At 38.6% G+C, this 72,089-nt stretch overlaps 2 long non-coding RNA genes and 1 pseudogene across 2 annotated transcripts; all 3 read right to left on the bottom strand.

Annotated features, from left to right (window-relative positions):
* Window positions 1–53,687: 53,687 nt before the first annotated feature.
* Window positions 53,688–71,647, bottom strand: LOC126589750 (protein ENHANCED DOWNY MILDEW 2-like; annotated as a pseudogene).
* LOC126589753 (uncharacterized) lies at window positions 59,635–60,936 on the bottom strand. Its single transcript, XR_007611921.1, has 3 exons — window positions 60,522–60,936; window positions 60,352–60,420; window positions 59,635–60,259 (listed from the first exon to the last, which is right to left on the bottom strand). It is a non-coding gene; the product is annotated as an uncharacterized LOC126589753 (long non-coding RNA).
* LOC126589754 (uncharacterized) lies at window positions 68,643–69,710 on the bottom strand. Its single transcript, XR_007611922.1, has 2 exons — window positions 69,207–69,710; window positions 68,643–69,108 (listed from the first exon to the last, which is right to left on the bottom strand). It is a non-coding gene; the product is annotated as an uncharacterized LOC126589754 (long non-coding RNA).
* Window positions 71,648–72,089: the final 442 nt, after the last annotated feature.

Genomic DNA, 72,089 nt, shown 5'->3' with positions numbered 1-72,089 from the left:
TTGGTGATGTTGTTGATCTAAAAGGGCCGTCGGGGCTTGATCTTAGGATTAACAATTGTGTGGATTTGTTGATGTTGTTGATCTAAAGGGCCGTTAGGGCTTGATCTTAGGATGAACGGATGATGAACGATGAACACTTTCTTCAAGGGCCGTCGAGGCTTGATCTTGAATTGGTGGAAGTTCTTCAAGGGCCATTGGGGCTTGATCTTGAAGGAGGATTTGATGAAGAACGAATAGGGCTTTCTTGATCCTTCGGGATTTGCTTGAGAGCTTTAGAGTTTCAAAGCTTCAAAGTTTTGGGGAATTCTCTTCCAATTTGGGAGTAGAGAAATGTATTTGTGAAGTTTTAGGATGATTGATACCTTGATGGAGAAACCTATTTATAGGCTTTGAGAATGAATTACCACCACAAAATTTTCCCACTTAAGCACCATTACCTAATTTTCCCACTTAATGCAATATTGAAATGGAAGTGGCCTAACATATGGCCTAATTTCCCACTTAATACCATTTTAAACTTGAAGTGGTCTAACTTATGGCCTAATTTTCCCACTTGATACAATTTTAAACTTGAAATGTGCTTGCTTTGTCATTGCCCAAATGAGAAAAACTTGTTTTGATCCGTAATGGATTGAAGTGTGCTTACCTTGTCCTTGCCCAAAATGAGAAGAAAAACTTGTTTTCATCCATAATGGATTGAAGTGTGCTTGCCTTGTCGTTGCCTAAAAATGAGAAGGAAAACTTGTTTAATCCTCCAAGGGTATTTCTTCCAATTTGTTGAGTAACATGCCATGTGTACAATTGTGTGACATGTGGCGTATCCCATGTATGCCGTGACATGTCAAAACTTTAATGCCTTGGTGAAGATTTATTTACCGAAATTTCGTTGTCTACAAATGCCCCCACTTCAAGGCGCGTCGTATACATGTGTTTGTCATGTGTAGAACATGCATTTTGAAGTCCCTTAATGTAGATGTCGATCCAAGGGCTGTCAAGGCTTGTTCTTGAATTGGGTTGGAAATTTCTTCAAGGGCCTTCAAGGCTTGATCTTGAATTCAGCTGGAAGATTTTATGTTTTCCTCCAATTGTTGATTTTCCACAGGCTTAATCTTGAACTGGGCTGGAAGGTTTTCTGGTTTCCTCCAAGGGTCTGAATTTACTTTCCACAGACTTAATCTTGAACTGGATTTGATTCAAAGGTGGTAGACACTTGATCTTGAATCGGACTTGTGATTTCTTCAAGGGACGCTGATGGCTTGATCTTGAACTGGGCTGGAGGTTTTTCTGGTTTCCTCCAAGGGTCTGAATTTACTTTCCACAGACTTAATCTTGAACTGGATTTAATTCAAGGGTGGTAGACACTTGATCTTGAATCGAACTTGTGATTTCTTCAAGGGCCGTTGGTGGCTTGATCTTGAACTGGGCTGGAGGTTTTTCTGGTTTCCTCCAAGAGTTTGAATTTACTTTCCACACACTTAATCTTGAACTGGATTTAATTCAAATGTGGTAGACACTTGATCTTGAATCAGACTTGTGATTTCTTCAAGAGCCGTTGGAGGCTTGACCTTGAATTGGGCTGGAAGCTTTTTTTTTTTCTTTTTTTTTTCAAGAACCGTTGAGGCTTGATCTTAGAGGTTGAGCTGGAAGTTTCTTCAAGTGCTGTTGAGGTTTGATCTTGAAGGAGGATTTGACGTTTCTTTAAGGGCCGTTGAGGCTTGATCTTGAAATGGGTTAGAGGATTTTCTGGCTTCCTCCAATTGTTGACTTTCCACAGCTTATTCTTGAACTGGGTTAGAGGATTTTTGGTTTCCTCCAATTGTTGACTTTCCACAACTTATTCTTGAACTGGGTTAGTGGACTTTCTAGCTTCCTCTGATTGTTGATTTTCCACAGCTTATTCTTAAACTGGGTTGGAGGACTTTCTGGCTTCCTTCGATTGTTGATGTTCCACAGCTTATTCTTGAACTGGGTAGGAGGACTTTCTGGCTTCCTCCGATTGTTAACTTTTCCACAGCTTATTCTTGAATTGGGTTGGAGGACTTTCTGGCTTCCTCCGATTGTTAACTTTCCACAGCTTATTCTTGTACTCGGTTTGAGGACTTTCTGGCTTCCTCCGATTGTTGACTTTCCATAGCTTATTCTTGAACTGGGTTGGAGGATTTTTTGGTTTCTTCCGAAGGTTTGAATTTACTTTCCACAAACTTAATCTTAAACTGAATTTGATTCAAGGGTGGTGAATCGGCATGTGCAGCTCACAACGCCTAGCAAGTCGACCTAAGAATTTGAGGGTCAAAACGAGTCCACCAAACCCAGAGTGATTGGAACCTTGATAATATGAGATACTTTTGCTTTTGAAAAAGTAGCGGATGAATCGGCACGTGCTTTGTTGTGCTTGTCTCCATATGCTTCAATGTATCATTTTCCCTTGCCTTATTTGTTCTTCGGGCAGATGTGGTATCTTCTCTGGAAGCACAAGATGTTGAAACAATGGGTTCTTCAAGAGTAGTGCTAGGTAAGCAATCAGGGAAGGGTTCCAGGCAATCGGTTCCTGACTAGGAGTTTAACTTCAAGTTCCGATTGATTGCTCTCTTTCTCCTTGTCCTGCAGGTAAGAACAAGGACAAAGAAAATGACAGGGAGAAAGCATGACATGAGATACTCTTGCTTTCAAAGAAGTGATGGCGATTTGACAGCGTTGCATGGCGAGGCTTTGCTCTTTGGCGACTGTGCCAGCGAAAGGCTATTGAAGCTTCTCGAGTTCATTTATTAGAGCAACGATGCCGAGCTTGGATTTGATTTAGACTCCTCCATCTGGGTTATGCGGTTCTACAGGGAAGGGCGTCGTGCTATAGTGATCTGTTCCAGCTCATCATTGATCATTATGTTTCAATCTCTTACAGTATTTGTCCCTGATGCAGGAGTGGAATGCAACCTTTGCCTTTAAATGGTCATTCAGAACATTACTTCTCAACGACGATGAGTACTCGAGAGCAATGCAAGGTAAGCAACCAGGCAATCAGTTCCAGATCGGAAGTTTGATTTCAGGTTCCGACTAATTACTTTCTTTCTCCTTGTCTTGCAGGTAAGAGCAAGGGTAAATGAAAAGACAAGGAAAAACATGATATGAGATACTCTTGCTTTCTACCCTGATGATATGAGATACTTTTGCTTTGGTGTCATTTGTTTGCAGAGGTATTCCCACAGAGGAAGAAAACTGAGTATTTCAAGATGCTTTGCTGGGAGTGTACTCTTGGAGGTGAGGAAGAGTTGGCCATTTTTGCAAGTCTGCCTTGCCATGGAGGACGAGGGTCGACATATATAGGAATTTCCCAACAGGTAGTCGTGGTACTATTCTTTTACTTTTGTCGACAACCGATGGGTAATTGAAACAGTAAGATTCACACGTCTTCAACTTTGTCAGAAATCTTTGACAAAGTTGCACGTGATTTCAGGAAAGCTGAGGTTGCGTGTGAAAGATGCTGAAAAATCTAAAAAAGTCGGTCCTTTAAAATTCGGATAACAGTGCCTATTCGATCTCTGAACAAATGGCCTTGTTGCCTCTTCGATTTCTGAACAAGCGGCCCAGCTTTTGAAATTCGGGGAGAGGTGCTTCCTTAATTTCTAAACAATCCCTGTTGCCTCCTCTTTTTATAGAGGCATTAATTGTGTTCAAAAACACACTTAGAGAGTTACCGCTTATAAGCATTTCCCTCTTTTTGTATTTCTGAGAATTCGATTTACCCGACCTTTTCTTCCTTCATCATTTTTTTTGCAAATGGCTTGCCCATCTGATCGTCGTCTTGATTTGAATGTTGGGGAGGATGTTGATATGTCTTCTCTAGACAACATATGACACTCATCCTTCTTATCCCTGACTGGTCCTCTTACAGTTGGGGACTCTGTGATGAAGAACGACATCACTGCTATGGTGGTTGCTAGAAATCTTCTCACCCCTAAGGATAATAGGATCCTTTCCGAGCGGTCTGATGAGCTAGCTGTTCAAGACTCTTTAGCTTTCAGTGTTCAGTGTGCAAGCTCTGTATCGAATATGGGTCAACGCCTTCTTGCTCGAACTCGTCAGTATGAGTCACTGATAACTGAGGTGGCGAGTCTTAAGCAAGAGATTAGAGGGCTTAAGCATGAAAACAAAGAGTTGCATATGCTTGCCAATAGTTACTCGACTAGCATGAAGAGAAAACTTGCCAGCTACAGGAATCCGAAAGTTAGATTCAGAGTGACCATCAGATGTTTGTGGCTTTACTCCAGAGGCACCTATTGCCTCCGTCTTCTAAAGTTTTACCGAATGTTGAGGCTCCAAACAATCAACCTCCGACACCTCTTCTTCCTGGAGTTCCGCCAAGTGATGAGGTGCTACCTGATCAACCTTTGTAAAGAATCCCTCTTGTTGTTGTTGTTGTTTCTTTTTTTTTTGTACAAAGAAATTGTAATAAGATTGACTTTTATTAGGGGAGGGTTCGGTTTAAATCGGTTCGGCTTTTTGCCAAAACCGAAACCAAACCGAAATTTCGGTTCAGTTCAGTTTGGTTCATTTTTTTTTCGGTTTTTTTCGGTTCGGTTATTTTTTTTTTTCAAAAAATGAAAAATATTGAAATTTTAAATTTTAACATATCCAACACAATCATAACATAAGCATTCTAACTAGAATCAAAGACAATGATAATAGACATTTAAAGTTGAACTAAAATCATCAATCAAGTCTTCCAAAGTCCAAACTAACAACCTCACAACACAAAAATCGTACAAATGATTTAGAAAAGTTAAATTGTATGATGTTGTTCAAAGATCAGGGTTGTTTGCTTGTAACTGCATGTTGACAACTTGATTAGTAAAAGTAATGCGTGGGTAAATTTATTTAGTGTGTGTTGGATTCTTTTCCATCACAAATTACCCAAGTAATCTACCCAAAATAAATGTTTATGGATTCTGTTACATTTTATATGAGAGTAGATTTGGAAAAGAAAGCTGGGGCAGAAGCAGACAATGCTATGGAGATAGATGTAGGTACTTCAGAAGGAGGTTTTGTTTCGGAACCTTATATGGGGGAGAAATAATAGGTTAGGGTTTAGAGTTTTTATAGGTCTTTTTTTAATATTTTGGGTTTAGCACATTTTAACTTACAAATTGGGTTTAGAAAATAATACCCAAAACAAATAATTAAATAAAAAAATTAATTTAATTAATTCGGTTCGATTCGGTTTGGTTCGGTTTCTAGATCACGAAAACCGAACCGAACCAAAAGAATTCGGTTCGGTTCAGTTTTTTTAATTCGGTTCGGTTTTTTCGTTCGGTTTCGTTTTTTCGATTTCGGTTCGGTTTGGTTTTCGGTTTTTTTCGGTTTTTTGAACCCACCCCTAACTTTCATTAGTCAAGTATTTAATAAAACCCTTATTTTTTTTTGATGTGACTGAACTCGAAAATTGAATGTTCGAGCTGCCTATGTACCCCTCCAAAGAAGAGATCAAGTCATAACGTAGTTCAAATTCTTTTTTTTTTTTTGTGGTGTACACAGTTTATGCTCTTGCGGGCCAGGAGCGTTTTGGTGCCATTTGCAGTTTTAACTCGTGTAGGCAAGGAGCATTTGGTGCCGTTTGCAGTTTCAGCTCGTGCAGGTAAGGAGCGTGGGGCGTTTGCTTTATGGGTAGTAGCGTTTCAAGAATCTGCCATTGATGGGGCTGATGCTCAAGCCGTCTTCCGCCATGATTAGGTAGGCGCTATTGGTGTAGACTTCTTGTACTATGTAAGGTCCGTCCCACTTTGATGTGAACTTGCTTTTCGTTTTGTGAGTTGTGATGATAGGCTTACGCAATGCGAGGATGAGATCTCCAGTTACCTTTCAAAAGCATTATGGCATCTTTGTCCCATACGAACGGAACATCCTTCTTCATGAGTCGGCTGAACGGCTGACAACGCCCTGCAAGGTTGGAGATGAAGCGTCTGATGAAAGCTAGCCGTCCTTGTGGACTTTTCAGCTCATGCAGGTTTCTTGGCTCAAGCATGTTTTTAATGGCCTTGATCTTTGATTGGCCAACTTCAATGCCACAGTGCTTGACAATGAAACCGAGGAACTTTTCAGAGGTGACGCCAAATGCACACTTTAACGGGTTCATCTTGAGGTTGTATTTTTGCAACCTTTCAAACACTATTCACAAATCCTTCAAGTGATCTGATCTTTTCTTTGTCTTGACCATCACATTGTCTACGTAACATTCTACGTTCTTGTGTAGCATGTCATTGAAGATTTTCTGCATTGCGCGTTGATAAGTAGCTTCAGCGTTTTTCAGACCAAAGGGCATCACCTTGTAGCAGTAGATACCTTTTGGAGTGCGGAAGGCTGTTAGTTCCTCATCTTCAAGAGCCATACGAATTTGATTGTATCCAGAAGAGCCGTCTATAAATGACAGTGCCTCGTGGCCAGTGGTTGCATCCACCATGATTTCGATGATTGGCAAGAGGAAGTCATCCTTCGGGCAAGCATCATTGAGGTCCCGAAAGTCTATGCAAACACGTATTTATCCAGATTTCTTAAGGACAATGACGATGTTGGAGATCCACTTGGGGTATTGCACATCTCGAATGAAGCCTGCTTCGATTAGCTTGTCAATCTCAACCTCAATTTATGGGATGAGCTCGGATCGATAGTGCCTTTAAGTTTGCTTTATCAATCACGTTCCAGGCTTGACTGCAAGATGATGCACATCAATGATAGGGTCAAAGCCAGGCATTTCCTTGTATGTCCAGGCAAAGACGTCTTTGTACTCTAATAGCAGTTGGTAGTACTCCTCTATATCGTCTGCACTTAGCAGCGCACTTACGAAGATAGGTTTGGGTTCCTCTTTCATTTTTAAGTTGAGCTCATCAATCGTGGCTTGCCCCCCGTCTTCGAGCTGTGGTGGTGCAGCAGTGACATCTTCCTCGAGGATTTCGTCTTCTTTGTCTTCTTGGATTATGATGTGGAAGACGTCTTGAATCTCCCATTTAATGTCGTCCTCTTAGGATTGTGCAGGCGATGAGTGTTGTTGTCACCTTTTATGCTCGTGTGGACAAGGAGCTTCAGTTGTCACCTTTTAGGCTCGTGCAGACAAGGAGCTTTGGTTGTCACCTTTTATACTCGTGCGAACAAGGAGCTTCAGTTGGTTTGTCAATCGATCCAGGAGAGTCGTTCCACGCAATCTTCATAGCAAGAAGCCTTGACTGAGTAGTTGAAGAACTCTTCTGGGAAGAGGTCACGTATCGTGATGGGGATGGATGATCTTCGTGTCAAAGTTTCATTATCTCCAAAACTTTCACATTGTTCTGGAGGTTGACAGGAGCTGCTTTGCCCCTTTTCCCATTGGTGAACTTGTGGAAGAGATGGTTGCTGCCTGGAGAGGTGTTCCTCACAATCTTTATAGCAAGAAGCCTGGACTGAGTAGCTGAATAATTTTCTAAGGAAGAAGAGATCGCGCATGGTTGATCTTTGTGTCGAAATTTCCTCATCTTCAACACTTTCACGTCACATTGGAGGTTGGCGAAGGTTGCTCTGCCCCCTTTCTGATTGGTGCACTTGTGGAGAAGACATATGCTTCTTGTGCAGTTTCTTCGGAATGACATGAGTTCATCTTTCAACTTCACTTAGCTTGACTGGCATGGTTTTGGAGCATGCCCCCAGCGATTGAGGTGAAGATTTTGAGTTGACAGAGCCGGAAGTAACGTATTCTTCCGGGATTTCGTCTTCTTTGCCTTCTTGGGCCTCCTCTTCAGTGCCGTCCTCTTGGGTTTATTGGCGTGAAATTGGCCGGTGTAGATGATGGTGCGCCTCCTTACCTTCAGTGGTCCTTTTGTGTCAACCTCCAAAGTTGCTTGGCGCTTCATCCTTGAAGGAATCAAGCTTTGAACATCATTTTTTCCTGCTAAACTATTGCGCTTTTCTTCCTTTGGCGTTGTCTTCCTCTTTCTAGAAGGCTTTTTGGTTTCTTCAAGTCTGTCCAAAGTCGATCGCTGTGGAGGAGAGCTAGCTGTGCCGCTTTGTTTCTTGGGTTTTGATAACCTTTCAAAGACAGATCTTTGCGGAGTTGGCGTCTTAAGCCTTTTAAAGATGGAAGTTCGGTCTCAACCACTGATGCGATCAAATGCCGAAATTCTAGGTTTTGAACGATTCAGCCTATCGAAGACTGAAGTTTGAGGGGCGAGTTTAGGCTCTTCTTGATCTTGTTCAATGCTTACGCTGATATGTTGAGCGCTCGCATTTTTTCTTTACTTGAAATCTTCACATGTGCATATGTTGAGGTCATGTTCTTTGTCGTTGATGATGTTTGTATTCTTCTTTCCAAGATTTGAAGAGGAAGAGAAATCGTATCCATCTTTTGACATGAGTTTGTAGGCATTTGGGTCGAAACCTTCTTCGGTCCTCTTGGTTGGAAGTGTTGGAAATGTGCCCTAAAACCAATCATATGATGATACTTTACGGACATTTCACATGTTAAACTAATCTAGTTTAATATCAAGAGCATATATTATTGTTTAAGCCGTCTCATATAAATGTTATATGCTTAAACGATAAGTCCAAGGAATATGTGATTGGGAGAATGCAATCTAAAGAAGTTAGATTCATGAGACCATTCTTTCTTAGACACATCCTAAACATTCCTGATCATAGGATTACCAATTGGGCATTGACAGTCCGTTAAGATCAATACGTGCTATGTCTTCTCTCAGGGAGAGTGACTAGTCTCGAGTCATTGGTGTGTGTGACATCAAGACAAGTACGTAGGTGCTCAATAGAGAATGAGTTCACTGAACACGATCAACGAAGAGTTCTCATATTCATGTCACATGAGAACTCATGGTTGGGATAATGCAAAGTAGTCCTTTGACCTGAGGCATCACAGTCGTCTTGTGGTTAAGTCCTTGATCTTTGATTATGTCAAAAGTCACTCCAAAATGAGGGTGTCCACGGCATCGTTGGGGTTAAGCCACTTAGCCATGGAGGCAATTGAATGCGCAACAAGGGATCTCTAACCTTCAAACCGTTTGGGGGAGAATACTCTATGATATGATTGAAAATCTCTGATCAAAGTATGAATGAGATTTAGGAAGGCGTTCCAAATCACATTCAAGGTAATCATATAAGTAAACGAATAACATTGGATAGTAGACATGAATAAACTATCAAACTAAACAATGTGGTCAAGAGTATTATATTAGAGAAAGACCGTATTGCATTTGTAATCCTAAACTGAATAGGTTCTCCACCTCTTCTGATTAGCTTGGGTAACCATGATATGCTGCTAGGTGTCACTCATGGTTTGTGGAAGCCCTAAACATGTATAATCACTAAAGGGAGAATTGAAAGTAAGTTTCAATTCACAATCGGTTTGAAAGAGTTCTAATCGCCCACTGCCTCGCTAAAAGGAACCTAATGGATTGTACACCGTGTAAGGTAAAGATTGAAGAAGCAACGGAGATGAGTAAGAATAATTAAATGGTTTAATTATTTATGGCAAGGATTAATTAATATGTTAATTAATCAAATGAATAAGTTCGTTAAAAGACCACGGGTTAGTTTTGGGCCTCAAGGCCCAATGGGCTTCGAACGTCAAGCCCATTGACTTAAGTTGTATGACAACTTAATGACTAATAATTCACGAAGGCCCTAAAAGCCCAATGAAACCCAATGGCCGGCCATTTAGAGATGGAGTGGGTTTTGGACTTATTTACAAGTTTGCCACTCCAATGAATTAAGGTATAAATGTGACTTTATAGCCAAAATTCATTTAGGGGTTTCTTTTTGAGAAAAGATGAGAACACAAAGCTCTCTTTTCTCTCTAAAGAGGCCGCCCCCCCTTGCAGGGATTAGCTAGCAATCCCACTCCTCCAAGGTCACTCATTTCTTCTCCAATCTAACCTTGGTGTGGAAACTTAGAGGTTCTCAATTTTGGGAACTTGGAGAATCTATTCTTCCATCCAAATCTATAGATCTTAGATGCAAAGAATGAAGGCCCTCTCTTTGGGTGATTAGCCTTTGCTTATGCAAAGAGGAATCTACAAAGGTATAAATCTCAACTCACTTTATTTTGAGTTGAGTCTTGGTTCACCAATCTACTAGGCTTTGAATTTCATGGTTAATGTTTTGTTTTTAAGTGCATGCAAGCATGATTCCGCCTTTAATTGTTAATTGCATGCTTATAGATGTTGCTTAAATGAACATGTTTTTCACAAATCATCCTTCAAGTGGTATCAGAGCCTAGGTCTAGTAGTTGGTGAATCCTTTTGGGTTTTGTAGTTCATAGTTTTGATTTAAAAGTTGTAATATGTTACAAGCTTTATTCTTGTTTCTTTGAATGTAAATTTTGTTAGAAAATTTACCATCTCAAATGTTGTAGATGTAGTTCATATGAGCATGAATATTGGAGCTAAAATTTGGTGCCATGCTTTTGGGAAAATTCGGCCAAATCCAAAGGGTGGATTTTTAGGTTCTTGTTTGACTTGTTAAAAGTGTTTTCAAGTGACTTTTGGAACCCCTATGTACCCTAGTATGGTTGTATGTTATTTCCCTTAAGTTTGAATGTTTTTGGGATGTTTTTTGAGTGAAAATGTTCATGGAGCTCTTATGGGTTTTCATGGATATTCTTCATTGTTCTTGATGTTCTTGCCAAGAACAAAAAGGTTTGATGTTTTGATTCAAAGTTTTGGATAATTTCATAAAGTCTTTGTTTAGTGATTTATCTTATATTTAAATGTGTTAGATATTTATTTAAAAGGTGTAAGAAATATTGATGGGTGTGAAAGAATTAATTTCCTTTCACACACACCACTTGCATGGTTTTATGATTCACAACAACCAAATTCCACTTGCATGGCTTTATGACTTAGTTGAAAAATTTCCAAATTTTTGTGGACTTATCTCCACTCCTTTTTCTCCCTAAAACCGGCCACCCTATTAAAATAGGGTATTTTTGGGGCTTTTATGCAATTACATAAAGTTTTGATACTTTTGTGTATTTGTATTTTGACCCGAAAGTTTACGTTTTGACGTTAAGGCCTAAAAACTCTAAAGGACAAATTGTTTTGCTCCTTTAATGAAGTTTTGAATTTATTGAAATTTTTGGGTTCTAGTTGTAATTACATGAAGTAGTGGACTTTTGTGTTTTTACAAAGTGACCCCAAAAGTTTGTGTTTTTGCAATATAGCCCAAAAGTTGTGGTAATTGCATTTTGGCCCAAATTAGGTTGAGAACAAAATTGTTTTGTCTCTTTAAATGAGAATTGGATTTTCATTTTATTTAGCTCCATTTAAATCAATTTTATGGATACAAAAACCAAATGAAAATGTTGCATTCAATTTAATTAGTTAAAGTGTTAATTAATTAAAGGGTCATTATGAACCTAAGCCTACGATAATTGAGCTATGTGAAAGGCCGTTTCAAATTTGTTTGAACCATGGGAATGTGTAGATTAGATTTTGGTTGTAATTTGATTTAATCAAATGTTGTAAAAGAGCTTAAGCTCTTCTTTACTTTAAAGTAATTTGAATTGTTCAAATGTTGTAATGAGCATAAGCTCACCTTTACTTTGAAGTACTTCTTTCTTGCTTTATTTGATATGCATGAAAATGAAGTAGTTGGGTCCAACGCCCCTAAGACAACACACCTTAATGTGATTAAACGCGTAACTAAAATCAATCACCATCCCTAGACCGAGATTCAACACTAGGCTCGTGTTGAATCTAAACAAAGGTTCATAGTCATCCTAAGGCCCTAAGGCAACTATATAGTCCATCAAATGAATGCAAAAGTTTATGTTAGTAGTATCATATACTCTTGCTTTAAAAACCGTTTTATAAGCATAGTGGGAGTATTATATACAACTAAAACAATCATTTGGACCAATAGTTGTAATAGGACCAAAATTGTTTTAATAAGATTAAAATGTATGTTTATATATGATGAGACCTAAAACCCTCAAACCAAACCATTATTAAGTTTGATAAGCGTGAGAGTGCTTTGAACACTCTTTCTTGGCCTTCCACCATGGTAGGCTCCAAGCGTTTATGACTTGTACACCGCCTTCACCCTATCATGGGGGAGTGCAAAGTGCATGCTTATACTCAGGATGAGCTTATTTAAAACATTTGATGAGGTTAAGGTAGGCAACGAGTGTGGCCAACATCATATCATCATGAGGTCATACTTGAACCCCTTTCTAAACCGGCATGGTGGGAAAGAACTTAACTAAGAGGAATGGAACCAACATCATATCATTGTGAGGTAACATTCTCTAGAGGCCAAATAAGATGGGTACTTGCAAGAGATGCAAATGAGTAAGCGTACTCTCTCATTATTATTAATGCTAGCCAACATCATATCATTGTGAGGTGGGCTTGGTAGTAGTGAGTCTCCCATACCCTACTAAGAGTTTCCTCCAAAACTCTCGAATTCCTATGAGGGATATGGAATTTGCCAAAAATAGTGGGTGGTGCTATTTGATTTAAAGACCCGGATCAAATGGTTTAAAATCAATCAATTTATATTCGTTATGTATTTGTTTACCAATATATTTGCAAACGCTATCCAACACTTGACAAATAAAAGCTGAATGCTTTAGTTTCCGGACTTGGTACCACAATCCCAAAGATTGTCTTAAAAGGATTGCATATGTACCTAAGTAGTCTCATCCTCACAATCTTCCTATTGATAATGTATCATTAGAAGAATATGTTAGAAAAAGTCTATCATAAAGAGGACAACACTTTTAATGTCATAATTCTTCAATTACAAATTGTTGTATGAAGAAATAAGAGTTGCTTTGAACAACCCTTAGTCAATGCAAACACTAGTGCTTGTTTCTTTGTTAAATGAACAAAGAACTTGAGAAGAAAGCACAATGGCATGGACACTTTATGTGCCATGATTCTTCACTTACAAATTGTTGTATGAAGAAATGAGAGTTGCCTTGAACAACTCTTGAAAGTTTGTAATTATGTTTAGAACATAATGGTTGTTTGACAAAAATAGTCCATCAACATGGATTTATGATGATTTTGAATCATTGAGTATTGAAGTGATAAACCACTTAACGAGACGGAAACTAGACAAGGACTTCACCTTTATGTCCCTATCCTAATGGTTCACTAAGTTTATTGTAAACTATGTAGTGAACAATAAACACATACTCTCCAAATCGTTTGATGTGTATAACACAATTGAAATAAGTTTCAAGAGAGATAGTGGGAGTTTAGGGACCATGACTATTGTAGTCAAAGGAGAAGTCAAATGAAGAAGATAAAATTAACTCCAAGGGAACAAACTTTCTTTATGAAAGGATGGACATTGGAAGGGGTATTTGCAAGAAATGTCTTGCAAGTGTCAAGAACACACCTTTCGAAGGTGTTGTAAATTTTTCTTGAATAGTTCAAAACAGTTGGTTCTTCTACTTGAATGCTTGATTCCGTATTAGTAACTATGTTTTACAATCGTTGTAAAAGTGTGACTAATAAGAAGTAGAAGATATATGAGAGAAGAAAAAGGTGCTTCACATTCGGAACGTGAATAAAATATAGATTTCTCTGCGAAAGCAGATAGTACTTACTTCCTCATATGAACTACCAAAGAAATTGGAAAAACCAAAGATTGTCTTTACATTCCAATTTTAAGGAACTTAATTCCGTCACTATAGTAGAGATGGATGAATGTTTTGTTTGACAAAACATTGTTCTTTATTAATTAATGATTGGATTATTGTAATCTAATTGATTGTCTCTATAGTAGAGATGATATGGTAGTGTTAACTATTTAGAACATAATGATGCTTAAAACCCAAAAGGTTGCAAGGTAGTGACTAATCCCAACTGAGTTGTGATACCTCTAAAACATAAATTACGAGTTGGTCATAGATGGATGCTTTGGATCGTTAGATCCGGATCCAACACCTTCTTATTAAAATTGTATAGAGGCGAAATGTTCGAATCTTTATTCTTTTGGAAAGAATAAAGAATCACAAAGTTGTTGAGGTTAATTCACTTAGATGTTAGTGGCACTTGTCCACAACATAATACTACTCATGTTGTATGACATTCACCGAAGATCTGAAGGGAAAATTATGAGATTAACACATGGGATTTCTAAATGACTAGCATCATGCATATACAATTCAAAATTTATATACATGAGCAACGGAAGCAATTTATCAAATAATATCAAAGCAATAGTCATGCAAATCCCCTTCAAGGTTCATAGGTTTATATATAATGCATCAAAACATTTAACTTAAGAACAAAGTCAAGGAATAGATCTATACCTCTTGATCTTGATTTTAGACCAAGGATGGACCACCTCCAAGCCCTTTGCTCCTTGAAGTCCTTGAGCCTAGCCTCCCTCCTTGCCTCCTCCACTTTGTTAGTAAGAGTGCTCCAAGGTTCTCCTTAAGTCTCCAAAGGAGAAGACCTCTAAAGATCCACACCCACTAGTGTAATGAGATGGATGGAGGAATAACCAAAAGGGTGAAAGATGTGTTAGTAAAAACACCCCCAAGGTGGCCGACCTTTGTAGTGTTTTAGAGAGATATTTCTTTTGCCTCTTTGTTGTTTTAAACACACAAAAACCCTAATGAACTTAGTGCTATAAAGTTCCTTATATAGACAAAAGAAACCTAGCCAACAACTTGACTAAATATCTCTCCCAAACCCTTTAAGTGGCCGGCCCTTTAGTGTTTTGTTTGGGCTTTGGGCTTTTATTATTTCAAGTCATCCTATGCTTGAATAAAAGCCCAATGGGCCCAATTAAACCCGAACGTTTCTTTAAGCCCAAAACGATCTTTTATCGCTTCTATGATTTCTTTAGACTTTCTAAATTAATCACAACACTTAATTAATCCAATTAATTATTTCCTTCATCCAGTAATTACTCACTACAAGAGTGTATCGGTGTACAATCATTTTAGGTTCTAATTAGCAAGGCAGTGAGGTAATTGACATCAATCCAATTGATTATATTTAATCCAATCACGTAGTGAATTAAAACTTCATTTTAATTCACCTTTCTTCTTTGATGACTACATTTAATCATCTAGAAGAACTCACAAGCTATGAGTGACATCTAACCATATGTCATAGCTACCCAAGCTAATGTAGAAGTTGTTCGGAGAACCTATTCAATTGGAATTACAATGTAATTCGATCCTTCTCTAAAACAATACTCTCAATCACATTACTAGGGTATGGATATATTATGTCAAACCCCTAATGTGATTATTCCTTCTTATATGATTCAATTGAGTCGTATAGGAACGCTTTCCTTTATTACGCTCGATACTTCGGCCGAAGATTCCCGAATCATATCTTAGAGTATTCTTCCTCTCTAATCGAGGATTAGAGATTCCTTGTTGCGCATTCACTTGCCTTCATGACTAAGTGGCTTAACCCCAATTATGCCGTGGACATCCGCGAATGGGGTGACTTTGACATAATCAAAGATTAAGTACTTAACCACAAGACAACGACGATGCCTCAGGTCAAAGGATTACTTACATTATTCCAACCATTAGAGTTACTTGCTTGACATGTGAGTAGACCTCCATGCAAGTACTCTCGTTCGATTGCGTTCAGTGAACTCATTCTCTTAATGAGCACCTACATACTTGTCTTAGTGTCACAACACAAATGGGATGAGACTTTCCATCCTTCCATTTGAAGCGGACACAGTATGTACCGGTCTAAGCATTGTCAGTTTCCCTCCGACAATCCAATGACTAGGAACCTTTTGGACACAATGGTTATGTGAAGAAGGTCTCTGTAGTCTAACATCATTAGATTACTTCTTCAATCGATCCATTGTCCATGGATACACTATTTAGGACATATATCGTTTATTGAGATAGTCCTAATTCGTGTCTTTGCCATTTGATGTATAAGATTCATCCATACATCGATTCATTTGTCCTGAAAGGTTTCTTCCAAAGATTGACTTTCAGGGCATATTTCCAACAAGATCACCCTCGGTTGGACTATAGTTTATTTTAAATAAACACAAGTTCGAATACTTTGCAAAAGGTTTCAAATAATTCAAGAAATGTAAGTTGATGAGTAAGACGTCTAAAGTATTTACATCCTTAGATTTGATCCAAGGAATGGTAACACTTTAGAATAGTTTTCTTGAAAGATATCAAGGAAAGAAGCATCATAAGATAATGAATTTCTCCATGAGGAGAAGAACGAACTCGAATAAGATTTAGTTCGTTGGATGTTATCTATTACCCATATATATGATATATATACTTCTAAAACAATATGATTGTCAATTAGAAGATCTTCCAAAATTTTCATAACTCCATAAGATGTAGTTGGAAAGAAAGACAAATCTTAAGCATGTTAAGATTTGGGGTTGTGTACTAGTAAGCAATATTTGTTTGATAACAATCTTGTGGGATATCCTTAAATTAACTTTTGGATATCACTTCTATAAACCAACTAACAAATGTTGTTTTGTTGGGTAGTTCATTGTAATCCTACAATGTGATTTGCCTAAGAGCAAATGAACGAGAGATAGAACTCAAAGAATGGGTTCTTTGAGAGACAAGATAATAATCAACAAATATAACAACCTAGTTCCTATACCAAAAGCTCCAAGGTAGTCGAGAAGGATTTATAAACTGTCTCAGTTGAATGGTTTGAACTTTATGACTATGTCATAGAGTTACACCTCTTAATTCGAAAGAAATAAGAATGAAAATCCTTATGACTACATTGAGTGTATATATGATATATACTCAAGGAAATGGTAAAGTACCATTTGACCCGAAATAATGAAACCTTCATAAGCTAATTGGTAGCTTAAGGTGACTACAATCAAAGAGAATGGTTGACTTTGAAGAAACCATCTTTTACGTAGTCTTGGTTTCAATTAATTCGAAGATTGCTAGCTACAACTAAATGGTGATTCAATGTTTGGACATTATATGGGTTTCCGAAACCATTATTAAGATAGTCTTGATAATATATATGTCTAAAACTATGAATCACAAGACATGTAAGTTGTAGAGATCCATCCATCATGAATCTTAGCAAGCTAGTGGGAGCTATAAGCATTTTATGAGAAAAGGATCAAATCGTTTGATTTCTCATAAAGATGTAAATGAATCTTTTGTTTACTAGGTTTACAAAAGATTAGTGGGAGTTAATCATGTTCCTAAAATTTAAATATATATTTGATATATTAATTTTGGAAATGAAAAGAATTCTTCTTCGTTAAAGTTATGACTTTAAAAACATTATATGAAGATAGAATGTATATGGGAGACATAATCTATATACATGGGATGGAAATCTATATTGATAGATTTTAGGATATAATTGGATTATATCAAGCCCTAAATATAGACAAAAGATGATAGGAAGTTTCTCATATGATGATGAACTTCAATCAAAAGGACAACTCTAGTGAGACTAAGAAGTTGCTCTTCTCAAAGAGAACGTACTCTTTGACTCCCAAAGAAATAATGCGTAAATAAATTCCTTTATGCGTAAGCAGAAAGGTGATTTATGTATTTCATATTGTATGAAAAATATTGATATGAATTGTACCTAGAAAGGTACAAGACGATATCAGTACAAGCCCAGGATCAGAACCATGGCAACTGTCAAGTGAGTCCTTAAGTATTTAAGAAATACTAAAGGATAGATTCCTCAATAATTGAGGAAGAATTAGAGTAACGTAATGGAAGCGTAAATGTATTAGATTATGAATCTAATCCATCATTGGATGTTTCTTCATTATGAATGAAGAGATAAACAGATATCTCTTTATTATGACTAAAGAGATATTTGGATGGAAACATTAAAGTAATGACTTTAGTGTGTTCCATTATGAATGCAAAATATATTGCCATATAGAAGCTTACAACAATGTTGTTTGGATGGGAAAGTTCATTTATGGCCTCTTTATTCGGTTCCAACCAGAAAATGTATCTAGTGTATCGACACTATGACACTAATGGGGCGATAGCTCAAGCCAGGGAATCAAGGTCTCATCAAGATCCGAACTCATATGAGAGACTGAACCACATGATTGAGAATCATGTATAATGGTGACGTCATTATTCTCAAGGTTGCTTTTATGGATAACATATAGATATCCATTGTCTAGGCCTACTACTCAGCCATTTATGAAATGACTACAGAAGAGGTATCATCACTGATGACCAAGCTGATTGGCTCTAGTGCAAGTGGGAGATTGTTGGAAATGTGCCCTAAAACCAATCATATGATGATACTTTACGGACATTTCACATGTTAAACTAATCTAGTTTAATATAAGGGCATATATTATTGTTTAAGCCGTCTCATATAAATGTTATATGCTTAAACGATAAGTCCAAGGAATATGTGATTGGGAGAATGCAATCTAAAGAAGTTAGATTCATGAGACCATTCTTTCTTAGACACATCCTAAACGTTCATGATCATAGGATTGCCAATTGGGCATTGACAATCCATTAAGATCAGTACGTGCTATGTCTTCTCTCAAGGAGAGTGACTAGTCTCGAGTCATTGGTGTGTGTGACATCAAGACAAGTACGTAGGTGCTCAATAGAGAATGAGTTCACTGAACACGATCAACGAAGAGTTCTCATATTCATGTCAGATGAGAACTCATGGTTGGGATAATGCAAAGTAGTCATTTCACCTGAGGCATCACAGTTGTCTTGTGGTTAAGTCCTTGATCTTTGATTATGTCAAAAGTCACTCCAAAAGGAAGGTGTCCATGGCATCGTTGGGGTTAAGCCACTTAGCCATTGAGGCAATTGAATGCGCAACAAGGGATCTCTAACCTTCAAACCGTTTGGGGGAGAATACTCTATGATATGATTGAAAATCTCTGATCAGAGTATGAATGAGATTTAAGAAGGCGTTCCAAATCACATTCAAGGTAATCATATAAGTAAACGAATCACATTGGATAGTAGACATGAATAAACTATCAAACCAAACAATGTGGTCAAGAGTATTGTATTAGAGAAAAACCATATTGCATTTGTAATCCTAAACTGAATAGGTTCTCCACCTTTTCTGATTAGCTTGGGTAACCATGATATGCTGCTAGGTGTCACTCATGGTTTGTGGAAGCCCTAAACGTGTATAATCACTAAAGGGAGAATTGAAAGTAAGTTTCAATTCACAATCGGTTTGAAAGAGTTCTAATCGCCCACTGCCTCGCTAAAAGGAACCTAATGGATCGTACACCGTGTAAGGTAAAGATTGAAGAAACAACGGAGATGAGTAAGAATAATTAAATGGTTTAATTATTTATGGCAAGGATTAATTAATATGTTAATTAATCAAATGAATAAGTTCGTTAAAAGACCACGGGTTAGTTTTGGGCCTCAAGGCCCAATGGGCTTCGAACGTCAAACCCATTGACTTAAGTTGTATGACAACTTAATGACTAATAATTCACAAAGGCCCTAAAAGCCCAATGAAACCCAATGGCCGGCCATTTAGAGATGGAGTGGGTTTTGGACTTATTTACAAGTTTGCCACTCCAATGAATTAAGGTATAAATGTGACTTTATAGCCAAAATTCATTTAGGGGTTTCTTTTTTAGAAAAGATGAGAACACAAAGCTCTCTTTTCTCTCTAAAGAGGCCGCCCCCCCCTTGGAGGGATTAGCTAGCAATCCCACTCCTCCAAGGTCACTCATTTCTTCTCCAATCTAACCTTGGTGTGGAAACTTAGAGGTTCTCAATTTTGGGAACTTGGAGAATCTATTCTTCCATCCAAATTTATAGATCTTAGATGCAAGGAATGAAGGCCCTCTCTTTGGGTGATTAGCCTTTGCTTATGCAAAGAGGAATCTACAAAGGTATAAATCTCAACTCACTTTGTTTTGAGTTGAGTCTTGGTTCACCAATCTACTAGGCTTTGAATTTCATGGTTAATGTTTTGTTTTTAAGTGCATGCAAGCATGATTCCGCCTTTAATTGTTAATTGCATGCTTATAGATGTTGCTTAAATGAACATGTTTTTCACAAATCATCCTTCAGGAAGAGAGTTTGGTTTTGCTTTGACGTCATGTTGCTCTTCTAGACAGTTGATAAGTGTGGTGACCTGCAAGTTCTTCTCCTCTGCGGTCTTTGTGAGCCTTGCAATAGCTTCACTCATTTAAGCTAGTTGTTCTTCGATGGAGGTGATGCCAATGGTCATAACTTGTGCAACCAACGAACGTGGCTCATTTAAGCTAACGAAGAACCCCATTGGCCATTTTGGGGTGTCATCTTGTGCTCCTCAACAACATGCTTCGGTGCCCCTAGCGAGGTCAGGTTGATGACGAACTCGCACCTTTGATACTCCCTTTGCTCCTTTAACGACATCAACTTTGAAGCGGCATGTTGAGGAGCGGTTGTGGCACCAATGGATTGTCTGTTCACGGCAGAAGTGCTCAGGATCCTTCCCTTGGTGGTTGCGAGAACGGCTTGTCCCTTGCTTGATGCCATTGACTTTGAGGTGTGTTTAGATTCCTTGAACGGAGAAAGAGATGAGAGGTAGAGATTGTCCCACTGGGCATGCCAAATTTGTGAACACGGAAAATTCTGGAAACAAGAACACGTGTACAAAGAAATATTTTGGTGTTAATGGATTTGTAGGGTTACGATCTCTTTTAATTTGATCATCTGATTCGATCTCCGTAAGGTGTTGATTTATGGATGTTGTTGATCCAAGGGCCGTTGGGGCTTGATCTTGGATGAACGGTTGGTAGCTTCTTCAAGGGCCGTCGGGGCTTGATCTTGAAGAACAGTTGTGTAGATTTGTTGATGTTGTTGATCCAAAGGGTCATCGGGGCTTAATCTTAGGATGAACAGTTGTGTGGATTTGGTCATGTTATTAATCCAAAAGGGTTGTCGGGGCTTGATCTTAGGATGAACAGTTGTGTGGATTTGTTGATGTTGTTGATCCAAAGGGCCGTTGGGGCTTGATCTTAGGATGAACGGATGATGAATGATGAACACTTTCTTCAAGGACCGTTGGGGCTTGATCTTCAAGGAGGATTTGATGAACAACGAAGAGGGATTTCTTGATCCTTCGGGATTTGCTTGAGAGCTTTAGAGTTTCAAAGCTTCAAGGTTTTGGAGAATTCTCTTCCAATTTGGGAGTAGAGAAATGTATTTGTGAAATTTTAGGATGATTGATACCTTGATGGAGAAACCTATTTATAGGCTTTGAGAATGAATTACCACCACAAAATTTTCCCACTTAAGCACCATTACCTAATTTTCCCACTTAATGCAATATTGAAATTGAAGTGGTCTAACATATGGCCTAATTTCCCACTTAATACCATTTTAAACTTGAAGTGGTCTAACTTATGGCCTAATTTTCCTACTTGATACAATTTTAAACTTGATATGTGCTTGCTTTGATCCATAATGGATTGAAATGTGCTTACCTTGTCATTGCCCAAAATGAGAAGAAAAACTTGTTTTCATCCATAATGGATTGAAGTGTGCTTGCCTTGTCATTTCCCAAAAATGAGAAGGAAAACTTGTTTAATCCTCCAAGGGTATTTCTTCCAATTTGTTGAGTCACATGTGTATCCCATGTATGAAGTGACATGTCAAAACTTTAATGCGTTGGTGAAGATTTATTTAACGAAATTTCGTTGTCTACAGTATGTATTTTGTGAGTTCATGTCTCTAAGTTGGTTAAGAGGGTACTCTTCTTCCTAGCACTCGAGGTCCCAAGTTCAAATTCATCCTGTATGGACCGTGTAACCAAAAAGAAGATGAAAACCGAATAAAAAACTATAACAAAACTCGTAGTTCTAACCGGGAATCTATCTACCAGAAAAAAGAAGAATCCCCATTTCACGAGTCCGCAATTTATTTTTTATTTTTTTTAAATGGTATTAGATTCAGAACTAGATTTTCACTCATTCAATTGGTGTTTTATAGATGCTTGGGAAGGAATTTGAAGTTCCTCACTTACGAAAAAAACATGAACACAACATTGCGGCTTGAAGAAAAGATCAGGGGAGGGCAGAAAATACACTGAAAGGGGTCGTTTATATACATCAACCATATTAAATCCTACAAAAGGACTCAAACCTACAAAGCTCGTGGCAAAAGGTTTTAATTTATTTAGCCATCCAGGAGCATATAGCCGCTACTAGTTGAGAAAGCAGTCGGTACTAGTTAAGATATGATAGACCTAGATCGACCTTGACTCTTAAGCTACCATAGAAGTAGAGAGAGAATATGAACAAGAAGGAACAATACTATTTTTCATCATATCCAATTGTATCTTACACTTCCTGCTATATAGCAACTGACCCCAACAAACTTTACTAATTACAACTAACTCACAACTTTTACAGCTAATACAGTTTTATTTACTAATATAATGACACTTGGCACTATCCTAATTGTCATACAACAACCTTTACCCTCATATTCCTATCATTTACTCCCCCCTTTGAAATTAGCCTTGTCCGCAAGGTTCGAAGTCAGGGAATCGAGCTTTCAAATCATCCAAACTCTCCCAAGATGCATCTGTAACATGATGATTATGCCAATGCACCAAGACATCAGTGACTGGAGTCAACCCTCGTTGAATTACCCTGCGATCTAAGATAGCTGTTGGTTCATCTTGAATCAAACCCGCATCATGAACTGATGGTAGTGGCAAAGTAGTAGAGGCTAACGTGCCCAGTTGTTTCTTGAGACAAGAAACATGGAACATTGGGTGAATCTTAGAATAAGATGGCAACTTTAATTTGTAAGCCACAGGTCCGACCTTAGCAATAATCTCAAAGGGTCCATAAAACCGAGGATGTAGTTTATGGTAAGGATGTAAAGCCAGTGACTTTTGTTGGTAAGGTACCAACCAGAGATACACAAAATCACAAATTTCAAAAGATCTTTCAGTTCTATGTTTGTCCGCTTGACTTTTCATCCTCACTTGAGTTGCTTCCATATTAGTCTTTAAAAGAGATAAAATCCTAGTTCTATCTTGTAAACACTGATCCATCGAGTCAATTTTTGTAGTACCAGATTCATAGATTGGAACATGTGGAGGAGGTTATCCATACACCACTTCATATGGTGTGAGCTTAGTTGCAGAGTGATAAGATGTATTGTAACTCCACTCCGCCCATGGAAGCCATTTCAGCCATTGCTTGGGCTGCAAGCTACAGAAACACCGTAGGTATGTTTCTAAACACCGATTTAGAACTTCAGTCTACCCATCTGTTTGGGGATGAAATCCTGAACTAAGACACAATTTAGAGCCTTGAAGTTTAAAGAATTATTTCCAAAATGAGCTGATGAAAATTGGATCTCTATCGAAGACAATGGAGGTTGGCAACCCATGTAGTTTAAACATTTGATCAATGAAGAGCTGAGCTACTGAATGGGCTGTATAAGGGTGAGATATGGACATAAAGTGTGCAGCTTTCGAAAACCGATGAACAACTACAAATATGACATATTTGCCTTTGCAAGGAGGAAGTCCAGTGATGAAATCCATAGAGATGTCAGTCCACACCTTTTGGGGAATAGGTAAAGGGTTAAGGAGTCCAGCAGGAGCAAGTGACTCATACTTGTTTTTCTGACATATATCACAGCCAGTAACCATAGCCCTGATGTTGTTCTTCATACCCTCCCAATAAAATGACTTGGAGATCCTTTTGTAAGTCTTGAGAAAACTTGCATGGCCTGCACTAGGTGTGCAATGATGCTCCTCAAACAATTTCTCATTCCAAGAACTTGTAGGACTTAAGACAATCCTATTTTTGTACCTCAAAAAACCATTAGCAAAATGGTATCTCAAAAATTTCAATGGGACAAAATCTGAAATTGTATTCAAAACAGTTTGTGATTTTGCTAAGATCAAACTATCTTGCTCAACATGTCTGTGAAGATAATCAAGCCAAGACATATAAGTGTAAGATATGGCAGTGAGTTCACTATTGAACACTCCGGGTCACAGAAATATTAGCAACACTACTTGCATCAGAAACAACAATACTATTTGAAGTAGTGGCATGTATGGTCTTCAAATTTGAAAACATTCTAGACAAGGCATCCACTGCTTTGTTGTCAGTACCCTTTCTATATTGAATTTCGTAGTCAAAGTCAAGTAGTTTAAAGACCTATTTCTGCTGAAAAAAAAAAGAATTAGCTTGGTTCTGCAGAAAATACTTTAGACTGTGGTGATCTGTACGTATAATGAAATGGTTCCCAAGAAGATACGATTGCCACTTCTTAACTACATGAATCACTGCTAACATTTCTCTTTCATAAGTTGATAAAGCTTGATTTTTTGGTCCTAAAGACTGGCTTGTAAATGCAATCGGCTTACCCTCTTGTTGCAACACAGCTCCTATACCCATACCTGAAGCATCACTCTTAATAATGAAAGGTTTTGAAAATTTTGGGAGAGCCAAGACTGTGGGAGACATCATGGCATTTTTGAGATCTTGAAATGTTGATGTGGCTACAGGGCTCCAATGAAATCCATCATTTTTTGTGAGTTGAGTCAAGGGACCACATATTCTGCCATAATGAGGAATAAAATTTCTGTAGTATCCAGTGAGGCCTAAAAAGCCTCTTAACACAGAAACAGGTAGCGGCCACTCTGCAATGGCTTTTAATTTCGAAGGGTCAACAACAACTCCATTTTCAGAAACCGTATGCCCCAAATATTCAATTTGCATTTTCCCAAAAGCACACTTAGAAAGCTTGATAAATAGGTGATTATCTCGCAGCAAACTCAAAGCAAGACTCAAATGATGGAGATGTAATTCCCAAGAGGCACTATATATCAAGATATCATCAAAAAATACCAAGATGAATTTCCTAAAATAAGGTCTGAAAATCTCATTCATTAGACCTTGAAAAGAAGCAGGGGAGTTTGTCAGGCCAAAAGGCATAACTAAGAACTCATAATGGCCCTCATGAGTTCAAAATGTCTTTTTATCAATATCGTTGGGATGCATCAAAATATGATGATAACCCGACTTAAGATCCAACTTGGAGAAGTATTTTGCACCAAAAAGTTCATCTAATAGCTCATCAATCAATGGTATAGGGTACTTGTCTTTAATTGTCAACAGTTTGCATGCCCTATAGTCCATGCACATTCTCCAAGTACCCTCATTTTTCTTCACTAACAAAACTGGAGAAGAGAAAGGGTTGTGGCTTGGTCTTATAAACCTAGAATCTAGCAGTTATTTGACACATTTTTATATTTCAGTCTTTTGGAATGGACCATACTTGTAGGGTCTTGCACTAAGAGGTTTTCTATCAAAGGTATCCTATGATCATGGGACCGTGATGGTAGAAATCCTGCTGGTGTTTGAAATACAGGCTAAAATTAGTCCAACAAAACTTGTAGATCAGTTTCTTATGTGGAATTCAGTTGAGAAAGATTGGACGTAGTTATGGTCTCCTTGCTAACTTGTAAAACAAATAGTGCAGCTCCCAAACAGTGATCATAAGTAAGTAACTTATCCATTTGCAAGGAAGAGACTGACTGGGGATCTTGAATCTGAGGACTTGTAATAGAGAATGTGGTATTTCCAAGAACAAACTGCATAATCATCGTATCAAAATCCCACAAAACCGGTCATAATGCTCTCAACCACTATACTCCGAGAACAATATCGCAGCCTCCTAAAGGGAGAGCATAGAAATCCAACACATTTGCATAATTCTGAAGTTGAATAGAGACTTGGGCTAAGCAACCAGGGCTGGTCATAGAGCCTCCATTTGCAATCTTAATAGAGAATGGATGTGTAGTATCTAAGTGACCCTTCAATTGCTTTACTAAGGTAATATCAATGAAATTGTGTGAGCTTCCTGAATCTATTAAGAAAATAGCAGGACAATTCAACACCAACCCATTGACCTTCGTGGTCCTGATAGATTTTGGGGCAGGCATGCCATAAATTGCACAAGCCGTGACTTCAGGTTCTTCATTCTCATCAGATTCATGCTCACTAAGATGTTCAGTTTCATACACATCCATCAGTAAAATTTGCCATTTTGGACCAGTACACACATGTTTTTTAGAGAATTTCTCATCACAATTGAAACACAATCTATTTTTTCTGTGAAACTCAATTTCTACAGCTGTTAGTCTTCTAAAGTTATCATTTAGTTTTGAAGACTCAGGTTTTGGTATATTGGTAATGTCAGACAGATAAGTAGGCTTGAATTGTGATGCAGGAAAGGAATTTCTTGAAAAAGATTTTACCTTGAGTTCTGCCAGTTTAGCATCCACTTGTTAAGAATAGGCGATAGCTTCATGAACATCGAAAGGTTGAAGAATCTTGACATCATGACGAATTTCCGGTTTCAAGCATCCAATGAATTAGCTTTTCAATATTCGTGGAGTCATTTCCACAGTACTATTCGCCAATCGTCAGAATTCCATCATATAATCCCTGAGTAACCCATTCTGGCGAAGCTTCACTAAATTCTCAGTGCAATCAACAAGATCAGATGATCCAAATTCATGACAAAAAATCTTTGTGAAATCCTCCCATTTAGGGTAATTCTTAACACAATTTACCCATTGAAACCATTGACGTGCTTCATTCTCCATGTGGAAAAATGCCATTCGAACCTTCTTGTCCGCAGGAATGTCAAAGTAATCGAAGTAGTGTTCTACTTTATAAATCCAGCCAAGAAGATCATCGCCTTATTGAAATCGAGGAAAATCCAATTTCACCAATGGAGTCGTGGGTGAAAGCCTGAATCTTGGCGTTTGAATTGATGGGTTCTTGCATCTTCACACAAATTGGGATCTGAAAGGGCCGCATCTGAGGAATCCACATGAAAACCCTTATCACATTTATCCACAAAATCAAGATGAAACTTCTCGAATCGAGCGTTGGATGAATCTTGGCGCTCTTCCATGGCATTAAACCTTTCAAGCAAAATGTTGAGAGAGTTGTTTATCGCAGTAAGTTGATTCTGCGATTCCATGGCTTTCTTTGTTGAAGAACGAGTCATACAGCATAAAGAAGGGATGAAAGATCATGACTGGCTCGATACCAATGATAGACCCTATATCGACCTTGACTTTTAAGCTGCCATAGAAGTAGAGAGTGAATATGAACAAGAAGGAACAATACTATTTTTCATCATATCCAATTGTATCTTACACTTCCTACTATATAGCAACTGACCCCAACAACCTTAACCAATTACAGCTAACTCACAACTTTTACAACTAATACAGTTTTATGTACTAATATGATAACACTTGGCACTATCCCAATTGTCATACAATAACCTTTACCCTTAGATTCCTATCAAGATAACACCGGCACAATTTGCCAATCATCATCCATCAGCATTGGGGTGTCACTGCAATGATTATGAATTTGAGATTCAGAACGATGTGCTTCATTCATAGTCGCTTGTGACGCAGAGATGTGACCATTCTTTTGAGCTATCGTCACAAAACAAGCAAGAATTGAAGATTATTCACAAAATAGGCAATAAAGCCTCTAAATTTCGGCCAAAGGAGTAAAGGTGGCTAAAATTAAGACACAAAATATGCTTAAATTATCCCATGGACGAATCAAGACACAAATCAAAACTAAATCCATCCAAAGGAAAGCTTTGAAAAGTCTATAAATGTAAGTTCCTCCCACAAGCATAGGGTCAAAAATTACACATTGAGAAGAACCTCTACACAAATCTTTGAAGACTAATACGCTGCCAAAGCTCTCTTCGAAGAATGCACAACCAAAGCCGAAACAGTCCTTGAAGAATCAACAAGCACTCATGCCGATTCCTTCAAGACTTTGTTGCAAGCTCAAAACTTGTAACGATGTTCGTTTCAAGATCATGTCGTCAAGAACCTTGAATCAACAAAGTCCTACATCAACATCACCTTTGTCATAGCCCTAAACCTGAGGTAAAGATCATCCACTCATTGTTTCAAGCTCAAAACTTGAAGCAATCGTTCAATCGTTCGTCTGAGATAAAGTCATCATGACCCTTGGATCAACAACTTACGCATCTACATCAAATTTGAAGACTGAATCAGAGAAACATTGTAAACAGAGATTGTAACCTACAAATTCATCAATACAAATCTACTTTGTACACGTGTTCTCATTTCATTAGTTACAGAATTTTCGTGTTTTCAAATTTGGCATGCCCAGTGGGACATCTCTGCCTCTCATCTTTGTCTTCAAATCCATAAAAAGTACAAATGGCATCAAGAAAAGATTAAGCTGTTCCCACAACCAATGCGAAGAATAAGGGCATCCTTGCGACAAGTGGTGGCACTTTGGGCATCACAACCCGAAGCAAGGCAAGAAGTCTCTCTGTTGTGCCTTTCATCCCTCTATCAACTCTATCGAAGGAGCAAGAGCACCCAAGGAACGAACCTGTGATCACCCTGGCCTCGTTAAGGGCGCTAAGGGAAGAAAGTCCGAGAGGTACTCTGAGTCTTTGACTTCTGACGATGACTTAAGCAGCTCGTGTCCCGTAGCCATGCAAGTCATGACTACTGGCGTGACTTCCATCGAAGAGCAACTGGCTCAAATGAGTGAAGCAATTACAAGGCTGACAAAGACCGTGGAGGAGAAGGACTTGCAAATTGCTACGCTTATCAACCATCTAGAGGTGCAGCTCGACGACAAAGCAGACCCGAAGGTTAATCCACTAAAGGAAGAAACAGACAAAAAGGAAGAGCCTTTGGTGGAGAAAGCGGAGAAGAAGCTAGACCAAGCAACAACGCTCATGGGATCTTTCTCTATCCAGTAGCTACAGGAGATGATCACTAACACTATCAAGGTGCAGTACCAAGGAAGCTCGCACGACTCCTTGCTGTACTCAAAGCCCTACTCCAAGAAGATTGACACCTTGATAATGCCAAGGGGTTATCAGCCACCAAAGTTCATGCAATTCGATGGAAAGGGCAATCCTAAATAACTTATTGCCCATTTCATCGAAACTTGCAACAATGCTGGGACAGAGGGAGACTACCTTGTCAAGCAATTCATGCGCTCGCTAAAAGTTAACACTTTTGAATGGTATACTGGCCTCGAGCCCAAGTCTATCAACAGTTGGGATTAGCTTGAAAGAGAATTCCTTAACCACTTCTACAACATTCGCCGCATCGTAAGCATGCTGGAGTTGACGAGCGAAGTAATGGAAGGATGAACCTGTCGTCTACTACATCAACAGATGGCATTCATTAAGTCTGGACTGCAAGGATCAGCTTTCTGAAACCTCCGCCATTGAGATGTGCATTCAAGGCATGCACTGGGGGCTACACTACATCTTCAAGGCATAAAGCCAAGGACATTTGAGGAACTGGAGACTTGTTCCCACGACATGGAGCTGAGTATCACCAACCATGGAAAAAATGAGCCATTCATCGCTTCAAGAAGGTCAATGTGTTTGCTCTGAAGGTAGTCAAGACTAGGAAGAAGCCCGTCAAGGAAGCTTTTGCCGTCAACGGTACCCCCATCAAGACCTCCCATGTGCCTATCAAGATCTCCTCTAAGAACAAAGCAAGGGACATAAAAAGAGGTAAGCCTTCTCACAATCAAAATAGGTACAAAAACACCTTGAATGAGCTAAAGCAAAAGACGTAACCTTTTCGGACTATGACGTGGCCGCAATGCTAGATGACTTGTTGGAGAAAAAGGTGATCGAGCTACCTGAATGCAAATGCCCCGAAAAGATGAATCACTTTAATGATTCTAGGTATTGCAAATACCATCGTATCGTGAGCCATCCTGTTGGCAAGTGCTTCGTCCTTAAGGAGCTCATCATAAAGTTGGCATAACAATGGCAAATTGAACTTAACCTTGAAGACACAGCCACAACACACACTACTGCAATTGTGTTTGGATCATTCGATCCCGTGCCTCTCAAAGTAATGTATGCTCATTCTCCTCCATGCTTAAGCCACAAGGCACCTTCTACACAACCATCGTTAGGGGCAAGTGACCAAAATGCACTTACTGACGATGAAGAGGGGTGGACACTGGTGACCTACAAGAAGACAAGGAAGCCAAGACCACAAGCCACAAAGCCAAAAGTGGAACAAGTGACAAATCACAGCGTCGCAACAACATGAAGCCAAAGCGAAACGTAAAAGCTGTTAAGCTGACGTATGCTAGGGAACTTATGGAGCAAGAGCCGCTCATTCCCGTCTCTTTGCACAAGTACTTCCCAAAGGATTTTTTCCAATAGTGCATTACCGTTGCCTGTCACATGGTTAAAGTAGAGATAAAAAAAGCCCTCAAAAGGCAAAGCTGTCATCTTCGAGGAAGAAAAAAACTTATACGCATGAAGAAAGCCTAGCATCATACTTTCGCATCAAAGAGGTGTTGCAATTGCCCAAAGACATTCGAATAGCACTAATAGCGGTCTTGGCGAGTCCCGACGACCACGAAATACAACAAAGAAAGGACAAAGGCCTGGAGCTTCAGCTACATGTTGTGCCACCCATGATGCAATCACCTTCACTGACAAAGACTTACTGCTAGGGTCAAAGCCTCACAACCGCCATCTCTTCATCTCTGGGTATGTGAAGGAGCACAAAGTCAACCGCATGCGTGTGGATGGAGGTTCGGCCATAAACATCATGCTAAAGTCAACAATCACTACAACTGGCATCAAGGTAAATGAACTATCCCAAAGTTGTCTTTCAATCCAAGGTTTTAACCACAGAGGATAAAGAGCAATGGGCATGGTCCGAGTTGAAATTACCATTAGCGAACTCAAGTCAAGCACGCTATTCCAAGTGATTGACACAAGAACTTCCTACAACTTGCTCTTAGGAAGGCCTTGGATCCACTAGAATGGAGTGGTGCTGTCCACCCTCCACCAATGCCTAAAGTTCTATCGATAAGGGGTGAAGGTGATACAAGGCGACACCAAGCCATTCACTAAAGGCGAATCACACTTTGCAGACGCCAAGTTCTACATAGATTAAGAAATGGTGCCTGAAGCTCTTCCAAAAGAGATTAAGTCTACAGGCAAAGCTGCACCCAAAAAGAATGAGTGGCGAGCAGTGCCCAAAAAGTAAGAAAGGGAAGCCGTGCCATCTTCAAGCAAAGATAACGATAAGCCTACTAAGCCCATAACAACCAAAGGGAGTGTGACGCCTCAAAAAGGTCAAGAACACCCATCTTTCAATACATCCCGATGTTAAGAATAAAGAATGGGCAATCCCTATTCGAAATTGGAGTAAGCAAAGCCGACACACAGCTATACAAAGACAATGTAAAGCTACTCAAGACAAATGCAGTGTCACCTTTGACACAGCTAAGCGACGCTAAAGTTTCAAAACCCCCACAAGGTTTTGTAAAACCCTTCCCAAAGGGGGTAGAACTAAGCTTTCTTCTAACCAAGAGGACTGAAGAAGGTTTCGATCCAAACGCCTACAAACTCATGTTAAAGGCTGGGTACGATTTCGCCTCCTCCCCAAATCTTGGAAATAATAACAGAAACACTGTCAATGACAAAGAACATGACCTCACCGAGACTCAAAAGAAGTTGAAGGAGCATGGTTACAGAGTTGTCAACAACAAAGCTGGACTTGGCTTCACACCAAATACACCCATGAAGATCTCAAGAAAAGCGAAGAACACTAGCACTCAACATAACAGCTTGAGCATTGAACAAAATCAAGAAGAGCCTAAACCCACCCCTCGAACATCAGTCTTCGATTGATTGAACCGTTCAAAACCTAGGGTTTTGGCACTTGATCGCATTAGTGGACAAGATCAAACCTCTATCTTCAAAAGGCTTAACATGCCAGCACCCCAAAGCTCTATTTTCGAAAGGTTGTCAAAACCCAAGAAACAAAGCAACATGGCTAGTTCTCCTTCACGACAGTCGGCCTTGGAAAGACATGAAAAAACCAAGAAGCCTTCTAGAAAGAGGAAGACAACACCAAAGGAAGAAAATCTCAACGGTCTAGCAAAAAAAGATGATGTTCGAAGCTCGATTCCTTCAAAGATGAAACAACAAGCAACCCTGAAGGTGGACACAAAAAGACCATTGAAGGTAAGAAGGTGCACCATCATCTACACCTGCCAATCTTTACGCATACAAGCCCAAAGGGATAGCTCTAAAGAGAAGGTCCAAGACGTCTTCCACATCACGATCCAAGAGAATGAAGAAGACGAATTCCCCGAGGAAGATGTCACTATTGAGCCACCTTAACTCAAAGACGGGGGGGGGGGGCAAGTCACGGTTAATCTCAGGCACAAATGAAGAATCAAAGCCTATCATCATAAATGCACTGATAAGTACGCTCGAGGTCGAAGAGTATTACCAACTGCTTTTGGAATACAGAGATGTCTTTACTTGAACCTATAAGGAAATGCTCGACCTTGACCCTACCATCACCGTGCATCATCTTGCAATCAAGCCCGAAACGTGACCCATAAAGTAAAGTCAAAGATGTTATCGATCCGAGCTCATCCCACAAATTGAGGCCGAGATTGACAAGCTAATTGAAGAAGGCTTCATCCGAGATGTGCAATACCCTAAGTGGATCTCCAACATCGTTATTGTCCTTAAAAAATCTGGACAAATACGTGTTTGCGTAGACTTCCGAGACCTTAACGATGTTTGCCCGAAGAATGACTTTCCCTTGCCAATCATCAAAATCATGGTGGACGCAACCACAGGCCATGAGGCATGGTCATTCATGGATGGCTCCTCTAGATACAATCAAATTCGTATGGCTCCCGAAAACGAGGAATTAACAACCTTCTGCACTTCAAAAGGTATCTATTGCTACAAGGTAATGCCTTTTGGTTTGAAGAACGCTAGAGTTACATATCAATGCGCAATGCAGAAAATCTTTAATGACATGCTACATAAAAATGTAGAATGTTACACAGACGATGTGGTTGTCAAGACCAAGAAAAGATCTAATCACTTGAAGGATTTACGAATGATGTTCGACAAACTATGACACTATAGCCTCAAAATGAACCGTTGAAGTGTGCATTTGGCATTACTTATGGGAAGTTCCTTGGCTTCATTGTCAAGCACTATGGCATTAAAATGGACCAATCAAAGGTCAAGGCCATTCAAAGCATGCCCGAGCCAAGAAACCTACACAAGCTAAAAAGCTTACGAGGACGGCTAACCTTCATCAGACGCTTAATCTCCAACCTCGCTGGATGCTGTCAACCCTTTAGTCAACTTATGAAGAATGACGTTCTGTTCATATAGGATGACATCTGCCACAATGCCTTTGAGAGCATAAAATGATACATGTCAAGCTCATCTGTCTTATGAGCACCCGTAACTAAAAAGCCACACATCCTATACATTGCTGCATAAGAAGGTTCCATTAGAGCACTCCTGGCACAAGAAAATGAAGACCAAAATGAAAGAGCACTCTACTACCTAAGTAAAACCTTCATTGGTGCCAAGCTCAACTACTTAGCAATCAAGAAGATGTTCCTTGCCTTAGTCTTTGCTGTCCAAAAGCTTAGACACTACATGCATGCTTACTTCATCCACTTGGTTGCTAAAGCTGACCAGGTCAAATACATCATGTCCAAGCCAGTTTTGATAGGGTGAATAGGCAAATGGGCGTTGCTTCTCAATCATCTAAGTTCCAGTTAAAGCTGTCAAGGGATAAGTGCTAGCCGATTGGAAAATCTCAAACGACCTGCCTAATGAGGAGGTGTTCTATGTCGACATCTTCCCAATATGGATGATGTTCTTCGACGAATCTGCACGAGCAGATGGAGCAGAGGCATGAGTAGTATTCATGTCACCACAAAGACAAATACTACCCTATTCCTTCCAATTAAGCAACCTATGCTCTAACAACGTCGCTGAGTACCAAGCGCTGATCATTGGACTCCAAATGGCAATCAACATGAAAATCACAACACTAAAAGTGTATGGCAACTCCAAGATCATAATCAATCAAATCTTGATAGAATATGAACTGAGGAAAGATGATCTTGTCCCATACTTCTGGCTAGCAACTCAACTACTACAGAAATTTAAGTCCGTGAAGCAAGAACATGTGCCAAGAAAAGAAAATCGAATGGTAGACGCTCTCGCTAACTTAGCCTCAAGTATGGCGCTAGGAGAAGGTAATCAAGCCATGGAAGAAGCACACTCAGTTGTATGTGGAACACATTAGTCAGGACCAAAGTTACACTTCCAGCTCAAAAGGATGGGCTATTACTGGCCAAGCATGGTGAAAGATTGCCTGGAATACGCCAAAAGGTGCCAAGCCTGCCAATTCCACGCCAACTTCATACATCAACCACCTAAGCCCTTACACCCTATAGTTGCCTCATGGCCATTTAATGCATAAGGATTAGACGTCGTAGGACCAATCACACTAAAGTCATATGCAGGAGAAGCTTACATTCTAGCTACAACAGATTACTTTTCCAAGTGGGCTAAAGCCGTACCCCTAAGGGAAGTCAAGAAGGAAGTTGTCGTCCATTTCATCAATGAGCATATCATCCACCGATATGGTGCGCCTCGTTACATCATCACCGACAACAAAAAATAGTTCTCCAATCGACTCATGAACGAACTCTGCGAGAAATACAAGTTTAAGCAACATAAGTCTTCCATGTATCATGCTCCGGCCAACTGTCTTGCGGAAGCATTCAACAAAAACGTTGTGAAACCTCCTGAAGAAGGTGATCGACCGAACAAAGAGAGATTGGCACGAAAGAATAAGCGAAGCACTTTGGGCATATAGGATGACATATAGGACACCTACCCAAACTACGCCTTGTTTCTCATATATGGCATGAAAGTTGTTCTGTCGCTCGAAAGTCAAATCCCTTCACTAAGGATGGCTGAAGAGGAAAACGCAAAGCTACGAATTCAAGAGTTGGAAGCACTCGATGAAATGAGGCTCGAAGCTCAACAACACTTGGAATGCTACCAAGCACAGCTATCCAAGGCATTCAACAAGAAGGTCCGCCCTAGGTCTTTCCAAATTGGAGATCTTGTCTTGGCATTACCAAGGCCCATCATCACAACTCATAAAATAAAAAGCAAGTTCACATCAAAGTGGGATGGACCTTACGTAATACAAAAGGTCTACACCAACGATGCCTACCTAATCATGGTAAAAGACGACTTGAAGATTGGCCCCATCAATGGCAAATTCTTGAAGTGCTACTACCCTTAAAACAAACACTCAGTGTTCCTTACCTGCATGAGCCTGAACTACACACAGCACAAAGCTCATGGCCTGCATGAGCCTATACTGCACACGACACAAAGCTTCTGGCCCGCAAGAGCACAAACTGTGTATGGCAAAACAAAAACAAAAAATCACCATCAAGATAGCCAAAACCCATCACTCCTTTAAACTACGTCATGACTTGATCCTTCCTCAACCGAGGGTGCGTAGGCAACTTAAAACTTCAAAAACTTCAAGTACAGTCACATCATCAACAAAAAAAGACACAAACACCTTGAAGAATAAAGAACAAATTCAAAATGTGAATACTTTATTTCTTTAAAGGAAAAATTTGGCTACAAAGCCTTGTTACAAAATGAGCAAAAACAAAGAAGGCTTCAAGCAAAAAAATGGAAGACACTACTGAAGACCTACATCCCTAAAACTACGATGACGTTTTTCAAGCAAGTCTTCCAAAGTCTTCAAAGTCTCTACATCGGTGGGAGACAAGGTAGGCATTTCCATGGCCACACCTCTCCCTTGTTCTAGGCGTAAAATCTCATTTTGATGCTAAGAAAGTGTAGTTTCCTGCTCCGAGAGAATGCCTTGAAGTCATGAAGCTTCAGCTTCCAACTACCTTTCATGCCAATGGTTCTAGACGCGCCTGGACCGAAGTTAAAGAGGTCCATGTAGCTTGATAACCTTTCGAAACAGCTTGCTGAGAAGACCGAACTCGGGCAATTGATAAGTCTATTACCGAAAGTTGTTGAGCTCTAGTCTCTAGACTCAATTTCTTCAAGGAAATAGCATGCAAGGAAGAATACTCAGTTGAGGTAGCCATAAGTTCCGCAATCTTGACTCTCAAGAGAGAGGAATCAACGTTAAGATTGTCAATCGTAGAAACAAGCTTCAACAAGTCCTCCTCGAGCAAAGCAAGTTCCTTCAACGGGCACTTGGAAATCATCTTCTCAATATGGCTCTTAAGATCTATGGCCGCGCGAAGCTTGATGTGATGGATAAATTGCTTAATGCCACTAAGGTTTGGCCCTCTCAGAGAGATCTCAGAGCTAGCAGGCAAAGGTGCTGGACGCATGAGGGGCTCTTGCATACCTTTACCTACACATGGCATGCTTGGACAACTTGACGGATTTGGAGCAAGCTCTACAACAGGCGGATCCGCAATCTCTTCATCTGTAGGTAAATTGCCTCCAAATAGCATCTCCATATAAGAATGAACGCACATGTTCGCTGAGTCAAATTGAGGAGGACTAAACACTTTCTTCTTCTTATGACAAAAATTGACATCGTTGTCATCCAAAGCACCTTCATGCGGTCGCTTGTTCAAAATTTGTTGACGTTGTCGCAGAACAAGCTCATCTTCATGCGAATCAACTTCATCACCCGCCTCTTCAGAAGCATCCATGGGCGTTGAGGAGCTAAAGCTGGGAGTCTATCTTGCAAATGAGTTGTACAAGCACAATCAAAAGGGGCTACTTATGTAGGAACCGCAAAACATCCCTCTCTTGCCGCATCATTGTGTGAATGAGAAGAATTAGTGCCACTTGCAGTCCCCAAGTCTTCATGGTGCATCTTCAACCACCAACCTACGTAGGCACGGGTCACTGGATTGCTTTTAAACTCGTCATTGGCCGGAAGGGTGATGAAAGCATTTGTGCGTGAACGAGTACAAGACTCCCAATGCATATACACGACTTGCAAAGATTCCGCTATATGTTTTCCTTTAGCTTGCCTGGCACTTGTTGGACAAAATCAAATTGCATGTTGAAACGGTGAGGATTATATGGTTGAACAATACATCGATCTCCTTGCCGTAAAGAAACATACCCTGAGCGAAGGCTCGTAAAATAAAACAAGTCGGAGGAACGAAAGTGTGAATCATTTATGAGGCCTCGCCGTGCCGAACCAACCTTTGCTAAATGGTCCATTCTCAAACCTTCACAACTTCGAAACAATGCTTGCGCTTGCAAATCATCAAGGCTCTTTGCAGAAAGCACGCTAGAGTACTTTGTCATCAAAGACCCTAGCGTGACCGAAGTTAGTGAAGAAGGCCCTGACATGTCTAAAGTCGACAAAAAATGAGTGCCAAAGTACTCACCCAACCGTTGGAAATGTGCCCTGAAGCCAATCATATGATGATATTTTACGGACATTTCACATGTTAAACTAATCTAGTTTAATATAAAGGGCAAAGATTATTGTTTAAAGCTATCTCATATAAATGTTATATGCTTAAATGATAAGTCCAAGGAATATGTAATTGGGAGAATGTGATCTAAAGAAGTTAGATTCATGAGACCATTATCTTTCGTATACATATCCTAAATGTTCCTGATCATAGGATTGCCAATTGGGCATTGACAGTCTGTTAAGATCAATACGTGCTATGTCTTCTCTTAGAGAGAGTGACTGGTCTCGAGTCATTGGTGTGACTGACACTAAGATAAGCATGTACGTGCCCAATAGAGAATGAGTCCACTGAACGTGATCAACAAGGAGTTCTCATACCCATTTCACACGAAAACTCATGGTTAGGATAATGCAAAGTAGTCCTTTGACCTGAGACATCATCGTTGTCTTATGGTTAAGTATAAGCCACTTAGTCAGGGAGGCAAATGAATGCACAACAAGAGATCCCTAACCTTCAAACCATTTGAGGGAGAATACTCTATGATATGATTAAGAATCTCTGGCCAAAGTATGAATGAGATTTAGGAATTCGTTCCAAATCACATTCAAGGTAATCATATAAGTAATAGAATCACATTGGTTAGTAGACATGAATAAAATATCAAATCAAACAATGTGGTCAAGAGTATTGTATTAAAGAAAGACCGTATTGCATTGTAATCCCAAACTAAATAGGTTCTCCACCTCTTCTGATTAGCTTGGGTAGCCATGACATACTGCTAGGTATCACTCATGGTTTATGGAAGCCCTAAAGGTGTATAATCACTAAAGGGAGAATTGAAAAGTAAGTTTCAATTCACAATCGATTTGAAGAGTTCTAATCTCCCACTGCCTTGCTAAAAGGAACCTAATGGATCATACACCATGTAAGGTAGAGATTGAAGAAACAATGGAGATGAGTAAGAATAATTAAATGGTTTAATTATTTATGGCTAGGATTAATTAATATGTTAACTAATCAAATAAATAAGTTCGTTTTAGACCTTGAGTTAGTTTTGGGCCCCAAGGCCCAATGGGCTTCGAATTTCAAGTCTAATAACTCAAGTTGTATGACAACTTGAAAACACAAAGGGCATGAAAGCCCAATGAACCCACATGGCCGGCCATAGAGAGTGTAAGGAAGAATTGGTTTTAATTTCAATTATGCCACTCAATGTAAGTGGATATAGAAGGGAAATTATAACCAATTCCCTCATAAGGGGTTTTCTAGAGAGAAAAGAGAAAAACACACAAAATCTCTCTCTTCTCTTAGGAGGCCAGCCACCCTAGGAAGAATGAACTAGCATCCATTTCTTCCTTGGTCACTTATCTCTTCCTCAATGCTCTCCTTGGTATGGAAACTTAGAGGTTCCCTTTCTTGGGAACTTGGAGAATCCATTCCTTCATCCATATCCAAGAAGTCATGGAGCCAAAAAGCAAAGTTCCTCCATCCACATCCATGGAGCCAATGAGCAAGGAGACTAGGGAAAAAAGGCCCTTACATGGGTGAATATCCTTTGCTAAGCAAATAGGTGCTTCAAAGGTATAAATGTTTCTCAACTTTTTTCTTTAAGATTTAAGTTGAGTCTTGGTTCACCACAACTACTAGGCCTTGAATTTCATGGGTAAAGTTTTGTTTTTGAGTGCATACAAGCATGATTTCGCCTTTAATTGTTAATTGCATGCATAGATGTTGCTCAAATGAACTTGTTTTCACAAATTATACCTTCACCAACCAACCGTACACATAATGGTATTGAAGTACCGCAGAACGATCTTCGGTGCTCACCGAGTTTGAAACAACACTCAAGCCATTATAAATATTGGTTAAAATCAGAATAGCAAGGCTAAAATATTCGCCTGCAGCCATCTTCCAAGCAACTTTGAAGACTTCGGGACAGATATAGTTGACGTTGTCTTTGGGGAAAACAAACTTACAAAGCCAACAAGCTAAGAAAGCAGCTAGGTAAGATTATTCCAATTGCTCTAACGCTGCGCCAAAATCCTTAAATGCTTTCAAATCGGTAAGGGTACGGTGCTCAGCCGGACCAATGACACCTGAAGGATCCAAGTCTCCATTGGACTTGGTTGTCTTGTTGTGGCCACTTTTCTTCGAAGGCCTCTTGTACTTCATGGCATCCCAATACCAAAATCGGATCCATGAAGAAATCTTCACGCTTGACTTACCTTGAGCCTCCTGGGAAAGCTTGTGGTATGCCCAAAACAAATAGCGGCAACTCACAGGCAATCCTCTGCTGTTGCGATGAGAAAACTCCTCCACATTAGGAACAACCTTGTCATAAAATTTTTCTTGGATAGGCAAGCCTCCTATCTTGTAGAAATCCCAAAGTGAAATCGACATCTCCCCTTGAGCCGTGTGAAGTGTGTTGGTCGCTAAACACCAATGCTAAAAGAACGCACGAATGACGGAAGGATGGCAATCATAACTGAACAAAGATGTGTACACAACGTGATAAAAGCCCACGTTGGTAAGCACATCTTTAGAGCAGCTGAAGACATCTTCAAGCAACTCCCAGTAAAACTCAGCAAAGGCAGCTTGTCCAATACTCAACAAGGTGCCACTCTAAGTTATGGCTCTGCTATGAATACGATTGCCAAGAAGCTCAAACGAAGGTGATCAATTGTTATGAACATGGTGCGAAGGATTCAAAATAAGAATCCTTGATGTACACGCCTTCTTCTTCGAAGTTGGTTGACCAAAATCTGTCACGTCCTAAGACATTTAGAAGACCACAATTTGATATGCATTAAGTTATCTTTTGTAGGAAGAACAAGCACCTTACGGCCAGTCAATGGCGCACAAAGCTTCAACGTTGTCCCCCTATCTTGCGAATCGCCTTCCTTCGCAAGAATAGTGATGGTATTATTCTTAAAGCACTTGAAAAATACCATGGCTGCAACAAAATAAACAAAGCGACATAAGAACAAAAGTGGGACGGCATAGAAAGAAAAGTCATTTCACTAAATCAAAAGACATGTGAGACAAACCTCGTGAATGTTGAAAAATGAAGATGACAACGTCACAATGACAAGAAGAAATCAGCCACGAAGCTTGATCAAGCACGGCGAAGAGGGCAGCTACAAGATGATCTTTCAAGGCACGCTACAGTAGCAAAGAAAACTAAAACACCACGTAATCACACTATGCAACCTTATAGCGATTACACAAGCAGTTTCTTGCACTGAACGGCAACGTCACCATCGAGGAAAACTGTGACCAAAAGACTCTACACAGCATAAACTCCCTGCAATCTTTTGCACAGCCTCACAAGGTAAAAGTGACACACTGCAACAAGCTTCAAGCAGCTACAACTCGTACCAAACAGTAGCAAAAAGGGCACGGTAACAGCAACAGATGCTTACGGCAACGTCACTACCACTACATAGCATAAGGACGTTGCAGTCTTTTGCACAGCACCACGTGATAAACAATGATGCACTGCAACAAGCTCTAACCAGCAACAACAAGCAAAACTTACGGCAAAAGCTCCAACCAAGCCCACGGCAAGAATTGTGTGTTGTGAAAAAAATGCACACCCAGTTGTCCTATAAATAAGGGTCAATTACTTCCTAATTCTATAAGGGAAATACATACCCCAAATAGCAAAAGAAAAATCAAAACAAGGAAGTACATTCCAACCAAAAGAAGGAAGCAAATTCCAAAAAAAAAAAAATGGCAAGTTTCAACCAATTTGCGCAAGCAGGACGTTTTTGGTGATAATTCAACTTTCCCAAGGATTTTTGATGTAAGGCCAGTTAGAGAAGGAAGCTAAGTGGCTGAGGATCATTGTATCCAAATTTCATAACTTTCCCTAAAGCCAAAGATTCCAGTTTTCAAAGTTATTCCCGCAGAAGTTGTTTTCCCGTCAGGATTGCGCAGCTGTAGGAAAATGCAAGGTTGAAGGCTTTCCTGATTTCTTCTAGTGGCATGCAATATATGCCTGAAAGATAAGGGATAAGGCTACGTTTTCCATATTTGTCCAAAATTTTCCAAAAGAGAAATCAACCTCAAACTGGGCGTGCAAGTTAGATGACATGTTTCCAAAAAAATAAAAAATAAAAAATAAAAAGGGAAAGGAAAAATAACTCCTTGCCATGGGGAATCAAAAAAATAAAATAAAATACCCCTCCTTGCTATAGGAAATCAAAAGGGGAAAGAAAAACTCCTTCCTTGCCATAGGAATAGAAAAGAGGAAAGAAAGCTGTCCATCTTGCCATGGAAATCAAAACAAGAAGCAAACAAATCTCCTCCTTGTTGTGGGGAATCAAAAGGGGAAAGGACAAAACACCCTCCTTGCTGCAGGAAATCAAAAGGGGAAAAAAAAAAGACACCTCCTTGCTGTGGGAAAAGAAAAACAAAAGGAAAGTGAAAAAAATGCACATCCTACTTACCTTTCCAAAACCTTGAAGGAAGTCACAAAAGTTTTCCAACATTTTGAAGGAAGTCATTCTCGTTTCCAAAATTGAAGAGGATTCCGACCACAAGGAAAAACATTTGTTTCCTACGACCACAAGGAAAAAACATTTGTTTCCTACACCCAAAAGGAAAAGAAAATCAAGTCCCAAAATACACCAAATGTATTTTGCCAAAGATTATGGGAAATCAAATACACACAATAAGTATGTGCCGATTCATCCATTTTCAAAATTTCTTTCAAGATCAAGCCTCTACGGCCCTTGAAAAAAAAAATTTACATTTAATTCAAGACCAAGCCTCTACGACCTTTGAAGAAATGTTTCGTTCAAGAAATACGCCTCAATGACCCTTGACGAAATTCATCACTTCAATTCTAGACCAAGCCTCAACGGCTCTTGAAGAAATGTTTTGTTCAAGAAATACGCCTCAACGGCCCTTGACAAAATTCATCATGTTAATTCAAGAAATACGCCTCTACGGCCCTAGAAGAAGCAAACTAATTCAAGATCAAGTCTCGACGACCCTTCATTTAGAACATTCACATTCCAAGACTTCAAAACACGTTTCCTACATGTGACAGGCACATGCCTACAACGCGCCTTAAAGTGGGGGCATTTGTAGACATGTAAATTTCGTTGCATATAAATTATGCATCACAAAGCTCCATGTGGCATATGACTCATCACAAATGGACAAGTCATCAATGGCATGTGGCATAAATCAAGCAAGCGAAGTATAAAACATTCCCAAAATTCGGCTCAAGGGAGAAAACTCCCTTAAATTCGGTAAAAGGGTCTAAAGTGATCTTAAAATTGGAAAGAAAGCTAAGGCATCTTCATAAAACAAATGAGAATTGAAGATTGTTCACAAAATAGGCAATAAAGCCTCTAAATTTCAACCAAGGGAGTAAAGATGGCTGAAATTAAGACACAAAATATGCCTAAATTATCCTATGGACAAATCAAGACACAAATCAAAGCTAAATCCATCCAAAGGCAAGCTTTGAGAAGTCTATAAATACAAGCTCATCCCACAAGCATAGGGTCGAAAATTACACGTTGAGAAGAACCTCTGCACAAATCTTTGAAGACTAATACGTTGCCAAAGCTCTCTTCAAAGAACGCACAACCAAAGCCGAAGCACTCCTTGAAGAATCAACAAGCACTCGTGCCGATTCTTTCAAGACTATGTTACAAGCTCAAAACTTGTAACGACGTTCGTTTCAAGATCAAGTCGCGAAGACCCTAGAATCCACGAAGTCCTACATCAACATCACCTTTGCCGCAACCCTAAACCTAAGGTAAAGATCATCCATGCATTGTTTCAAGCTCAAAACTTGAAGCAATCGTTCAATCGTTCATCCGAGATCAAGTCATCACGACCCTTGGATCAACAATTTAAGCATTTACATCAAATTTGAAGACTGAATCAGAGGAACATTGTAAACAAAGATTGTAACCTACAAATTCATCAATACAAATCTACTTTGTACACGTGTTATCGTTTCATTAGTTACAGAATTTTTGTGTTTACAATGGGAGAACTAAAAGGAGACACTAAACTATTAAATTTGAGTTCTAAATTTTAATCCAGATGATTAAGATGGAGGCTTCCCAGGTAACCAATGCAAGTTGTTAAGATCCTCATGAACTGTATATTTTTAATATTTGAAAACTTTTAGATTGAGTATACCTGGGCGGTTTCACGACGAAGTTATATCCGCACGTATTTTAACTATCTTTGCATACAAGGAGCCAAGTATTATCTGTTTACTGATTTACTGATAACAATGTTTTATTGTTTATGGTACATCTACAAAGACATTTGATCACACGTACATATTAACAATACAGTATATTGTGATTCCTCTTCACTTATAAGTGAGAGATCTTAGCGATGTAGGAATAAAGAAATTGCTTGATGATGCAGACAATTTAAAGATGTTCGGAGTGGTTTAGAGAATCTTTCCTAATAATGGGGATTTCTTGTTGCTTGTCATTTCATTTCCTTGAAACAAGTCTTATAATTTGTTCTTATGCCTTCTATTAGACATCTTTTGAATCAATATACAATTCAAAAACTGAGCGTTTCTCTCACAACTTATGGTATTCCAGAGTTCTTTTTTAAGGGAGACTGTTTGTGATCCCTTTTCTTACAACTTCTGTTGTGTCAGTTAGCATCGAGCCAGGTTTTCTGATTCAATGGCTGAAGACGAAGTAAGAGCTAACCCTAATATCACAAGTTTCGCAAATGTGAGTCTAGAACTTGTGACTATGAAGGGTCGCATCAATCATTCAATGCAAAATTCTCTTGCTGAAATTAGAGAGATGATTACAGGCTTGGCCGTAGGCGACGCTCAACGTGTTGTGCATGATCACGAACTGGTTGCAAGACCCGAACGAGTCAAAGTACAGAATAATCCTTTCCCTAATGGGGATTCAGATTCTGAAGATAAGGTTATCCCTGCCATCCCTGAAAACCCACGAGAGGAAAATAAAAAAATCAAAATTTCCACTTGCAATTGAAACCTATCGATTGAAGAGTTCTTAGATTGGCTTCAGAGTGCGAGGCGTTTTTCAAACATGCAGAGATCGTTGAAGCAAGACAAGTTAAAGTTGTGGCATGGAAGCTAAAGTGAATGACTGCCGTTTGGTGGGATGAGCAACAAGAGTCCAAGGTGCGACAAGGGAAGAATTGTCTCCAGACTTTGCGTAATATGCAGAGCATGCTTCAGGCTTGTTTCCTTCCCCAGAACTACGAGTAATTGTTGTTTGAAAAATACCACGGCTATGTACAAGGTAGTCGAATTGTGTAAGGGTATTGGTAGGGTTTTTCACCCTCGCTGTAAGAAATCAACTTACTGAATCCCTTACATAACAAACAACACGATATTTGTTGGGATTAAGACCTTCCATTCGTGACAAAATTGGGTTACAGCGTGTTAACACCCCCTCAAAAGCAGAAGAGTTGGCTATTAGCACCGAGTTACTGGAGAAAAATCGCAATAACCAGGGCTTTGGTTTTAGAAAGCAGTGGGGAGAGTCATATCAATCTTTCAACAATATCCCAAGAAACAAAGATATGGTGCAGCAGCCACAGGATTCCAAGGGTCCAGAAAAAAGGGTTGAAAATAAGGTCGATTATCTATGAACGAAGAATAGTCATTGTAACACCACTCGTTTTCAGAACAACAACTTTCACGAGTAAACTAATCTGTATGCCAAGCCTTGCGAGAACATGTGTTACAAATGAGGCAGCCATGGGCATCCCACAAGTGCCTGTAGGGGCAGCAAGACAATGAATTTAGTAGAAGGAGGTAACAATGAAGAAGTAGAGGACGAATGTGATGAGGATGTGGCTGAGAAAGAAGGAGATGAGTTAGCAGTAGTCTTACGAGTGCTTTATTCCAAACCCAGCGATGACAACATCATCAAATCTTTCTTTCCAAGTGCACTATTCAGGACAAAGTTTGTCAATTGGTAATAGACGGAGGTAGTTGTGAGAACTTTGTTGCTAAAAAGGTCGTGGACCACTTTCAACTCCAAACTAAGTAACATTCACACCCATACTCAGTAAGGTGGATTAAGAAGGGCCTGACAAAAAGAGTGATTGAAACTTCTAAGGTTCTTATCTCTATTGGGAAGTTTTACAAGGAGGAAGTTGTGTGTGATGTAGTTGACATGGATGTGACTCATGTGCTGCTTGGTAGACTATGGCTATGGGATAGAGGCATCATGCACAAAGGTCGAGACAATGTCTATAAGTTTAATTAGGAATCGCATCACATCACTATGTTCCCTAATGAAAAATCAATTGATGCTGCCATAAAAGTTGATAATCCGAAGAAATTCCTCACCTTGCTCACATATAAGTGCGATGTTACAGCTGAAGAAAAGAGACCAAGGTAATTTGTGCTTTGGTCATGAAAGGCCTCCTAACAGTACAAGACCGAAAGTTGCAGATTTCGGACAAGGTTCAAGCAATCCTACGAGATTTTGAGGATTTGGTGAGTGATGATATTCCGAATGAGTTACCTCCCATGTGGAATATACAACGTCAAATCAATTTCATTCTTAGGGCAAGCTTGCTGAATCTGCCACACTACATGATGAGTTCAAAAGAGAGTGAGATCCTGTGGGAGAAAACTGAAGAGTTGTTAAAGAAGGGTTTCATTCGTGAAAGCCTTAGTCCATGTGCATCATCGGTTTTTCTTATGCCTGAGAAAGACAAGACATGGAGGATGTGTGTTGATAGCCAAGACATCAACAAGATCACTATCAAATATCGTTGTCCCATTCCCCGTTTGGACGACATGTTGGAAAAATTAGTTGGTTCCATAATATTTTCTAAGATCGATTTATGAAGCGGGTATCATGAAATTCGAATCCGCCCAAGAGACGAATGGAAGACAGCATTCAAGAGTAAAGATAGCTTATATGAATGGTTGGTGATGTCGTTCGGTCTTTCCAATGCTCCTAGCACGTTCATGGGACTAATGAACCAGGTGCTTCATCCATTTATCAGATTATTTGTTGTTGTATACTTTGATGATATTCTGATTTATAGCAAATCTGAGCAAGACCATTTAGAACATTTGAGACAGGTACTTCATGTATTACAAGAAAACAAATTGTACGTTAACTTCAAGAAGTGCAGTTTCTTCACCGATTGACTATTGTTCCTGGGGTATGTAGTGAGTTCGGATGGCATCCATGTAGACGAATAGAAATTACAAGCCATTTGAGATTGGCCAACTCCCAAAAATGTATCTGAACTGCGAAGTTTCCATGGCCTTGCAACATTTTATCGACGGTTCGTAAGGAACTTTAGCACCATTGTGGCACCTATGACAAAATGTTTAAAGAAGGGAAACTTGTATTGGGGTGCAGAACAGGACAACAACTTTGCTTTAATTAAAGAAAAGCTATGCTCTGCTCCCATCCTCAACTTATCCAACTTTGATAAGGTTTTTTAAGTTGAATGTGATGCAAACATGGTGGAGCTGTTTTATCTTAAGAAAAACGTCATGTTGCATTTTTTGGCTAGAAGCTCAGTGAAGCTCACCAAAAATGGAGTACATATGCTCAGGAGTTTTATGCTGTCATTTGTGTTTTACGCCAATGGGAGCACTACCTCATTCAGAATGGATTTGTCCTATACACTGACCATCAGGCACTGAAATAGGTCAATAATCATAAAAGTGTTGACAAGATGTACATTTGATGCATGACTTATCTCCAAAAATTTCCTTATGTCATCAAGCACCAATCTGGCACACTCAATCGCCTAGCCGATGCACTGAGCAGGAAATCCTAATTGTTGGTGACTTTGAGACATGAGATTGTGGGGTTTGAATTCTTGAAGGAGCTTTATGAGGAGAATGACGACTTTAAAGACATTTGGGAAAGTGTCTCCGCTTCCATCCTCCTTTTGACTTTCATATTACCGATGGGTTTCTTTTTCAAGAGGCATAATTTGTGTATTCCATGTTGTTCATTGCGAGAGAAACTCATCAGAGACCTGCATGGTGGTGGTTTAAGTGGTCATCTTGGGTAGGCCTGGCAAACGGGTCGTGTCTGTCGTATTCATGTTGTTTTCGTGTAACACCTGTTATCTTAACGGGTCGTGTCGTGTCACACCTGTTATCTTAACAGGTCGGGTCACTTTACCCAACGGGTAAAGTGACCCGTTGGGTAAAGTGACCCGACTCGTTATGACCCGTTAAGAAAAATATTTTTTTTTCTTAAATTTGCACATACCACACATTGCCACTTAAATATTACTTCAAAACATTAAAACACATTTATCGTTTTAGTACTACATCTACACTTGAAAATAAGATCCTAATAAAAAAAACAATCAAACACTACTAGTCTATTACAAAATATTAAATGTGCAAGGATATGCAAAATGAAAGAGTTTTTGTTTTCAAGGTTGTGAAGCCTTTCATTAAGTATAACATAAGATTTTGTGGTATCCACTAGTGTGAATATTTTAAATTGAAGATCGAGTTCATTCATTGTATTCATATAGGGTCAATGAGTGTAGCTGTAAAAAAATCATCAAAATCAGAGTTAAATTAACCGTTAAATCATGATTTTGCGTTGACAATCGTCAAAAAGTTTTGTCCTGTTACTTGATCTTTGAATGTTTGTTTTTTGCAATTTTTGGCGTATGCAATCTCGAAGCATATACAAACAAGTTTGACAGTTGGATCGTTGAAATTAGTTTCATAGAATGCGTATCTCATCAAAACGATAGATTCACTAACACGGAGTTTTGTTTATCCTTTCATTAAGTATAACATAAGATTTTGTGATATCCACTTGTGTAAATATTTTAAATTGAAGATCGAATTCATTCATTGCATTCATATAGGGTCAATGAGTGTAGCTGTAAAAACTCATCAAAATCAAAGTTAAAATAACCATTAAATAGTGATTTCTTGTTTATAACCGTCGAAAAATTTTGTCCCGTTTCTTGATCTCTGAATGTTTGTTTTTTACGATTTTTGGCGTATGCGATCTCGAAGCATATACAAACAATTTTGACGGTTGGATCGTTGAAATTAGTTTCGTAGGATGTGTATCCCATCAAAATGATAGATTCACTAACACTTAGAGTTTGTTTATACTTTCATTAAACATAACATAAGTTTTTGTGGTATCCACTTGTGTAAATATTTTAAATTGAAGATCAAATTCAATCATTGTATTCATATAGGGTCAAGGAGTGTAGCTGTAAAAAAAATCATCAAAATCGAAGTTAAAATAATCGTTAAATCGTGATTTTTCATTTATAGCCGTCAAAATGTTTTATGACGTTACTTGATCTCTGAATGTTTGTATTTTAGGATTTTTGGCGTATGTGATCTCGAAGAATATACAAACAAGTTTGACGGTTGGATCATTGAAATTAGTTTTGTAGGAAACGTATTTCATCAAAACGATATATTCACTAACACTTAAGAGTTTATTTATCCTTTTATTAAGTATAACATAAGATTTTGTGGTATCCACTTGTATAAATATTTTAAATTGAAGATCGAATTCACTCATTGTATTCATATAGGGTCAATGAGTGTAACTGTAAAAAATCATCAAAATTGGAGTTAAAATAACCATTAAATCGTGATTTTTCGTTTATAATCGTCGAAAAGTTTTGTCTCGTTACTTGATCTCTGAATGTTTGTTTTTTACGATTTTTGGCGTATGCGATCTCGAAGCATATACGAACAATTTTGACAGTTGGATCGTTGAAATTAGTTTCGTAGGATGCGTATCCCATCAAAATGATAGATTCACTAAAATTTAAGAGTTTATTTATACTTTCATTAAGCATAACATAAGTTTTTGTGGTATCCACTTGTGTAAATATTTTAAATTGAAGATCAAATTCAATCATTGTATTCATATAGGGTCAAGGAGTGTAGCTGTAAAAAATGATCAAAATCGGAGTTAAAATAACCGTTAAATCGTGATTTTTCGTTTATAACCGTCGAAAAGTTTTATCTTGTTACTTGATCTTTGAATGTTTGTTTTTTACGGTTTTTGGCGTATCCGATCTCGAAGCATATACAAACAAGTTTGACGGTTGGATCATTGAAATTAGTTTTGTAGAATACGTATCTCATCAAAACAATATATTCACTAACACTTGAGGTTTATATATCCCTTTATTAAGTATAACATAAGATTTTGTGGTATCCACTTGTATAAATATTTTAAATTGAAGATTGAATTCCTTCATTGTATTCATATAGGGACAAGGAGTGTAGCTGTAAAAAATCATCAAAATCGGAGTTAAAATAACCGTTAGATCGTGATTTTTTGTTTATAACCGTCGAAAAGTTTTGTCCTGTTACTTGATCTCTGAATGTTTGTTTTTTGCGATTTTTGGCGTATACGATCTCGAAGCATATACAAACAATTTTGACGGTTGCATCGTTGAAATTAGTTTCGTAGGATGCGTGTACCATCAAAATGATAGATTCACTAGCACTTAGAGTTTATTTATACTTTCATTAAGCATAACATAAGTTTTTGTGGTATCCACTAGTGTAAATATTTTAAATTGAAGATCAAATTCAATCATTGTATTCATATAGGATCAAAGAGTCTAGCTGTAAAAAATCATCAAAATTGGAGTTAAAATAACCGTTAAATCGTGATTTTTCATATATAACCTTCAAAAAGTTTTGTCCCACTTTTTGATATCTGAATGTTTGGTTTTTACGATTTTTGCCGTATGCGATCTCTGAATTATAATTATTATAGTTTTTAGGGGTATAAAATTGTTCAATTAATATATATAATTATTATAGTATATTTTTAGGGTTATAAAATTATAAAATTAATATTTTGCTTATTGTGTTAACCACATGTAAACCCGAACCAACCCGTTATCTTAACAGGTGCTTATCGGGTTACCCGATAACGACCCGATTCGTTATCGTGTCGACTCAAACACCTGTTAATTTTGTGTCATGTCGGGTTTGGTTATTGGGTCGTGTCAGGAATTGCGAGGCCTTGGGGCATGTCAGAATCTGTCAACCAAACTGATCCAATCCACACGTAGAATGAGAAACTAATATTTGGCATAGGCTAAACCCTATCTTCCAGATGGCTGACTTTTCAAACAAAATAAAAGCCACACGTCCACACTTGAATCTGTCAACCAAATTGATCAAATCCACACGTAGAATGAGAGGTTGATCTGTGGCATAGGGTAAAGCCTATCTTTCAGATGGCTGACCTTTCAAACAAGATCAAAGTCACACGTCCACATGTCCACACTTGATTCTGTTAACCAAACTGATCCAATCCACACGTAGAATAAGAGACTAATATGTGGCATAGGCTAAAGCCTATCTTCAAGATGGCTGACTTTTCAAGCAAAATAAAAGCCACACTTCCACACTTGAATCTGTCAACCAAATTGATCAAATCCACACGTAGAATGAGAGGCTGATCTGTGGCATAGGCTAAAGCCTATCTTCCAGATGGCTGACTTTTCAAACAAGATTAAATCCATACATCCACACCTCCACACTTGAATCTGTTAACCAAATTGATCAAATCCACATGTAGAACAAGAGGCTAATATGTGGCATATGCTAAATCCTATCTTCCAGATGGCTGACTTTTCAAACAAGATCAAAGCCACACATCTACACTTGAATCTGTCAACCAAACTGATCCAATCCACATGGAACCCAAAGCCAGTGAGCTCCCAAAATGCCTCGTGCTAGGTAGAGATATGAATATACATATGAGGCTTATAGGATCCACACCCCTGGGCGATGTGGGATCTTACACCACACATCCCAAATCAATTTGAATTGTACTGTTTGCTTGGAGATATAATTATGTCCCTTATTTTATCAAACCCATACTTGCATAAGGAGTCAAAATCTCCTACTGATGCATTCCATGTGGCAAGAATCAAAAGGCATATACCATTTGTATTCATGTGATAATCATCCCATCCTACTACATCATCTGATGTCGCGCCTTAATGCACATCCATATTCCATCATATTTTGGGGGTATAATTATTCGAATATATTTAATATATATATATATATATTATAGTTAATTTAATATATATATATATATATATATATATATATATATATATATATTATAGTTTTTAGGGGTATAAAATTGTTAAATTAATATATATTATTTTTATATTATTTTTTTAGGGTTATAAAATTGTAAAATTAATATTCTGTTTATCGTGTTTCGTGTTACCCACGTGTATACCCGAACCAACCCGTTATCTTAACAGGTGCTTATTGGGTTACCCGATAACGACCCGATTCGTTATCGTGTCGACCCGAACACCTGTTAATTTCATGTCGTGTCGTGTCGAGTTATCGGGTCGTGTCAGGAATTGCCATATCTAATCTTGGGTGTGATAAAACCATTGCAAGCTTGGCGAAGCAATACTACTGGCCGCAACTTAAAACAGACATTGGCAACATAGTTCGCAAGTGCTTTGTTTGTCAATTGTCCAATGGTCAGTCCCAAAACACGGGTTTGTACATGCCATTACCTGTCCCTACTGATATTTGGCTATATTTATCTATGGATTTCATTTTGGGTCTTCCCTGAACCCAGTGCGGAGTCAATTTTGTCTTTATGGTGGTTGACTGATATTCAAAAATGACACACTTTATCGCTTGTCATAAGACATCTGATGCATCTCACATTACTCAATTGTTCTTTCGAGAGGTGGTGCGTCTTCATGGCGTTCCTCAGTCCATTACTTCTAATCAGGATTCAAAGTTTCTTAGTTACTTCTGAATGATTTTGTGGAAGATATTTGGAACGACATTGAATTGGAGCAAACAGATAGACAAACTGAAGTGACCAATCGGACATTGTGTAATATGATTCGTTGTGTCTGTGGCGATAAACCCAACAATGGGATATGGTACTTGCTCAAGTCGAATTTGTTTACAATGGTGGTGTGCATATCGCAACAGGCAAGTCACCATTTTCGATTGTTTATACTTTTATTCCCCGTCATGTGGTGGATCTTGTAAGGCTTCCTCGTGGCCTAGGGGTGAGTGTTGCAGTACACATATGGCTAAAAGGGTTCAAGCAGTGAAGAACAAGGTTGCTGAGAAACTAACTTAAACGAATGCCAAAAACAAGGTTGCTGCTGAAACATCGTCGCTTAAAGGTTTTTCAAGTTGGTGATTAAGTCATGGTGTTCCTTCGAAAGGAGCGTTTTCCAATTGGTCAGTATAGTAAGCTTCAGCCTCGTAAGTTTGGCCCATACAAGATTGTGCACAAAATCAATGACAATGCCTATGTGGTGGATTTGCCAGCATCAACGGGGATTTCTAGCACTTTCAATGTTGCTGATCTTCATCCTTTCCATCCTGATGATGTTCCATTGTATCCTAATCACTCGAGGATGAGTTTTTTCAAGGAGAGGAGACTGACGTAGGAATAAAGAAACTACTTGATGATGTGGACAATTTCGAGATGTTCAGAGTCGTTTAGATGGTCCTTCCTAATACATGGGGATTTATTGTTGCTTGTCTTTTTCAGTTTCTCTCACAACTTCAGGTATTCCAAAGTTCTTTTCAAGGGAGACCGTTCGTGATCCCTTTTCTTACAACTTCCGTTGTGTCACTTAGGTTCGATTCTTGTCAAATATGAATTTGAACCACAATATTACTAACTCATTGTGAAGCTTAGCCCACTCCCCAACCCCACTAGTTTAGATAATATCGTTCGTTAAAAAAAGATATTAGTATTATTGTACTGGGGGTCTATCACTGTGAATGTTAGCTTTATATCATATGTTCTGCAAATTGTTGAGATCCTTAGGTTTGACTTTCAAGTATACATTTGCCGTGTTTAGGTTTTACCATGAATGTTGGAAAATGAAGCACTTAAAAGGTAATAATATAGACATCGACCCAAAAAAAAAAATGTTAAATTGAAATACGTTTTTATCGCAAAATGGTCCATAGAATTGACCTAACTGAAAAAAAATTTACATGGTGAGATAAAAATGGAATATCATACATAAACCAACAACGAAAGATTTAACCCAACGATGAGTCTGTTTTATATTATGGCGCTATTTGCCATTTCAAATTTATTCTTCAATTCTTTTTCCCATCAGTGATTCAGTAACAAGCATCCGTGATCAATGAGTGTACCGAACCAAAGGATTTAAGTAATTTGGGAAGAAAAAAAAATTCATGTATAACCCATGTGAGCAACAAGACGAAAACTGGATACAAACTCTTCTGCGTACGCGGCTATCTCGATTGTAACCAGAGATATATAACCCAAGTGAGCATCTCATACATCACATGATGGGAATATATCTTCGGTAACATGACAAACTGATTCAGCCAAAGTAAAGAAAGAAAAAAAGGATGGAAGAACAAACTAGTAAAATATCAGAAGCTTCGCTCAAGATGCAACTAAAATAATAAAGTGGCACGAAGTACAATGTTGCCAAAAAACTTGTATATAACACACCAGCATTTGCTACTGTGTACAAAAAGGAGAACCTACTGATCACATTCTACCTGTTTTACTCATTCAGCCAACCTGCTCAATTTTGGTTCGAATAGCTTTGGTGAGGACCGGGAGCAAAACCCATGGAGCCACCATGTTGACCGGGCGGGGGGTGCCCTGGGATCATAAGTGCTGTCGCTACTGAACATGTGCGGTTGATTTCCTAGAGCAGGTTCAGACCCTAAGCGGCCCATCCTCATGTGGTTCAATTCATCCAACCGAGGTGCATACCGCTGCAAGACTGATGTGTTCATTCGGTATGATAACTCAGCTGCTGGACCAGGATGACTATGGCTGTCAGTAGATGAATACAATCCAATCTGTCCACTCACAGAATCCTGACCCACCTAATAACTACTTCTTGAAGAATCAAAATCTTGCTGACCATAAAGGCGAATCTGAAACCGTACGTCAGACTCCCTCCTAAATGCATCTTCTCATTCAAATATGGTCTACAACCAAGGCTATCCAATCTCTCTCTCGTGTGCCCCACAAACGGTTCCTCCGAGTTTGTAGCCCTATAACCAGAATTGGGACCAGTAGACCATCTATGAGTCAGATTCGAGTAAGGCTCATCACTGCTCATGGAGAAGCTCCTTCTACCTGTGTCATCAGCAATGTTGAACTTTGTCCCACCATAAGTAGTTCCGAACTGCATGCTTGAACCAGAGTTGCCAGGCTCAGAATGCTGATCTCCTTTTTCAGCAGGCTGAATGAGTGGCAGCATTTCCTTGCATATCTCATCAATGATGTTGTTCCCATCCCCAGGACTCTCGGGTTTTATGCCATCATCAATCAGCATAGGCGCTTCACCATATTGATCATTATTACCTATTGACCGACCGTTATTTAAAGAGTCGGAATTATCATTCGTATACCCTTGTGATGCAGTGATGTGACCATGCTCTTGGGCTATAGCCTTGATGTCAGCAGACCAATCAGGATGACTCCAGAGATAGACTGGTGGTGGCATTACATTCCATTGATCCAATTTTTTGTCATTCGCATCAACAGATCCGGCGAGATAAAAAGACTGAATGGAGACAAGTCACCAGTAAATTCACATTCTAAAATTTCAAAACAGATATTAAGATTCAGCCAGTTGGATAAACACATACCTTTCCTGACAGAAACTGGGTATCCTCCCAGATCAAATCATAAGGTGATTTCTTTTCATTTAACCTGACGAAAGACACAAATGTAAGAAACTATATGCAAACTGAAGTCCAACTCAAAGGCATAGCTACATTTATGTATGCCTTTATGTTTAAGAAAGAGATAGCTGAACAACAGCAAGCAGCTACCTTTGAGTTTCTGGTGGAACAAAAGAATAAGGAGCTTTGGATCGAACTCAAGAGCCTTGTCGATGAACTTGTTTGCCAAAGCTGCTTTAACTCCGAAAGGAGGGTTTAACCCCATGATCTGCTCAAGTAGAAAAGTTGCGGAGACTGAACCAATTAACATAAAGGTTCTAAAATTCAAATGCCTTGATGAAATAAAAACAACCACCAGTTTCCTACCAATTGTGACCCTTTCGGTAACTCCTTTGGTTTTACTTTCATCCAATCTCTCTTCTCAAAACAGAAATCATTCTGCCAAATGAAAATACACACAAAATAATCAGTTTCCCAGTTTTGATGTTTTAAGCCAGTAAAAGCACACTTAACAGCCTTAAACCCAACATTGTGAATGAGAAAGAAATGAAAACAATCTTAAGAGACAAAATTGGTCGCACTACGTTTTTTTACTTAAAAATGAGGATGAAAAGAATCAAGAGCGAGCGATATAACTCCCAGTGCTGGTTGTCTAAATTGCATTCCATTGTAAGTATAAACCTCATAAAAGTCAAATCTGAAATACAATAGGTCTTCACAGTGGAAGCACAATGTTACTTGCATACCGTTGAGAGTATTAATCCCACAATGGGGAAAGAAGGGACATTGCATGTGCTTATAAGTAATTACTCCCCACATTGCCAATTGGTTTTATGGTGGAACCACAACTGTCTTCATGGTATTGAAGCCGGTTGCCCCATGTGTGAAGCTCAACGGCCACACGTGCTTCATGTCACCGATTTGTGTTGTCCACGTATTAGGCTTGAAAATTCACCAAACGTGAGGGGCGTGTTGAGAATATTAATCCCATGTCGTGGAAAGAAGGGACCTTGCATGTTCTTATAACTAATTAGGCAACTCCCCATATTGTCAAATGGTATTATGGTGGAACCCCAGCGTACATATCCTATAGGCTATTATCATCCAACTACATGTTTGACCACATCCTCATCCCTTATTATGTTTTCCATCAGAAGTGAAGTGCAAAAATATAATGAATAGCTACTCCAAACTCTTTAAACTTTATCATTTAATGGCTGAAAATGCATCTGATAAAGAAAAAGTAGTTCATCCATCATTCGTTTTCCGGGTGCATTTGTTTGTTGTTCATTATATGGAGCGTGTCCCATAATCTCACTTACTCTGAAATCCCATCAACTGAAATTTCAGGGATATACTATAAAGCTACATCGGGTGTGTATATTTCTACTAAGTGGTTCAGACCCATCATAAACAGTTAGTGAATAACTTCTAATGCTACAAAAACCGTTCTAGTTTCTACCTTACATCATAGCCCACGTTCATGTGTGGTGAACAATGCAACCATGCTTGCATATGTCATAGATAATATGTGTTCGTCTGGAGGAATTTGCAATCGGGACGTTTCCTAGCCAGCGAATGCACAGCTCCCTGAGAGTTTGGCGCCGATTGATATTATCTGTCGGGCTCCTGCTTATTGGCGGGCTATAAGAGAAGGACAGAGTTAATTCTGAAAAGTGCCTTTGTGGGGCCTTAGGTGTAGGCCTTGAGGCTCATAATCAAAATTAACATTAAGTGTTCAGGCGTGCCACTGCCATCTTCAGCATGACAGATGTAGAATAGATGTTATATGTGCCCGAAATACCAAGTTAGCTATGAAAGGTACCTTTGTATGGCCTTAGGTTTAGGCCTTGAGGCTCACAATCAAAGCTAACCAAGCATTTGAACATATAGTGGTTGTTTCATTGTTACAGGAGTATTACAACTGTTATCCTTTAATCGCCTGAGCCCGAAGAGCAGAATGAACCCAGATAGGTGCCTTTGTAGGGCCTTAGGTATAGGCCTTGAGGCTTCCCATCAGAGTTAATTCTATACTCAAGCGTTCTATGGCAATCATAATATAACAGAAGTAAAACTAAGAAATAGGCTAATTACTTGCGCCCCAAGTAACTTCGGACTTCTTGTTATCATGGATTGTCGTGGATGGGTTAAGTCCACATCAAGTTCTTTTTTATGCCTTGAGACCAATGACTTTTAGTTGATCAATCTTGCATGCCCAAAAGGTTAGAACTTAGAAGTCTTTTACTCATAAACTTGCTAGAAATAACTCGGATACAGATGGCAGTATACATTATATTACTAGATTCATGAATGACAAGACAAAACAAAGAGGGTCGGGCAAGATTTCACCTTGTCGGGCAAGGCTGATCGTCTTGCAACTTCCTCTCTTTGTGATTTACAAAGGGTTTGAGTGCTAAAAGGGGAGGTCAGGAGATGAGTTTACAGGGAGAAATCGATACTACAGCAAGATTCAGACAAGGTAGCAGAGCTTTTACAAAGGTTTTTTGGTGAAGGTTGATCCTAAAAATGATGAAGGCTTGGTGCTGACTACAGCTTCGTATGCAAATCTGGCTTGAGCAGAGTTTGTGTTTTTGTTTGTTTGATTGAGTGTCCTTATCTCTGATTTCTCTCCCCCCTTGTATAGATGATTTGGCTTGGCTACTTGCAGCATCAACCTTGCCCGAATGCAGTTGAAAGGTAGTGACTCATCAGCTTTTTACTTGTACTGCCATTGTAAAGTACTTTTTGGGCTGATTAGCTGGCTAGTCTACACCACTTGACTTCTAGGTAGGTGAGCAGGTGGCCCAAGTGGTCTGCACTTAGTCGGAAAAAGGGCTCCTTCCTTCTTCTGGGCTTCGGCTGAATCTTGGGCTTCCTGCCTTCCATTCTTTCTTCTGGGCCAACTCCCTTTTGAGCCCAAAGTTCAAGTTTTAACCCAAACAATATGAATGATGCGGATTGACCAACATTGAAGACTTATATGAATGACTATTACCTTTGGTTGAATAAAGTCATAGCTTTTATAAAAGCAATTCTTCCCCGTCTCTTCAAGTTTCTTCTTCATTACAATGCTGAAATCATTGGCACCACAACAAAAGTCCACTATCTGTACATTGGAACAATCAACATTATTTTGATGTGGAGGTAATCAACATTGAAAAAATATATATATGTAATACGTCTTTTTAGAATACGTCTTTTTAGCCAAAAGGATCCCTAAGATTGGCATACATAACTCCTCACTTTGGTCTTTAACAATGAAAATTGATAAAAGTGGTCCTTGGTTTGTCCACCATAAATCATTTTGGTCATTCCGTGAAAAATACTCAATATCCTTGTTAAATTGTCACGGGAAAGACCACATGACCACCCTTTTAAGGGTATTTTTGTTAAACCAACCCCTTAACAAGGACATGGACAGATTTTGACACGTCCGAACCCCGATATTCCTCAAAATTCCAGGATAGGCACGTGCTGGCCGACACCCAAGGGTGACTAAAGCCATTTATTGAGTGCAAATGCTGAAAACAAGGGATAGATAAAACTTATGAATGTAAAATAATAAGGAATATGCATTTAAGGAACGTGTTCAGAGCACACATCTAATCTAGAACACTAAAAGAATTAATATAAAAATTGAATGAACATAGGAGTGGGTCCTACACTGGGAGGACTCGAAGATACCGATGTAGAAGTGCCTGGATGCCGAGATTGTATACCTTGATTCTAAGTCCTGAAGGGGGCACAAAACAAACATGAGTGGACCAAGTTGATATATATATAATAAAACAGTTATCAACGTACTAACCCCCAGGTTTTATGAAAACACATATATAATGTTAAACATAGGTTTTCCGAAACCTAGCATGCCATGCAATGTCTCAAATCATAACTCATATATAATAAGGAACTTTAACGAAAAGCACCCGGTACTGTTCACTTTAACGAAAAACCACATTTTTACACTAAAAAGTCAATCCTGGTACTATTCACTTTACCCTTTATTTTGTCCTTATCATTAAAACTTAAAGTTTTCAAGCCCTTTTCATTAGTTTTCCTTATATAATAATCACTAATGAATGTCCGTTAACCCGCAGGCCCCATGCCGGCTCCCCGTCTCTGAGTAGACAGTCAAAGGAAAATACACTTCAGGCCCCATGCCGGCTTCCCGTCCCTGTGCTAATAGCCAGAGGAAACACACTCCAGGCCCTATGCCAACACCAAACCGTCACCCGGGACGGACTGAAATCTATCCCTACGTCCCGTAGCGGAAAGGACCACTAGGTAAGTACAAAACCATTGAACATATATATATTGAAAAACAACTTCATAGTATAAAGTCATCATCATCTATTCTATAAAGAGGGGTTCGAAACATGTTCTAAGTATCATATTGTCATCCATCGGATATTCTATAAGAACATGAGTTATAAGAAAAATAATAATAATTCAAACTAACTTTAGTAAGCATATTATCTCAAAGCGTTTCATAAAACGTAATCATTAAATCATGCCTTTCATGTATGCATTTCTACTATTAAAACATGCATTTTTAGAAGGGATCCACTCACAGTACTTCGCCGCCTATGAGCCACGCAACTAGCGAAGACAAAAACACCACTATAATTGCCCCTAAGCATATAAAGGGCCCAATTAATAAAACTATACTCAAACGATTTAATTTGGGAAAACAGATGTCGAAAACGGATTCAGAACGTCGAATTACCCTAAGAAGGGTCTTAGATAAATATCGTAAACGTCAATAGAATATTCCAGAGAATATTCCCTAACGGAATATTGCACATAAAGGGATTTGGGCCGGCTAGGATTTAGGGTTTTGAGTGCACGGGCCTCAAGTTTAAGGCCCTAAAGGAAAATGGCCCAAAGGCCTCTAAGAAATTAAAATGGGAACTTGGGTTTGGGTTTAAGGCCTTCACAAGTAAGGCCCAAGGCCTTTAAATTAAAAACAAAACAAAAATTAAAAGAAAAGAGGCGGGTTGGGCTCGGCAGGAAAGGCCCAAAGGCCTTAGGTTGGTGGGTCGTCGGATTCAAAGGGAGGAGAAGGCCGGATTTCGGCAGAGAATTCCCAAGCTCCGATGGAGCTCAAAACTCAACCAAAATATGTCATTCAATATACCAAATTGAAGCCCCAAAGGTAAGGAATCGAAATATAACCTTGATTCCGGTCATTGTGGCCGGATTTGGCTGAAAAATGGCCTGGAAGGCACGGGTTCGCCGAGAAAACTGGGCTTTCCACCAGAATTTCTGGGCAACCTTTAAAGATCAATAACTTTGTCAATACTCAACGAAATCGAGTGAAACAAAAACGAAAGTTATAGTTCTCGAAGAGATAAAGAGAATGGTACCTCGCAGGACGTCTAACTCGCCGTTTTTTGGCCGGAAAACCCCTCGAAATCCACTGAGGTCGCCAGAAACTGGGTAAGATTCAAATGAGTATAACTTCTTCAATACTCAACGAAATCTGGTGAAACAAAAAGGGAAGTTGTAGTACTCAGCGAGACAAAGAGATTGATACCTTACACGCCGGTCAAATCACCGTAGTTTGGCCGGAAATTGGCTCGAAAACCGTCGATTTCATCTGGGGAGTGAGCACCGTGACTGTCACGGTGGAGTCCCTAGTTTTGCTTGTGGTTTCGAGGTCTAAGGTCTAGTGTTTGATGGTTGGGATGGTAGTTGGGTATGATTTTCAGAGAAGGGATGAAGAGTTGTAGAGGGAGAGGGCACGGGAGAAAGATAAGGGAGAGAAGAAGAAGAGGGAGAGAAAGAGAAGAGAGAGTGTTATAAAAATCAGAAAAGAAAGAAAATGGGAAAGGAACCAGGGGACAAAACAGGGGTGGGCCCCTTGGGCACACCATTTAAGACCCAAAAACCATTTTAAAAGCAAGATAAACTCAAACTTAGTGAAAATACGATTTAAATTGGGGATGGGTGTAACAGATTTTTTATGGAATGACCAAAATGATTCATAGTGGACAAACTCAGGGACCACTTTTATCGATTTTCATTGTCGGAGACAAAAGTGAGGAGTTATACCAATCTCAAGAACCATTTTAGCGAAAAAGCCTATGTAATAATAAAGAAACCCAGGCTAATCCTACATAAAAACCAAAGCTCATGATCCAACATTAATTTCACGTTCAATAAGGAATCACAACTGTAACACCCTAACCCCCAATTATATGTATAATTTTGTTGTTCCCCAAAATGTTTATGAAATTATCAATTTAGGGCTGGAAAAAAATACCAAAATTCCCAAACCAAACCGAAAAATTCCCGAAACTGAATTGAAATAATCCCAAACCGAAAATCCCAAAAATTTTGGTACCCAATAACGAACCGATCCCGAAATTTCGGTACGGGGAATCGGTCTCAAGTTTTCGGGATTTCGGTAATCCCAAACCGAACCAATATATATATATATATATTATTTAATTTTTAAATATATATTTAGAATTTTAATAGCCGTCGGATTCGGTGAGATTTAATCTCAACAGTTGAATCTTATCATATCCACTGAAGAACAGAAACTAACTACTCACTCTATCACTCTGTCACTATGTCACTCAGCGTTTACAAAGGGAAGGTTGTCCTCGTTGTCAATGTTGCTTCCAAATGGTTATTCTTCTTCTTCCCTTTTTCCTTTTCTTTTTCTTTTGTTTTTATTTTCTGGTTTAATTTCAATTGATTAATAACCTCATTCAAGATTAAAGTTTCATCCCAAAACTCAATTCTAAAATGATTATCCCAACAATTTCAATACACAGATTTCGCACCAAAGTTGGAAATTAGCAATGGAATCATAACATTTAGTAAATAACAAGTTCATACATATAGAGTTGCAGCAATGAAAAATGTAATTAAAGAGGGAAATAATTAACCTTTCTCCTTGTATTTGCTGTAAAGCTCAATCTATTGGGTACAATTTGTATCAGTAAACCCACAAAAGAACAAAAATACAAGAAATATTTCTGTTTTGTAAACCAAATCCAAATGTTATATTTTGTTTGTGTTTCTAGTTTCAAGTCCTTGTAGAAATCTTTGCATTGAAATTGTTTGTGTGAATAGATATAAAAGGTTGAATTTTAGCCCAAAAGCATATATGTCAAATTTTTGTCCAAAAGCCTAAAACCATTTCGGGATTCCCGATTTGTCCCGAAATACCGAAACTATTTCAAGATTCCCAAAAATTTGGTTTGGGATCGGTATTGAAATTGGGATTCCCGAAAATTTCGGTTTGGGAATCGGGACAAGAGTTTCGGTTTGGGATCCCATACCGAAGCACCCTTAATCAATTTAGTCCATATTCCTTTACCCAATTAAGCTGCCACGTGGCAGTACCCTACCAACCCTCATGTTCTCTCTCTGTCTCCTACCCCATAACCCCTTCTTTCTTCTCTCGTTCGCTGCACACTCCCTTTCCTCTCTTTCAAAACCCTCATCTCCCTCATCTCTTCCCTGTGACCACACACGCACACACTCACAGCTGCTCCTTCTCAAGAACAAGCACCATCATCATCTCCTTTATGCTGTCTCTCTCTCTCTCTCTCCCGTCGCCGCGTGACTCGGCAAACCCAGAAAACACTCCGGCGAGAGTTCTTCATTTTCCGGTTAGGTAAGCCTCGTATTTCCTTATATTCTTCGTGGGTTGATGTTTGGAGGTGATTATTGAAGTGATTCTATTCTGTTTACCAAGGTTTTACCACGAAATCGACCCAAGTGTACTAAACCCATTTCCGGCGAAACCGTGGGTGTCGAGGAGCTTTCCGTTCACCTCCGGCCGTTTCACAGCTAATAAAAGGTATAAATCTCTTCCCTTCGTCTCACTCTTCAATTTGATACCTAGAACGAAGTCTAGGGCCATGGTTTGCAGTCGGTCGGAGCTGGGAAGGCTCCAGCGTTCTTCTTCATTATTTCCGTCGACACTAGGCCTTTTAGGCCGTTTCTCAAACCCACGGCCTCTAGGCCCGTTTTAGCCAGCCCAGTACCCTCAACCTTTCCTTTTTATTTTTTTAGTTTAAATCCTTAAGACTGGCAAGGCCCAAACCCTTTTGGCTTCAAGCCTTAGGGCCAGGAGGAACTCGGGCCTCCAGCCCGTTAAGCCCAGTTTACTTTTATTTTAATTTAATTGTTTTAAAAACCAAAATGGCCTTTGGGGAATTTCTGTTGGGGCTCTAAGCCCAAAACCCTTTACCCTAAACCCATTAGGCTTTAACCATCCAACCCAAATCCTTTATTTTATTTAATTCAAGCCCAAATCCTTTAGAAAACCCTTTTATTTATTTATTACCTTTTTGTGCTTAGTTGAAGTTGCTAGTGGGGATTTCTTTAATTCTTTTCCGCACAACTCTACTACTACGGAGTATCTGTCAGTTGACCTATTCTAAAATTACATGATTTTATAGTTCAATTGCATAAATGAATATCATGTCTTACGAGTTTATAATTTGAGTTTATATTAAGCATGTTTATTGAATTTGTTGATTTTCGTCTCGTGTTTTTTGTGAGGAATTAATTGTTGGCCTATATTGAGCTATATTTTAATATATCGTATTTTCTATAAAAACCATGAACTTGTAGACTATCTGATGGATGACGATAGGATGCTAGAACATGTTTTCGAAACACCTCTTTATAGTATAAACGATGGATGACTTTATACCATGAAGTGGTTATTTTTTAGAGGCGTAACTGTTTGTGCGTACCTAGTGGACACTATGCCGCCTGGGACGAGGATCTGGTGTTGGCAATTAGGCCGGGAGAAATAATCCCTAGCGAAAGGTTGAGGGACAAGGAGACAGGCATTGGGCTGGGAGGGAGTTATCTCTAGCTACGAGCACAGAGACTTAGGTGTAGCATTGGGTCGGGAGTATTATTATTCAGTGATCTTACTGGCAGCACACCGCGCTTACGAGACGATCTGTGAGACTAATGATGTTTTGATTTCCGCGATATGTCTTTTGAGATATTTACGGCATGCTAGGGTTTTCAAAGAAACCTATCATTTATTATGCTAGTAGTTTTCATTATTAAAATTTTGGGGGTTAGTATGTTTATAACTGTTTTTGTATTATGTATGTATATAAACTTGGTCCACTCACCCTAGTTTTGCACCCCCTTTCAGGATTTATAATCTAGGCATACGATCCCGACGTCAATGCTTTCACATTGGCATATTTGAGTTCTCTCGGTGTAGGACCCACATCCTTTTATTTATTCAATTTTATATCAATTCTTTTAGAGCTTAGTTGTATGCTCTGAACACGTTCCTAAATTATTAACTCATTGTATTTAAATTCATAACCCTTATTTACTTCTTATTCTTAGCTTTTGTATCAATTAATGGCTTTCGTCACCCTCGGGTGTCGGCCAGCACGTGTCTATCCTGGTATTCGGGGAATATTAGGGTCGTGGCATGTCAACAACCACAACAGTTCTCTTTCTTATCATATGATATGCACTTTGAGAACAAGAAGACAGTCATCCAACAATTAACTGGCTTATGACTTCTGCGGCGAATATACTTATTGCAAATTCAATTGTGTAAAGTCAAACAAAAGTTCATAAAGATCATCATGATAACTTTTTGGGTACTAGATGCTTCTGTTGCAGTTTTGCAGAAAACGAACAACTATGATTCAACATTTGTTTTATGAGAAAACAATTTTATTGATCCCATACAAATACTTTAGACCGGGTAGTCCACTAAATAAAATGCATCTAAAAGCAGCCTAAGTAGAAACTTTTAACTAACAGAAACGCAAAAAAGCTGAACAGAAACATCTCCGAGCACAGCCAAGGAATAGTCCTCAGAAGTACACTAGATCATCCCATTTCAAAAAAACTTCTCTCTAATAAGTGCAGCACTGTTCTTTGGTTTCATTGTTATACAGTTCGTTATTGACATTACAGCTGTACTGTAATTGAACCCTGTTAGGGTTTGTCATCAGGTAAACCATTCATCTGCTGAAGTTTTTCTCCTTGACAATAAATTTTGATGCTTCTGCTATTGTAAAGATGTCAGGTCCTAGAAGTAGTTTCTGAAAGAACTCTATGTTGATATGAATAATGCTGCAAGCTTGCCACAGTTTGTGCCATCGTTATAATCCATGTCGTCACAAACTCAGATGCCGAACATAGTATAAGATTTATACTTCAGTTGGCCTTTAGGTGAACAGTAAAATAAAGCGTTCAGGTCGAAGCTTCTAAGAAAAGGAATGTCTCACCCAGGAAAAAGTTCAATTGTGCAAACAAAAAATTACGCATATAGTAAGACAAACAAGAGTCATCAACTGCATAACTAAAAGAAACATCCAAAAGACATACACCTATGTATCTCACAGATAAAAGCATATGGATCCATACCGTATCTCCATCTTTTGCGTACCAATGGAGCCTATCAGCAATCTGCATATTAAACTCAAGCTTTTAAAATTCTTCAAGTTGCATTAAGTTCATAATACACACTCAACGGCTCAAGTTGCAGACCAGATAAATAAGAGGTAAAACTATGTGAGAGTAAATCAAAATTGAATAACCATATAGTATATACCAACAGAGTTTAATTCACAAAACGATATGTGAAAGCACGAGTAAACTAAAAGTCCGTAGCACTGTGTGAATTTTTGGTTGATTTGGTGGCAAGTCACACTAGAATTTCGAAGCTTAGATATTTTTGCTCTTTTGTCTAACTGGTGAACCTATTGTCCGATACTGGAGATTATTTTGCAACTTCTTGACTTTGTCTACTGATAAAGTTTTCCTTCTCAACAGAAAACAAATTAAAGAAATCCAAAAGTCATATGGGATCTCATTATCTTTAAAACTGGAGGAAGCATGATGGAATATTTATACTATATATTTTCCCCTTTTTATATTTCTTTTCTTGTCTAGTTTAGTTGGAAGTTTTGAGTATTTATGAGTTTTGCCATTTTGTGTTTCTAGGAGTAGCAAGATTGAGTTTGGTGGAAAAGTATGCAAACGTTGGAATTTTTTAGTGATTCTAGTTGGAGCTGATTCACAAGAGATCGAAGATGATCATATCAAAGTTTCAGCTCAAAATTCCCAGCCAATTGTTCCCAGCTTAAGAATGAAGACAGGTCAGCGTGCTGACAAGGCAGTTTGGACCTCTGAAGGTTGCACAAGAGATAAGTACATAATTAAAGCCTAAATTGAGGAAACTTCCTTCTTAGCTTTTGAAGCTGACCTTTCAAGCTTTCTAAGGACATCTCATTCATTGAAATCTAAGGACTTTTGGTCTACTAAACGTTATGGCCAAATCTGCCCACTCCATTTGGCTAATAAAAATAAGAAAGTAAAGGCACTTGTTTTGTGTTTTACTTTGTCATCATCACTCGGCAGACAATGGGTTTTCAATCCCACTCATTTGGCCTTTGTAGCATTAGAAAAATAGAAGCTTTTGGAGGAGGAAAGTGGAACACACGGCTGTTTATTCCTTTGTCTAATAAAATAAGGTAAAGAAGGGGGACACCAATGATGGCCTTCCACTTGTGGCCTTGGTGCTTTGAAAAATCATTGCCTTTTGTTTAAGGCAACACACGGCAGAGAGTAAAAGAAGGGAAGGCAGAGAAGAAGAAGAGCAACGGACAGAGTTGCAACGAGCAACATAGCAGAAAGCAGAAGGGATGCCGCAACTCCAAGAGGATCGGAGAGCTCAGGAGATAGCTTCCTTGTAAAAAAAAGGGTTGTCTCTTTCTTTAATTCTTCTTGGATAATTTCTTATGTATTCAAATAATTATGTATAACTAATTTCCTTTTGCTAGAGTGAGGCCATGAGCCGCAACATGATTATGTAGATTTCTCTTTCAATTGCTTAAGTGTTGTTACATGCTTGCTTTGATATTTTCAATCTCTAAATTAAACTATCTATGTGTCTTGATGATTGATCACCATTAGGATGCTTAGAAAAGTCATTGGATGCAATTTTGAACGAATGTCACGTTAAAATTGGTTATGCTTCTTGTGATTGAGGATTGTAATTTCTCCTAAGGTAAATATCATACTCTTAGGGATTACATGGTTTAACAAAAGGATTTTCATCAAGATTAATGAATCATTCATGTTTATATTAATCCAAATGTCATGAATAAATTGCATGTAGTGGTATGCGTTTTAACTTGAATGTCACAAGTAAAACATACACAAGGAAAACCCAACCTTCAAAGGATATGTGTTTTCGATTACTTAAGCAATTGGAAGAGCTTCGTAGGAGTGTTGTTGGTAAAGGTTGAACTCTAGCATATTGTCAATCTATTTTTCTTCAATCATTTATTTTATCTTGAATTTCCTCATTTACTTGTTTTGTTTAGTTGAATCATTATTTCTATAAGCCATTTCCCTTTTTAGATGTTTGTTTAAGTCACGTACAGTAGTATTTAGTTTCGTTGAATTAATGTAGTTCTTGGAGTTAACTAAGTTAAATACACAAAAGCTCATAAATTGTTTATACCAGTCCCTGAGAAGATCGACCTTACTTGAGTCATTCTATACTACAACACTTGTTCTCTAGCAAGAATTTTCTATGGTTTAACCCTTTGTTTTACAAGTGGTAAAAATCACCATCAAAGCATAACACAACCATGAATTTTTCAATGTCAAAATGAGCTTAAGCATAAGCAACCACACCAAATATGCGTGGGTTGGACATCTTCATAAATGCAAGTTTCCTCTAAATAAATAATTCATTAAAACCCAAGCTGAGAAGAAAGTATAAGCAGTAATAAGTTAGCAAAAGAGTACATCATAACTTTGAAATATAAAAAACTTGAAACCAACCAAATTACCTCTTTTAATTTGTCCACCTTTGTAAAATGACGACCAAAGGACGTGTAGCGCATTCCATGCATGAAAGGTGCAAGATATACTCTCAGCTTGTTCTGCATGAAAATGAATCAATAACTTAATGGGAAACAAGAAAACACAACAGTTATCTGGTGAACCTTTAATACACATATTACGTACAAATAAAATCACATAAAAAACTCAACCACAAAAAGAAAGAGAAAACAGGAAACAAAGAAAAATTAAGATGAGAGAGAGAGAGAGAGAGATACTACAAATATAGCTCTTAATATAGAGTTCAGGCACAGGGATGCACAAAACGCTCGCCATTACACATTTGAAAATGTAACATGTCACAAACTTAGCTACAATAATGTATAGAATTCATATGTGAAAGAACCTCTAAGTATGTACCAAATGACTTCCTTAACAAAGTGTGGACTAACTTTGCCTACCCTAGAACAATGTGGATGAAGAATAACAGCATATGCCAACCTAGTAAGGTTAAGGTTGTCAGTCAGTTTAATACAGCTCATGTTTTTAAATGTTATTGGCTCATTTGAGCTTGGCTTGTAAAGAAACAAGCCACTCGAAAAAAATTACTACAGCTTGATATTAAATTAAAAATACTAGTCAAACTAGTCAAGATAGTGTCTAACTCGGATTTCATCACACGACACCTCTCTTTGAATTGAGGTTGCCTCATTTATTTGTGCTTCAGGTGCAAGGTCCATATCCTTCGCTCTTCTATTTAAGATTTATATTTGTTACATGATTATTTATTTCTTTATTCACTTATGTATCTATATTTTCCTAAAGTCATTATGTCAAGTCACGCTTTAAGCTCATTTTGCTCTAAATTCAGCTTAAACTAATGCAAGCCAACCTCATGCCTGAAACCAACATTCAAAGCCCAACTTAGAGCCTAGTTAGTCAAGCTTGCGAAAACTCAGCAAATTACGTTTTAGCACTATGATACTAGGTTTAACTTGGCTATTTTACAACCCCACATCCGAACCACAAACCAAGCATAACCTGAACTAAAACAATAGACAATTAGCTGAGATGTGTAAGTCTAGTACACATGGCACACAGACAGCAAACATCAATGCAGGAAACCTGAAGCTTAAAACATTATCAAGATGAATAATCTTTGCCTAGTCATAAGTTGTAGGATAGCGAGGACTGGACTAGAAAACCAGGTTCCACTTGTAAATCTGGTGAACAACTTCAGGAGCACAAACAGCCTCTGAATCTTCAGCACTGCGTCCTTCCTCTAGTTTCCGTAACGCCGTTCGAACAGCCTAAAATACACGTGGATATCATTATGATAAGAGAAATCATCAAAAGTCCACACTTTTTTGCAGTGCAAAATAGCAGTTGAAATTTCCCAGTGATGTACCTCAATTGAGCCTTCTACCTTTCCCATTGTAATGTTCCTTTCCACAACATTTTTGGACGAGGATTGACGAGTCGATGAAACTGTGTGCTTTCTTATAACGGTTAGGAATGTCGGTACTACAAGATAGAGAATGCTCAAGGTAAAGTAGAAAATGGACATCAAGAATTTATGTGGTTCGGCAATTTATGCCTACGTCCACGAAACAAGGGTCAATCTTCACTATATGAAAAAAATGAGTACAACAAGAGTAGTCTTATCAAGCCAAAGACAAGGCTTGATGGATACAAGAAAGTATGACACACTTTTTATCACTCTAAACTTCACTCACAATGTGTAGTGGAACACTCTCACTCTCACTCTCACTCTTGGAGTGGAACTCTAACTTTGGACTTGATCCTTTGCTACTCACACTTGGTTCTTAATTGGTTACTTCACTACAACATCACACCCATATTTATAGGTGAGGGTTTGGCATTCTACTAGTTTCTAGTGTATTCTTCAAACCTCTAGTATAGAAAGATCTAGACTAGCCACAAAATTGTAGCTTCTAGATCTTTTCATTTGCAAGCTAGTACTCTCTAGCTTCTTCCATCAACTTAATAACATGCTAGAATTGTCTAGCATGCTCTAGCCACCTCACTTGCTTACTAGAATAATTTAGAACATTGATCATGGGCTGGACCATATACCAACAATAACATCTTCCAGAGTTATTGAAGACGCAGCATCTTTCATTAAAGACAATAACCTGAATTGCAAGAAATAAATCAAAAAACTACTCAAACCTTAAATCAATTGTCTTGTCTGCAACCGTGGTAAGTCCTTCTAAAGTATCCAATCATATACGTGTGTGTGCACACACATGTGTTGAGAGAGAGAGAGAGAGAGAGAGAGAGTAATACACACACACTCTCTCGAATATACTAGTCCCTAGGAACACGCTCACGCATAATCCAATTTTAGTTTTTTGTTATTTTTTAAAAACTCGACGCAAAACTAATGAAAAGGAGATGATGGGTACGTTGGTTTTTTTTTTGGGGGGGGGGTGGGGGGGGGGGAGTGGTAACCACTAGCCCAACCAACGTTCATAGTATTTTAATTTACTTTGATTTTTCAAATTCTTGTTAGTTATTTACACTTTACCCCCAGTATATTTAATTGTCTTAGAAAATTAAGTTAAATGGTATACTTTTAGTATTTTGAATTTTCACCTTCAAGGCATTCTCCCTTATATATTAAACGAAAGAGGTAATGCTATTAACAAATGCTTTAACGAGTTATAAAGCATAAACAGAACAGAATTGGTAAATAATTTCAACTTAAGTTACCTCCTCTCTGTAGTTGCATCTAAAGTGGTGGTGCACTGGTCAATTTTTTTGAGGCAGGATTAAATATTGCCATATCACGCTCCCCATCAGGTTTGCCATGCTTCCCCGACTTCACTTGCAAAGACTCCTTCCCATAGGAATATAGCTGATCACCCAATGAGGTATTTTGTTCCCCAGCCACAGAAATCTTAGCTTTCTTTTTCAAAACACAATTCACTTTCAGCTTTCTAGATGCATCTAACCCAGCAGGAAGTTTTTTACTAATTCTGCTACCACCCACTTTTGCGGTAGAAGATGAATTCAGCTTCTCTTTAGATATCATAGGAGCAGTTTGGCCCCTATAGAATTCTTTGGCGGAAAGCTTTCTCTTATTCGTCACAGATATCTCTCTATCTTGAAGGGATTCTGATGTCTGTTTTTTTTTTCTCTCTACAAAATCAGTCTTCTTTCGAATAAAAGTAGTCCTCTTTTCTTTGACTCTAGGGAATTTTATGTGGTCCCTTATTGGCGTTTCAATGTCTTTAATCATCTCATGTTTTCTAATCCAAAGAAAAAGAAAAAAAGCATTCAGAAAAATTAAATCAAACAAAATAATGAACAAAATCAGCTCACAAAAATAATACTTACGTGCAATTTATTAGTACACGGTTAGGTAATAGACCTTCCCAAGCTCTTGTTGTTGTACCTTCATCCTCTGTGTCTTCCTCCCCTTTGTCTTCCTCCTCTTCGTCTTCCTCTGTTTTTTTCAAATACAATCTCCCTGATACAAGCAATTTAAGCATAAGCAATCTATACACGGAAAAAAAAAGACCGAAGCATGGTCTCCTAAGAGCATATAAAAATAAAAACAAAAAAGAACAATTAAGAAGATTACTCTGGCAAGCATTTCCGGTGGTAGGATTTAGGACAACGCCGACACACAGCAAACCGCAACTGAGGATCCTTCTTGTTCTCTCCTTGTTCACAAATGCAGCATTTATGAATCGGACACGTAAAAGATTCCCCCAGAGCAATTTTTTTCTCAAGTTCTTCAGCAGAGACTCCAGTGCCTTTATAAATGAGTTTTGCAATGCAATGTGGATGGTAAAATTGACCACAGGTTGCAGAAACACAGGGGAAGACCTTACAGAATTGATAAAAATGTTTTTAGTGTAAACCAAACATAAGAATAATACTTTGATGACGAAAATACAAAAAGGGGGAAAAGAGCATAAGACTGATGAAAACAATAGGAAAAGGTAGAAAAGGCAGCATAATACTTTGATTATGATATATATATGTATGTATGTATGTATGTATGTATGCATGTATATATATGTGTATGTATGTATGTACGTATGTATGTATATGTATGTATGTATGTGCGTATATGAGTCTCTTCTATTGAGGGATTATAGTATAATGATTTGAACAGTCTATTTTCATTCATAGATCTTACTTGAAAAAAAAAACCATTCCAAGAAAACACTAAAATGACAACATTTAATTGAATGGTTAAACCTTGGGTGTTTCATTGCAATGATGTTCTTTGAGGGAAGGACCTAAAAGTTAGACC

Source organism: Malus sylvestris, chromosome 11 (assembly GCF_916048215.2).
Source record: "Malus sylvestris chromosome 11, drMalSylv7.2, whole genome shotgun sequence".
In the NCBI taxonomy this organism is placed as follows: Eukaryota; Viridiplantae; Streptophyta; class Magnoliopsida; order Rosales; family Rosaceae; genus Malus; species Malus sylvestris.
Note: the sequence above shows the minus strand (reverse complement) of the source record. Positions and strands in the feature narration are given on the sequence as shown.